Genomic DNA, 64,603 nt, shown 5'->3' on the forward strand with positions numbered 1-64,603 from the left:
GAAGCTAAACACCACAATAGCTCTGATTTTTGCTGACCTTCTAATTTGTGTCTCAGGTAATTGACCAAACAGTATTACAGTGGGGTTAAATGATGGTGCATTAATGATGTTGTTGTGAAATGATGTTGGTCACAGTGGGTGGTATAATAACACTAATAGCTAGGATTTAGATAGCATTTTAAGGCTTATAAAGTGCTTTAAAAATATTATCTCATTTGATATTCACAACAACCTGGGGAGGTAGGTGCTATTCTCATTACCATTTTACAGATGATGCTCCTGAAGCAGAGATTAACAGACTTGTCCGGGATCACAGAGCTGGTAAATCTTTGAGACAGAATTTAAACTCAGGTCTTCCTAAGCCCAAGCCCAGTGCTCTGTCCAGGATACCTAGATACCCTGTTGCAGGTTGGAGTTTATGAAATAACTTACATTGTTGTTTTAAATGTCTTGGGCTAGATTTGTAGGGGAAGATACATTGTGTCAAAATTTTTATATGCCTCAGAATGCAGGGCTATATTATAGTATGGTAAGTATTAGACAAAGAAGCATTAGCTACTTGAGCAGCAAGGTGGTACAGCAGACAGAGCACTAGGCTCAGAGTCAGGAAGACCTGAATTCAAATTCTGTCTTAGTCATTCACTAGTTGTGTGACTGTGGTCAAGGCACTCACCCTCTGCCTTAGTTTCCTCCTTGGTAAAATTGATAAATAGCTCTGTGTCTTTTGGAATATTAAATGATATAATACTTGTAAAGACTTGGCATTGTGTCTGGAACATATTAAGCATTGTATTATTACTATTATTATTATTATTATTACTATTATTATTATTATTATTATGAGATAAGCAAACACTTGCTGATTGAATGGCTGGCTTTTGCTGATAGGGAGAGGAAAGAACCTAGAGATTAGATAAGACTGCTAAGTTTGAGAGATAACTGATAGTCTTAGTTCACAGAGAATACACCCCAAATGTTTGGAGGCACCATTTGTGTTAGCCCTGTGGCAGAGCGTTCCAGGTTCATATTGGTCTGATCAGCCACAGTTAGACACACTGTAACTCGACTCTTAACAGTGATGGCTTTTGGCCCTCTTCAGTAACAAATGACAACGACCAACCAGCTTAGTTCCATCAAAAATTGTTGGGATCCCATCTCAGCCTTACCTGACTCATTTAAAAAGGAGGTAGTCGTTCAAACATGTTACGACAAAGATGTCTTCCCGACTCACCAGTGTCCAGAGAGGACAGGGACCAGTTTAGAAGGAAAGAGGATTAATAAGAACAACACTAAGGGAGCAGATGACACTAAAGTGAGTTCTGACTCCTTAGTAGCTCCTCTCTCTTTGTCTGTCTGTCTGTCTGTCTGTCTGTCTCTCTCTCTCTCTCTTTCTCTCTTTCTCTTTCCTCTTTCTTTTCTCTCTTCTCTCTCTCCTCTTTCTGTCTGTCTCTTTTTCTGTTTCTGTCTGTCTCTGTCTCTCTGTGTATTTCTGTTTTTCTGTCTATCTCTCTGCTTTTCTGTCTCTGTCTCTCGTTCTTCTTTTATATCCCCTAATCCATAGGGGTAAATAAAAGATGTCTTAGGTAGAGATAGATCCATTAACTTTCTTCTGATTAAGACAGGGGACTCAGGGCTAGATTTCTGAGAGATCTTTTGTCTGTGTATAAAAAAGTTATTTGTACTTTTTGCAGTGTGACTTGGGAGTTCCCATTGTGGAATTTTGAAATAAATTTATATCTATTTGTATATTTATATGTATTTGTATCTTATTTTATATGTATATTTGTATGTGTACATCTCCTCCATAGAATATAAGCTTTTGAAAGACAAGGACATTTTTTGACTTTGTATCTTCAGCACTCAGTACAATGTCTAACATATGATAGATATGATGAATTCTTGCTAATTGATTGATTAGCTTCTATAATGTATATGGCATCTTTAAAAAACAAAAACAAAAACATGGGGAACAAGAATTCTGTGCCAAAGAGAAATATGTATTAACTTTACTCTGCCAGTTAAAAACCTCCTTTTTGTTAGGGAAATTGCTTTAGCTTCAGAGAAATGGGACTCTTGGTGACCATTGGCATAGTTTTGTAAGTCAAATGTGAATAACTGACATTTATGCAGTTTTCCTTATATTATTTTTTTTGATCATAACAATAAAGTGAAGTAGGTTTTAATCATTATCTCCATTTTATAAAGAAGGAAACAAGTTCAGAGAGGTTAAATTATTTGCCCAGGGTCACACAGATAATATGTGTTAGGGGTAGGACTTGAAGTCAGATCCCCTGAGGTCAATACTCTATTCCCTAGATCATGGAAAGGTGAAATGGAGTACCTTTTTAGATGGGCATACCAGCCAAAGGCACAGCAGCCAATAAGCAAGTCCTACCTTGGGTTCTGTTACTTCAGATGTACCTAAGAGTCTTAGTCTGTTTGATTGAATGTGAGAAGCAACAGATAGGGGTATGAAACTGGAAGACCATTTTCCATTAACTTCTTCCCAGTTATGTCCCTGGGGATATAGTGTGACTTGAAATAATAGCTGTGTGACAAGTCATTGCCTGGACTGAAATAATCATTTTTAGGATGCTTAAAGTACAATCTCAACCTTGAAGTCTATGATAGATAGGCATGATCTTACTTGTCTCCACCTCAATTCTGATACATTTCAATATATTCACAAAGGTCCTTGAGTGAACATTTGCCTTTTCATGACATTACCCAATATTCTTCCAAATCTCGTATTATATCCATTCTATCTCAACAAAATTAAGAGCAGGTTTTATTTAAGAGGGGAAATTTAGTAGGTTTTTTGGAGATGGGGTCAAAATGTGAAAGGTAATAAATGGATCTCCAAGGGAAGTAAACCAAATTCAGATGGGAAAATGCCAGTTGTGCACTGCCAAGTCTACTAATTAAAACATTAGGAAGTACAAATAATTCCAGCAACCTATCTAGTGATGTCATTTTTCAGTCCCAACTGGGACTTTTGAATGCAAATCCTGGCCTTCAGAAGAATTATAAAGAAATGATCCTGATCATAACAACTTTAATATTCCCCAAATCACATTTAACCCTCCCTTACTCTGTGCTTACAGGATGAAGTGGAAGGTAGTCCTGCTCCATTGTCTATCTGCCCTTCAGCTGGGCAAAGAGCCAGCACACTCTTCACCTACTGGCTGCCATTTCTAAGCATCACATGAACAGTGCTATTGTGAACTTTAGTTACCATTTATTTGGCCCTTAAAAAGGAGATTTGTCTGCCCTCTACTGAACAAAAGTCAAGGGATTGTGGCTGAGAGAATAATGGTACCATGGGATATGTGGATGTATGCAGTGTAAAGAGAGTAAGATGGAATTTATTAATGTGTTCAGGAAAAGAGGAATTTATGGATTCTGCCATAAACCCAGCAACAATTGACCTGATTCTCTTCCGAATTCCTTCAGTATCAAGAATGGGGACTGCAACACTGGCAAGTGAATGTAAATTGTTAGCACTACTGTCTATCTACCCAGGTTACTTATACCTTCGGAAGCTAATACTTAATGTGCAACAAGAAAATGGTATTTACACACATATATTGTATCTATGTTATATTGTAACACATGTAAAATGTATGGGATTACCTGTCATGGGGGGAGGGAGTGGAGGAGGGAGGGGATAATTTGGAAAAATGAAAAAACAAAAAACAAAAAACAAACAATAACACCAGACATGACTTAGAAGTGACTTAAAAAAACCAACAAAATAAATCACCTGATGTGTTAAAAAAAAAAAAAAAAAAAAAAAAAAAGAATGGGGACTGCTTAACTCCCAACTGAAGCTTTGTTCCAGGTCTGGTTTTGTCTTTGGAAATATAAGGATCTCCAGATAAGCTCAGTAGCTCAGCAAAGAATCACAGTCCTATTTAAATATTTAGTATTTATGCTTTATTTTTTTCTGACCAAGTTTATGTCTCCATTTGTACTCCAGTTTTAGTAATTAGGTTCCTGTCTTATCCCCTATACATGATCTCTGCCTTGGTTCTTGATCCAATATCCTAGTTTCTTTGGAACTATAGTTCTGCCTTGCATCCTACTCCCTCCTCTCTCTATTAGGTCCTGTGCTACCTATTGCCAGACAAGATAGCAACCTTGGAGATCATTGAAAATCATCCTCTATGCTTGGAATGTTCTTCCTCTATACTTTTGCCTCATAAAATCCTTCTCTTTGTTTAGGGGGCAGGTCAAGCCCAACCTTCTACATGGAGGCTTTTCTATCTCCTCTTGGGGGTGTTGGCTATTCCAAACTACCTTGGATATACCCTTACTTGTATTTATTCCCTTGTTTATTTCTTCTGTATATACATATATATGTGTGTGTTCCACATCTGTATCCATATTCATCTTTGTCTATGTCCATATCTATAACCATATTCATAGCTATGTCTATATTTATATCTATATTCATATCATAACAGATATTATCCATATCTATAACTATGTCTATACCCATATTGATATCTATGTTGATGAAATATGATAGATATATTTATACCTATAACTATACTCATCTTCTAAGAAAGTAAGATCCTTGATTGTTTCCGTATTTATATTTTGTGTATTTACCATAGAGCTTGGATAGTAGACACTTAGTAAGAGTTTTTTGATTGTTTGATTAACTGCCTACTATGTGAAGAGAATCTCTAGGCACTGTTAAGAACTCTTTCTTTCATTGATTGCCTGGGAAATGACTCCTTTTTCCTATCAGCAATTCTTGGGCTCTTTTAATACATGGTTGAAAGAAGAAAAGAGAATGGAATTGGATTCAGAGAGCAATTCTGGCTTAGAACCATAGAAGAAAAAGAGCAATATGACTTCTGACCTGACTAAAGCAAAGAAGATAAACTAAGAGAAGCTGCTCCTGGTTTGGAATGAGAGAAAAAGAAAAGGGGTAGAACTAGGCTGTTTTTCTGCCTGCCAGAAAGCAGAGAAAGTGCCATATGCATCTTTCTTATGTCTTTACTACTTTTCCTAATCCAGGAAAGTCACCTTCTCTTTTGTAACAGTTTTTACCATCAGTTCCTTATCTCCAGTCCTCTAACCTGAGAGTCAGAGGCAAAATTATGCTCTCAGTATTATAATCTATGGACTAAATGAGTTGGTTACGTTGGGCATGTTATTGCTTTTTAAGGGACAGGCCAGTTTTGAATAGATAAGTTCCTGCCTTCTTAGCAATAGAAAAAAAGTGGGAGAATCACAGATGCTTTGATTTTGAACACATTGCAGTTTAGGTGCTTATGAACCATTCAGAAAAATATATCAGTGGTACCAAACTCAATAAAAATTGATTCTTAAGGCATAGTGACTTAGAAAACCACAAATTAACATTATGTTACAGCTCACTTTTATTTGTTTTATTAAACAGTATCTATAAACTAATTCAGACCAAAGAGTTTTGTGGGGCAGTTGTGAGTTTGACACTTTTGTTAAAGGAGGTCCAAAAGGAGATACTGGACCGGAATGTGTAAAATTATGCCCAAAGTCTTTTTTTTCTTTAACTTCTGCCTCTTTTTTCCCATCCCTTCTACCTGATATAAAAGTAAGTTTGATGACTTAACTCTATGTGGCCCCTCAAGAGCAGTGTGGCTTTGATTGTAGTATGAATTGGATGATAACATTTCTCTGCTTACTGATTATTGGACTTAAAAATTTCTATCCTTCCTCAGAGTATTGTCAAGTCTCCTACCTGAATAATATTGGTGGAGTAGAGAGAAGCTTTGTTTGCATTATTAGTAAAAACCTAAATTATAGAATATTTGTCGAGCACATTTAGCACTTTCAAATATAATATGTATTAAAAAAAGAAAGTTAAAATGGGTATTAATAAATAAAATTCATACTAGACTTAAATTATATAATAATAATTAAAAGGCCTTTTTACTTACAAAAGTTTCAGCAGTTAAAGGTATTTTGAAGAAAGTCTTCATTTAGTTACTAATATTACTAATATTAGTTTATTTTTCCTTATTTATAGAATCTTGGAAATTCTTAAAGTTGGAAATTATTTTTGATTTTTAATAAGAATCATGAATATCATGTCTGAATTATGACCAATATTGAACAAGTAGAATTTGAATTAATGTTTTGTTATTGTTTCTCTAACATCCAAACCACATTGATGCATTGCTAACTAGCCGTTATGCTGGTAATCACTCCTGGTGACCTCAGAGCTCACTATTTTGTGAGCTAAAACAACCATCATCAGTTCTTTTTTTTTTTTTTTAATAGTTTTTATTTCTAATTTTTCCCCTCCTTCCCCCCATCCCCAGATGGCAGGTTGACCAATACATGTTAAATATTTTAAAGTATAAATTAAATACAATATATGTACACATGTCCAAACAGTTGTTTTGCTGTACAAAAAGAATCGGACTTTGAAATAGTGTACAATTAGCCTGTGAAGGAAATAAAAAATGAAGGTAGACAAAATTAGAGAGATTGGGAATTCTATGTAGTGGTCCGTGATCAGTTCTATGGACCAATTGAAATCATGTGTTATCCCATATTTAGAAATCAGAATTCCTTGAGAATCCCCTTTACTTCTATAGGGGCAGTAGTAGAGTGGGAAACCAAGAATCACAGTTTTTAGGGTCTGTATATACAGAATAACTGTAACAATGTAAATGGAAAGAACAACCTTGTCTTTGAAGAAGAGAATTAAAAATATACTTTCCTCTTTTCTTTGCAGAAGTGGGGGACTATATGCTATTAGGCTAAGTTGATGCAGCAATTTATGTTGTTTTAAGTTTGCACAAAGTGTTATATAAATATTATCTTTTTATCCTGACACCATCCTTAGGAGGTGGGTCAGGATATTGAGGAGACATATATTGTTCAAGATAATACAATTGTAAGTGTCTGAGGCAGAATTTGAAGAATTCAGAATGAGTCTGAAGAATTCAGAAAAGAATGGGAAGACATATACATTGATGCAGGATGAATTAAACAGAATTATGAAAACAATATATAGAATGACTAACAATATAAATGGGAAGAATAACTTTATCTTACTCTCTTCTTTTGCAGAAGTGGGGGACTATGGAATATACTATCAGGCTAAGCTGATGTAGCGATTTGTTGAACTGTTTCACCCCTTTTTTCTGTTTCTTTTTAATTTTTTGTTATAAGGGATGGCTCACTGGGTAGGGAAGGAAAAGAAGTTATATTTGGAAATAAAGGCATCAACAAAAATTTAAGAAGCTATTTGACAAAATCTCTAACAATCTGATTGTGGAGATGATGGAGAAACATTGAATAAAAGGATAATTTGATGGATTTGTACCTGGCTGTATGATGGTATCCAAAGAATTTGTAAACTCCATATGCCAATTGTATATTATGGCTACCAGTAGTAACGATTATTTATATTGTGCTTCAAGATTTTCAAAGCATTTTATAAAATCATCTCTTTCCATCCTCAAAATAATCCTGGGAGTTCAATGTAATTTTTCATTTCAACTTTATAAAAGGAGAAACTGAGGCAGACAACTGCTAAGTGATTTGCTGAGTCAAACTGTTAGGAAATGTCTAAGGCAAGATTTGTATGCATGTTTTCCTGACCCCAGCCCCAGCACTGTACCACTTACCCACTAGCTAAGGAGGCTAATTCAGTGTCAGTTGTGTTTGTATTTAGAAAGAGGGGATTGTTCCACACCAGAAGTTCTATTTATGTTCAGTGGAATGCTTTTCCTTCTTTGCTCCCCAAACTGGCTTCCTTGTTTTTTTTTTTCCAAGTCTCAGCTAAAATTCTATTTTATCCCAAGAGCCTTTCCTTGTTGTACCCATTGTTCATGCTTTCCCTCTAAAACTATCTTCCATTTTCACTATATATCTTGTAAGTGCATACATTTTTGTGTGTTTTCTCTCTCACGAAAATGTGAGCTCCTTGAGGGCAGGAATTGTTTGTTTTATTTTTTTGTTTGTGTTTAAATGTCTCCCATATTTAGCACAGTGCCTGACAGAAAGTAAGATTTAATAAATACTCATCGATGATTTATTCTGCAAAAGTCCAGAGGGTTGTACATAGATTAGTGCAACACTTCTAAAAGTTTTGTTCAGTGAATCCTTTACACTCTTAAAAATGATTGAAGACATCCTATCCCCAAAGAGGTTTATCTATGGGGGTTATTGATATTTGACATATTAGAAATGAAAATATCTCAATATTTTTATGAAAATAATTTTGACTTTATGGACCTTCTATGGTTTCTAACCTAGAGATCCTAGACTACATGCTGAGAACTATTGAACCAATTAATAGGAATAAATCTGACTTTGTTGAGATTCTGGAATGTCTTACCTCAAAGTAATCTACAAGTAATTTGTGTGCTTCTTACTTAAAGTTAAAATAAATGCTTCTAGTTAAAGTTAAAAATCATCCTCCTTCTCCCTATTACTTTGGGCAGAATTTTGGAGTGGTCTCTGCCTCTTGTGGCAGGATAGGGGCAGTCATGCCTTGGAAAACAACTGAATGGGATCCAACCCCCCAGAAAGTGCTCCTTTTATTGAGTTGGTGAGGATTTCTGCCAAAGTGACAGTTTGTATGTCAACAATTACCAAGAGATGTGATCCTGACTCACATTTTAGGTTAATCAATCATCAAGATTTATTAAGCACCAATGAGGTTCCAGGTCTCACACTGCAAAAACAAAGCACAAAAGATAGTCTCTGTTCTCAAGGAATTTACATTTTATTATTGAGAATCATGTAGGAGGTGATAGATGCATTATTATTATTTATTATATAGATAAATCAGAAATCATTAGACCTGGGTTCAGATCTTGGCTCAGATATTTATTAATTGTGAGGTTCTTGGGCCTTCCTTAGGCCTCAGTTCTCTCATCTGTGGAATGAGGTATAAAAACTTGATAATATTTCCTTCTAGATCTATGTTGCCATGACTTTATATACTCATCTGTAAATACAAAATGGTATTGGCAAGAAGAGGAGCAGGAAACAGGCACTAGCAGCTAGACTCTCTCAAGCTGTATTGGCCATTTACAGAAAAGCATTGACTAAATAACATGGTATCTCCATGTTCCAGGGGGCAATACGAAAGGTCTCTAGAACAATAAACTCCAAAAGAACAGACAATGATTTGTATTTTAGTCCTCTATGATTATTGGGAAATCATTTCACATGGACCTTCGTTCCCCATAACCCAAGGCCTCTGTTCTTATCTCAGCCCTTGTTCCTTCGGATGCTCTGCCCTGACCTGTAAGCCTTGAGTGGTTGTGTTGTGATCTGAGGGGAACATCTGTTTTCTTCCCTCTAATTAAAACTTTGTATTTTTCTTGAAATTCTTTCCTCTCTTTGTCATTCTTCCTGACATTTTATTAATTAAGATTCATTGGGTTAAACTCAATGTAATACATATGATGGTTAGAACACTGGCTTGGGAGTCAGAAATTGTCAGCTGAAATTCTGACAACTATGGTTTAGGACCTGTGTGAATCTGGGTAAATCACATTCTTGGGGCTCCAGTTTTTTTTTTCAACTATGAAAGAACATGGTGGATGTAAATGTCTCTGAGATCTCTTCCATCTTTAAATATATGGTCCTATAAACTCTTAAAATGCAAAAAGTCTCCTACAAGGAGCCCATCATCAGCCCATCATACTAGTATGAATTAATTTAATTGAATTATTTTCCTTTTACCATTTTAGAAAGCAGAAATTTTTGTAAGGGTGAGGAATAGGAAGCAAGAAGGGCACAGTTATAAATTATATATTCATGACCTGGGTGCCAACATATGGAAGGCAGGGGAGAGGAGTTTCTAGATGGTGGAAAAGGGACTCAAGAGAACAAATATTGGCTAATTTGCAATCTAATTTCAAAAGGTGAGGAGCTGGCAGAGATAGTCTTAGTTGCCTTCCCCATCCCCTTTCTTTAGAGCAGGGGACCTGTGTATTTATCTCTGTCCCTCTCTGTCTCTCTCCCTGATTCTCTTTGCTTCTGTCTCTGTCTTCCTCTCTCTTTTTTTTCTCTGTCTCTGTCTCTCTACACACACACACACTCTCTCTCTCTCTCTCTCTCTCTCTCTCTCTCTCTCTCTCTCTCTCTCTCTCTCTCTCTCACACACACACACACACACACACACACACACACACACACACTGCTATCTATAGGTAAATAGAAAAATAAATATATGTATATATACACACATAGTCATAAACTCGTGATCTTATATGTGTGTGTGTGTGTATATATATATATATATATATGTATATATATATATATATATATAAAATCATATTTTACTATAATTGGCTTCCTTTGTAATAATGTGCATTTTATTTTATACATTTGAAAATATTTCTCAGAGAGTGGATTCAGACTTCCCCAGACTACCCAAGAGGGTCCATGACATAAGGAGGGGAAGAAGGCCTGCCTTAGTGATGGTCAGTTCTCCAAATGTAAGCCGCTCTAGAATTAACAGAATCCTGGGGCTCAGAAACCTCGTTGCAAAGAACAGTCTTCCAGTAGAGGTCACTGTTTCAGTATTTAAAATCAGATTGTTATGTATGGGGGGTAGGTAGGAGAAGGAGGGAGGAATGACAAAGCAGGTGGGTGCTGAAAGACCATTTCATCTTCCATTCTGTGGTTTTGTGCCAGGAATTTCTGGACCATCAGCGGTGGATAACCGGGTCTCCAGCTCAGCATGGACTTCTAGAGAGCAATACATAGAGGAGGATGGTGGATCTGGGACAGTTCTGGAGTCCTCAGTCCCATCAGTGTCCCTAAAATCTTGGTTCTCTCCCAAGCAAGAAAGTCCGGTTGATCCCTCCGATACAGAATTCTTGGCTTCTCTGTCTCAATCAGCTGCCTTGTTGGGAAACTGATCACCTTCAGGGAACACGAATTTATATCTAGAACTGCTTGAGAAGTCACCATGTTCAACTCCCTCATTTTATAGATGAGAAAACTGAGGCTCCGAGAGCTAGTGTTTGAGGCAGGGTTCAAACCTAGATTTTCCTCAGCAATAATCCTCTAAGGGCAGGAAACAATTTTATAGATCTAGTTCAGAGATTGTAGGTGAAAGGACTTGCAAATATGGCCCATTTGGGACCATCCTTGCAAGTGGGCATATATTATAATAATAAAAAAAATAGCATTTATAGCACTCTACAGGTACTACTCCATTTTATCCTTACAACAAGCTTGGAAGGTGCTATCATTCTCCTCATTTTTACAGATGAGGAAACTGAGGCAGCCAGAAGTTAGGTGACTTAGCTAGTAAGCATCTGAGATGAGATTTGAACTCTTGTCTTCTTGACTCAGGATCTAATATTCTACTCACTCTTCTGCCCAGCTGCCTCAGATAGGTGCCTATAAGGAAAGAGGATATGAGGAATGAATGAATGAGGGGAAAAGCTTTTTTATCAAAGGTTTACTTACCTGGGGGAAAAGACATCAAATATTGTGTTCTTACAGGATGTTGAAGGAGAAAGAAAAGATCAGGCCCCTGCCCTGGAGGAGCTCCTGGTCTTTTAGAATAATACCTGGGAAATAATAAAAGAGCAGTACAAAAGAATGTCTAATCCAGTAAAACAGTACCAAGAACTAGGCTAAGCCTTGAGGATACAAATTGAAAAAAACGAGATGTTTCTTATTCCCAAGAAACTCTAACTCTAATGAATACAAAATAGCTCAGCTGCAAGGTGAATATAGAGAGATCCAGAAATCCTAAGTGTCCATCACTAGCAAGGTGAGCCCCAAGCATCTTTAGGTCCATTAGCAGGCCTGGTGGTACTTGATGGGGTTTGGGGAGGGGGCTGTATATAGAGCACAGAGGCAGGGCAGATAGAAAGGTTTAAATGATCTTAAGACAATCACAGGGCAAACATTGGTGATTTCACCATTTTGCTGAGGTCCCAGGGGGTCACACATGTGGGTGAGGCACAGTTAGGTTGGGGAAATTTAGGGGAAGTATCTGAAAGACAAGGGTGGCCATGCTTCTACCCTTCACTGGCCAAGAAATGATAACATCACTAGTTTCTTTTCAAGGGAAATTTCATTCAGATGGTCCAGGCATCCCTCTGGAGTCATCATGGTTTTGGTTTGGGGAAAACTAGACCTGAAAATGAGTTACTGGGTCCTGATCAACAGAGTTTGAAAATCAGAGAGTCTTTGAGTTGGAAGAGTCTGTGGAGATCATTCAGACCAACTCCTTTTGTTTTATCCATTATGGTCCAAAAAATTAAATGATTTGCTCAGGATTAGCCAATCTCTGCTGACTTCCAGCTCAGTTTATTTTTCATTGCATCACAAGAGCCTTGAAGAGGCACTTTTCTTCTCCCTAGAGGATGTTTTTCTTTCTTTTCCTTTCCCACCCACATATGAACATATGGTCTTCTTTGTTAACTCTCCTGTTTCTCTCTTTATTTTTGCATTTATCTTTCTTCTCTTTGACCTGCTCCAACATTTACAGTCTGACCCACATAATTTGGCACTGGATTAGATACTTTTTTGGACTGTTCTTTGTTTTCCATATATTATTAGTCTACAAGACCATGAGCTCCTTCAGGGCAGGGGCCTTAGCTTTGCTTCCTCTGTATCTTCTTCATCATCTTATACCAATGATATACAACAGACATTAAAAAAAATCTATCCTCTCAGTTTCTTTCTTGTCATTTTAAAATCATCTTCTTTCTCTGTGTCAGGCCTTGTTCTGATCTCTCATTTATTTTACCCAGGAATATTTGGAATATTTTACCAGGAATACTAGGAATATTCAGTAAGCATAGAATTTTTGCATCTGGTGGAAGGAAAAGTATTTTCCAAGGGTGTGCTGATTAATGTTTAAAACAATCTCTGGGAAGAAAATGGATGCAAATACACATGTAAGTTTAATCTGCATTATTAAAACTTCCTTAAATCTAGACAATCAGTGAAACAATAAATCAAGTCTTGATTAGAAGTATTTGCCAATTTCTGAGGTGGAAATGCTTATATAGAAAATTAAACAAACAGCTCTCTGAGCTGGGTTGAGCTTGATCAAGTATACCCCTGCTTATACTCCTAGACATTAACATAGTGCTTAGCACAACACTACTCTAGGAGGTGTATAATACTCACTGACTGATCCTCTGATAGTTTGCACATAGTTTATATTTAATAAGTAATTTGATGAATTGATATGCAGTAAGGGGGAATTGATGGGACACCCATGAACAACTGATTTCTCCTCAGTTTACTTGTTGAATTAGAGAAGAGGTAACAGACAGTAAAATTTTAAGTCCTTAACAGATGTACAAAAATAGCTATACTGTTTTTAAACCTCTTTACAAGATGTGAAATTCTTGAATCATGCTTGATGGAATGGGAATACCAAGGGGCTAGAAAGGACCTTGAGGTCTTGCAGTGTTGGAAATGGCAGCTCTGGGTATATGTGACCTCTCTGCCAGCATATTCTATATAAGCACCCCTTCTTTCCACTGATATTCTGTGGGAAAGTAACCTCAAATTCATATATTTTGTTGCTAGAGTTCTTAGAATGCCATCTCAATAAATGCCTTTGCCTTAAGCTAATTGTGTCCTCTGTCTGACTATTAAAGAGAAGTACACTTGTGGGGTTTATGAGCTATGATTTTAGGAGTGGTACCCTCAAGGTATCTTGAAGCTAACCAGGAGGGAAGCAGCCCAGAAGGGGTGTTCCAAAAAGTGAATATTCTCATAACTGGAACATCATTTTTATTAATGTTATTATTATAATTAACATTTTAATAAAAGTATATACAATGTGGAGATCAAGAAACCTCCTGTCAAAATATAACAGGGTTGTTTTGAGAAGTGGAGAAAAAAGGAGGGGGTAGTAGAGGGGAAGGGTTGTGGTTGCATTTTTCACTCTATTGTTTGAGCCCAACCTGAAAATCCCAGCCTGAACTATTAGGAATTAAGAATGTCTGTTAGTCCAGTGCTGGAAGGAAATCAGGATATCCCTAAGCTGCACGTGAGGTTGATCTTGACTACTTTTGGTGTCAACTTCAATTGGAATAAACAAGTACCAAGAGTGGGTGGTGGAGCCAGGAAGATGCTCAGAAAGAGAGAGAATGCTCTACTTCCCTAGTGAGAGCTGCTGACTGGGTTCCGGCTTATTTTCAAATGCAGGGGCTTGTGAAACCTAGAGGGTACTCAAGGGGTCTCATTACTGACTCTTCTTTTGCATGAGCTTTTTACTCCTGATGCCCATAAAACACTCATGGTCTTCCTAGGGAGCTTCCATATCAAATATTCAAGGCAGATTTCAGCAGATGCTATACTGGGGCAAAAAATCAGAACTGAAATTGGCCAATTGCTGCAATAAAGGCCATCAAAAGGTTACCAGAGAATAGGAAAGTCTTTGTAGGTCTCTTTCTTTTTCCTCGCCTTCTCTTCCTTGTTCCTTCTTTTTTTTTCTTTTCTTACTTTTTTTCCTCTCTCCCTTTTCCTACTCTTTTTGAATTAGTTTGCTTTCTTCTTCCCTCTGTTTATCTTCTTATGATAACCTGTTCATTAAATATACATTTATTATGTGTTTACTAAGTGTAAAACATTGTATTAGATGGTTGGGGATACATAGACTTAAAGGAATTAATCCTTGCTCCCAAAAAGATTCCATTCTTCTAGGGAGACACAAAGCTTCTATGTATATATGTGCACACACACACACACACACACACACACATATATATACATAAGTAAGTATAAAGACAGAAGGGGAGGGAGAAAGACAGAGACAGAGAAAGAGAGAGACAGAGACAGAAAGAGAGAGACAGAGAGAGAAGAGAGAGAGGAAGAGAGAGAGAGGAGAAAGAGAAAAGAGAGAGAGAAGAAGAAGAGAAAGAGAGAGAGAGAGAGAGAGAGAGAGAGAGAGAGAGAGAGAGAGAGAGAGAGAGAGAGAGAGAGAGAGAGAGAGAGAGAGAGAGAGAGAAAGGCAAGAAAGAGCTAGGAGAGGGAGAAAGAGAGAGAGAGGATTAATAATTGGGGGGATTCTGATGAGCCTTCTGTAAGAAGTTACACGTGAGATGTCTTTTCCTATTTATCTGTGATAGGTTAGAACTTCCTTTGCCAAAGAAACTTTTTTGGACTCGAAACCCTCATCTCTTCACTTGACTACCAAAATATTTTTACTAGAAAGCTGAAAGAATGTGGCTGTGAGACCTGCTGGAGTTTGGGGATGCTGTGTTACAGAAGGTTTACAAAATGTCTGAGTTGAAAAGTGGGCAGCCTCTAGAACAGTGGTCTTCAAAGTAGGTAGGGGCTCTTAAATAACCATAGAGGGACTGTGGCTTAACCCACAAGAAGTATCTGATCACTCACTTGGAGGGTATCCCTTACCCTGCCCTCCTCAGTAGGTTTGTCTCTGACACAAAAGATGCTTAAATTACCTCCCATTCTATTACCTCACCTGGCTGGTTTCTTGGGATTATGCAGAGTGTGATCCCTTCATGGTAAAGATAATCTAACAACAATAATAATCAAATGAGATAATAATTATGAAGTATTTACCACAGCACCTGGCACAATATATAAATGTTAGCTATTATTATTATGAAAATATTGTTGTTATTGTTATTATATTTTATTGTCAATAATGACTAACCATAATAGCATGCATTTATAAAGCTATTTGAGGTTTCAAAGCACTTTACACTATTGTTACAAATATCATCATTTATTCTCAAAAAAACCCCAAGAGAGTGGTTCTATTATTATCTCTATTTTTTCAAATGAAGAGACTGAGGCACAAAAAGGTTAAATTATTTGCACAGAGGATTACATAATTAGCAAGCATTTGAAGCTCCAAAATGGTTCAATCAGTTCATCATGTATCAGCAATGTATTAGTGTTCCAATTTTCCCACATCCCCTCCAACATTTGTCATTATCTTTTTCTGTCATCTTAGCCAATCTGAGAAGTATGTAGTGCACTGTACCTCAGAGTTGTCTTAATTTGCATTTCTTTGATCAATAGTGATTTAGTTAGCTATTATTATGATGAAAATATTGTTGTTATATTTTATTGTCAATAATGACTAATCATAATAGCATGCATTTATAAAGCTCTTTACACTATTATTACAAATATCACTTTACTCTCAAAAGAACTTTCATCCTTGATTGTAAGGTTTTAGAGATGTCTTTAACACTCATTTAAACTTCTTCAGAGTTGTCTAAGATGATGCTGAAATCTTGGAAGAGGCAAGTCCATCTCCCAGGTTTGTGGGGCCCAGGAACAACTCAAGAGGGTATGGCCCTGGGACAAAGATGCTATAACACCCCTCTCCCTACCTGGGAACATTATGAAACAGAAACATTAGGACAAAATGATCATCAACAGCTGTCTTGAAAAGAAAAAGAAATCACCAAAGAGCATCCTGAGGATGCTTGTAGAAATAGGAAAAAGTCAGCCAGAGCTGGGGAAGAAGGCAGTATTTATGGGTCAGGTGATTGCGTGTTCTTGATCTTGGGATCTTCACCGGCACCAGCTGGAAGAGCTGCTTCCATCAAATATCCTGCTGAAGCTGATGTCCAGCAGAGTAGATTCTCTCCCAAAACGCCAGGCCTAAGTCTATACTTCCAAGAGGGCTTTAGATCTATGACCTGTTTGCCTAAAGGGTCTGTTGGAGGCATTTCAGATTTGGAAGTAAGTCTTGAAGACAGCTGCTTGCCTACCAGCCTGAGATGAGGGACAAACCTTAGGGGCCTTCTGTAAAAGGATGCTTATCACATACATTTTAAGACTATGTCAAGTTGAAAGAGTCTGATATTAACCTCTCATGCTGAAGAAATCTAAGAAAGAACTGTAAACTTCCACACATGTATTCTTTTAATGGCCTCTCTTCTGAGGAGTAGGTCAGTATTTTTCCTACCTTCTGGTTAACTTGCTAAGAGCTAAGAGATTTGGAATGAAGGGACATGATTTCAAAACTCTTTGAAGAGACTTTGGGAGACAGTGGCTTCAGTGCTGAGTCCAGAGTCAGGAAGACCTCAATTCAAAACCAGTTATAGACACTTAATAGCTCTGTGACTCTGGACAAATTCCTTACCTCTGCCTCAGATTCTGCATTGATAAAATGGGAATAATAATAATAATAGCACCCACCTGTCAAAGTGAGAGAAAATATTTTAAATTAAATTTTCAAAACATATGCATAATTTCCAATATTCATCCTTGCAAAATCTTGTGTTCTAAATTTTTCCCTCCTTTCCTCTCATGTCCTCCCTCAGAGAGCAAGTAATTTAATATATGTTAAACATGTGCAATTCTTCTATACATATTTTCACAATGTTCATACTGCACAAGGAAAATCAGATCAAAAAAGGAAAAAAATGAGAAAGAAAACAAAATGTAAGCAAGGAAAAAAAAAAGAGTGAAAATACTATGTTGTGATTCACACTCAGTCCCTACAGTCCTCTCTGTGGGTGTAGATGGTTCTCTTCATCAAAGGATCACTGGAACTGGTCTGAGTTATCTCATTGTTGAAAAGAGCCACGTCCATCAGAACTGATCATCGCATAATCTTGTTATTGCTGTTTACAACATTCTCTTGGTTCTGCTCATTTCATTTAGCATCAGTTCATGTAAGTCTCTCCAGGCTTCTCTGAAATCATCCTGCTGATCATTTCTTATAAAACAATAATATTCCATAATATTCATATACTGTAACTTATTCAGCCATTCCCCAACTGATGGGCAGTTTCCAATTTTTTTGTCACTACAAAAAAGATCTTCCACAAACATTTTTGTACATGTGGGTCCCTTTCCTTCCTTTATGATTTTTTTGGGATATTAGATGAGTAGAAACATTGCTGGATCAAAGGGAATGTACAATTTGAAAGTCCTTTGGGCATAGTTAACAATTGTTCTCCAGAATGGTTGTCAGTTCACAACTCCACCAACAATGTATTAGTGTCCTAGTTTTCCCATATCTTCTCTAACACTCATCATTATCTTTTTCTGTCATTTTAGCCAACCTGAGAGGTATGTAGTTCATTATACCTCAGAGTTGTCTTAATTTGCATTTTCTAATCATAGTGATTTAAAGTACCTTTTCATATGATTGCAAATTATTTCAACTTCTTCATCTGAAAATTGTCTTTTCATATCCTTTGAACATTTATCAGTTGGAGAATGGCTTGAATTCTTAGAGGCCTTTATCAGAATCCTTGAATGTAAATTTTTTCCCCCAATTCATTGCTTCCCTTCTAATCTCGTCAGCATTGATTTTGTTTATACAAAAAGTTTTTAACTTAATATAATAAAAATTATCCATTTTGTATTCAATAATGAACTGCAGTTCTTCTTTGATAACAAATTCCTTCCTTTTCCACAGGTCTGAGAAGTAAACTATTTTTTGTTTTTTTTCTAATTTGTTTATAATATCACTCTTTATGTTTAAATCATGAACCCATTTTGACCTTCTCTTGGATCTTGGGTGTTAGGTGTGAGTCTGCTTAGTTTCTATCACACTAATTTCCAATTTCCCAGCAATTTTTGTCAAATAATGAGTTTTTATCCCAAAAATTGGGGTCTTTGGCTTTGTCAAACACTAGATTACTATGGTCATTGACTTGTGTCTTGTGAACCTAATCTTTTTCACTGATCAACTATTCTATTTCTTAGCCAGTACCAAATGGTTTTGATGACTGCTGCTTTATAATACATTTTTAGGTCTGTTACAGTTCACTTTCATTTGCATTTTTTGAATTAATTCCTTTGAAATTCTTGAAAGAGACAATATTTTTAAAGGGTTTAGGACAATACCTCGCATATAGTAAATATTTAATAAATGCTTTCCCCCCACCCCTTATGACCTATGATCTTGGCCAAATCACTTGCTTCAATTTCCTATGTGTAAGCCCCTTCTAAGAGGTCAATAGAATCTTAGATTCACGCTTTTGCACACTGGATTTTCTTAAAAGAGACCACACCAATGTTTTAGAATTTCTTCAAGTTCTTGGGAGCACCAAGTTTGCAAAATGGTTAACAATGCTCCTTGGAATATTTTGGTGGTTTCTCGAATAAATTGCTTTGCCCTTTGCTCTGTGTGTGTTTTCTCAGTGATGCTGCTGCCTGTGACCTCTATGTGCAGCTGTTAGTGCTCATTGGCCTGTGTTAACCTGAGCTTATTGAATCTGTAAATTTAGGAAACATGGTTTGATAGGACCTGGAATCTTGTGATCATCACACAGAGTCATCCCTGGGAGGTCCAGGGCCTAGGAGAAATCACATTATGTAGGCCTTCTTTCTCTCTCTCTTACTTCCTATTTGCTGACCCAAAGACATTTTATTTTATGTTATAAAAAGGGAGCTAAGGATTCCTTTCCCATTTTGTCCCAAGGGTACTGTTTTGGAAGGCTGAGGAGTGAAATCATAAGGAGCACAAAACAACCAGCCTCAATTCTGCCCATGCTGCTTTGGTTAAATGGAAAAAGGTTGGTGGTCCTGTTGTGAGACATGGAATTAATTTATTATAAAAATTACAATATTATAAAAACTACAAATTTGCTATTGAATATCAGCACTACTAATTAAATTTGCTTCGGAACTATTTACATTTAAATGAATTAATTCCAATGCATAAAATGTCATAGCTTTTCACCCTCTAAAATCCCTATCAGTATTCCTTGTTTGTTCATTTGCTCTCATTCATTTTTCCTCTTATATGGTTGTATTTATTGACTGTCTGGTTCTATTTGAATTTGCAATATTTCAAGATTATCTTTCTAGATTTTCCTTCCACTTTTCATACTTGTCTGCTTTAATTGCAGTGTGTTATTTCCATTACATGAATGTGCCACACTTTATTTATGAGACGTGATGTGATAAAGTGGATAGTGTGCTGAATTTGGAGTCAGGAAAATGTGGCTTTAAGTCAAATGTCTAGGTCACTTAATCTCTCTGAGCCTCAATCTCTTTATCTGTAAAATGGGGCAGTCATAGCACCTGCCTTATAGGATTATTCTGAGACTCAAAGGGGATTCACATATGCAAAGAATTTTGCAAAACTTAAAGCTTTCTAAAAGTATGATTAGGTGATAGTTTCCTTAATGGAGGAAAATTTTTAATTTGCTTCCAGGTTTTTTGTTTGTTTCTTTTTTACAGGAGAGGGATTACTTACTGATGGTAACTCAGGCCTTTTTACATATCACCTACTAGTAACTGGGAATTCCTTTTTCTCCTCTTGCCACCTTTTGACACCCTAAGTCCAATTACCACCTTTATATGTCTTTAAAACAAAGGACTTGAGGCCATTATCTCAGTATTAAAGGGGAAGTACTCCAAGGAGCAAGACATTCCATGAGTTTAACTCTGCTTCTCAATCTAGACAATTCACCAAATTCTAGGGAGTGAGGACCAGGAGAGGCCATCTAATCCCTTCCCTGCCTGTAGACATGATAGTACTTTGATCATTCTGGAAAGATTTTTGGCAAATTTACTCCTTCCTTCAAGAGTTGGTGGAAACGATACATTTCTTTTTATCTTCCTTCTTGTTTTTCAACAGGGTTTGACATTTGATCTAAGGGATTCGCTCAGTCTTCACAAAGATGTACAGACCAGATAGTTGCAGAGAACATTCTTTGCATATTCTACTCTTTTGGACTTGGGTTTTAGGGTCACACTTTGATAAAGGAAGGGTACAAGCTTCAATTAAGTATGTGCTAGGGCAAGGAGATAAATGCCATGCTTAGGGTCAGGAAGACTCATCTTCCTGAGTTCAAATATGTCCTCAGATACTTATTAACTGTGTGGTCCAGAGCAAATCACTCAACCCAGTTTGCCTCAATAAAATGAGCTGGAGAAGGAAATGGTCAACTTCTGCAGTAACATTGCCAAGAAAGTCCCAAATGGGGTCATGAAGAGTTAGACATGATTGAAATGACTTGACAGTTTTGTGAAATTTTACATTTATCTTAATTGTATCCTCTCAATAACCATGGTAGGCAGGTTCTATTATTATTCTCATCTTACAATTGAGGCAAACAGTGTGACTTGCCTAGGGTTACAGTAATAAATATCAGGGGTTATCTTTTTTCTCATTCTTTCTTATTCTAGGTCCAATGCTCTATGCACTACATCACTTAGCTGCTTCCTTTGAGAAGTTGGACAGACTACTGATTGCCTTTTTTATTAAAGAGGATTATAATTTTTTCATTCTTTTTTGGAGAGATATTAGAATCTTGCTCCTCAATCAGGTAGGGGGTGAAATGAAGCTTCTCTGGAGAAAAGAAAGGAAGTAAGGAGTGATGGCCAGAAGGAATTATTGTACTGTTAGGAGAACTGTGGGGAGGTCTGTGGAGAATTGTTAGCCTTGTCTGTAGGCTATGAGTCCCATTTTAATTCTGCAGTAGAGTTTCTGGGGATAAAAAGAAGGCATGTGGATGAACTAGAGTGGTAGCATCCTAGAGACTAAAGTAGCATGTGCTGGGAGAAGAAGGCAACCTTCTGGGAAAAGCTTACTTTGTAAGTTCAGGTTTAACAGGGAGTCTTCCAGAGAGTCTGTGATTCTTAAAAGAGAATGGTATTGCCCTTTTTGTGGTTTTCTGAGTGGCCCGTGTTCTCCCCAAGCAGGGAAAAGAGGGAGCTTCAAGAAGAAGCACTTTCTTCATGAAAAAGAACAGGAAGAAATTGGATTGTTAGGTAGATATGAGTTGGAAGTAGAAAGTTAAAAGAGTGGCAAAATAAACATGATGGTAAATAATAATGCTAAAATGAAGCTGATTGCTGAATAATTGCAGTGGCCAATCTTGATCCCAGAGAAGAGAAGAAAAAGAAACAAACTTCTTTTCATTTGGTTAGGAAATGGGGAACACGGGGCAGTTAGTTGATGAATTGGAGCCCTGAAGTCAGGAGGACCCAAGTTCAAATTTGGTCTCAGACACTTAACACTTCCTAGCTGTGTGACCCTGGGCAAGTCACTTAACCCCAATTGCCTCAGCAATAAAACAAACAAGCAAAAAAAAGAAATGGGGAACTATGGGCATAAAATGTAGCATGCATTGTTTGATGTGTTGAGGGATTTAATTTAAGGGACTGTTATCAAGTAGATAGGTGAGAATATATCTGGAAAAGACTGTGATATAACAACAAAAAGACTTCAATAAATTTGCAATTTTAAAATGATACCTGAGGCAGATGGCCTGCATTTTGAAGGTCCTTTCTAGAGAACTAGACATAAGGCATAACTTTGAGAGCAGACTACCCTTTGCTCTTTGGAGACTCCTATTATCCAAGCCCAGGAGGACCTCCTTCCATATGTCTGAAGGCCACAACTCTGCTGGGTGAGATGAGCTGCAATCTCTTTCCTTCTCTGCACCCACAACAGCTTCTTTGGGAGACGCTCACCCTTATGGCTGAGTTGAAGTTTCTTCTTGCTGGTATCCTTAGTGACTCTGAATCAGTGGTCATGAGTAATATGGTGCTAATCAGCCATTAAAACATGCGCCATAACTCTCAAGCTTACTCATGGCTGCGGAAAGGTTTTGCAGAGTGCTGATGCTAATGGGGCCACGAGGATCCTAGGAAATGGTCTGGGGGTAGGGGATGATGGAGCAGCAGCTGCCTTGCGACCTTTCCTTAAGAGATATTTAATGAATTTGTGCAGGTATCGGAGTGTGAATCATCAGTATCAGTGGGTACTTAATCAAGTGTCAGCACTAAGGTTTTGGGACCTTTTTAGGATATTATGTTCTGTGCCTTCCAGCCCTTAGATAGAGCATGGTACTTCTTCTGGAAGAGCTCACAGTCTGATAGAGAGAAGAGGCAGGGATAGAATGCATATCACGGCATTAATTTTCTCTACTTTGTTTGTTAAATGTCATGTCATCAACTGCCCCAGACAAGGGGAAAAAATTAGAAAATTAATCAGAAACTGGTTTGCTTGTGAATCAAAAAAACATGAAGTTTCTTCTAAGTGCCAGGCACTGAGCTAAACCATGGGTGATACTAAAAGAAATGAAACTGTTCCTGCCCTCACGAAGCTTATATTTTGATGGGTAAAAGACAAGATGTACATAAATGTATATAGAATATATGCAAGATGAATACAAAGTTGTTAGGGGCTTTGGGGAGGACTGGCATTAGATAGACAGTAATCCCTACTCTGTATCAGGAACTATGTTAAGCACTGGAGATACAAAGAAAGACAAATATATAGCTTCAGTTTTAAAGGATGTTACATTTTAATGAGGGATACAGCATGCAAATGCCTTCCCCACCTCACCAAAAACCACAAAAAATTATGTTCATATAAGATATATATATATACATATATATAATTGATGAAAGATAATCACAGAAGGGAAGACACTTGTGTGTTGGGAGCAGGGCAGAAAGGAGGAAATTTTCCCCTGCAGAAGGAGAGATTTGAGCTGACTCTCTAAGGAAGCCAAGAAAGTCAGGAGATGGAGGTGAGGAAGGAGGGCATCCCCGGTCCAGCCAGCGTAAAGTCACGGAGTTTGGTGATGAAGCTGTGTCCGAGGAGCACAAGAATGCCAGTATGGAGGGCAGCCCAATGTAAAAGGCTAGAAGGGGTCGGGTTGTGGCAGGTGTTCAATGCCACATGGATGGTTTTATATTGGATTCTGGAAATGATAGAGAGTCCCTGGAGTGTGTGTACATGTGTGTACATATGTATGTGTACATGTATGTATATGTATGTACACACACATGCTCTAGGAAGGTCACTTTGGGAGCCAAGTGGAGGATGTATAGCAGCAGAGAGAGTCAAATTGATCAAGAGCCCAGGCATGAGGGGCTGAGAAGGAGATCCCAAGGTTTTAGGTGGGAGAGCAGAGAGAGGTTGTAAAAGTATAAAAAATAAGACTGGATAATACTTTGAATGGGGGCAGTAAGTGAGAGCAGTCCAGGATGTTGTGGGCCTGAATGCCTGAAAGAATGGAAATCCCTCAGCAATCACAGGGAGTTTTGGAAGAGGGAGAAGAATTTGGGTTAGGGAAGTTGAAATCATGAGTTTTGTTTTGGATGTGTAAAGTTTGAGATGCTTACTCCAATGAGTGGAAGATGTCCAAAATGCATTTCCTATAATGGGAGATGAACCCAGGAGAGAGCTTGAGAAAAGAAAGTGTGAATATAACTACATTCAAAGAAGATATATACAGGATAAATTAGAGATAACTCAGAGGGAAGGCACTAAGATTAATGAGGACTGGAAAATTTTCTTGCAGAAAATGGGACTTTAGTTGACAATTGAAGGAAGCTTAAGTGACATTAATGCTGATGAGTAAATGAAAAAGTATTTTGAATTACCCCCAAGGGGTTGGACTTCTGCCTCCTACCATTTTCTAACCTGGACCTACATAGTAGCATAGATTTTGAGCTGGAGATGACCTTAAAAGTCACCAGATCCAACTCCCTCATTTTATAGATGGCAAAACTGAAGCTTAGAGTTTGTTACTTTCCTGGTGTCACACAGGTAGTAAATGGGAAAGGTTAAGTCACTGTATTTTCTGGTCAGTGGACAGTGTCCCACCAGACCCTACCTCACTCTAAGACTTGAGATCTTGGGCTAAAAAAGTCACTCTTTAGAATTGAAGGATAAACAACACCCTGATTTAAGAATTTGCTGATTGTATTTACTTTTTTTTTTTTTTGTTTGTTTGTTTCCAGGAGAAAGTAAGTTAAATGTAGGCTCTCCAAATCAGGCTTTAACAAGCCTGAGGATTTAAGTTCTAGGACATTAGGATCCCTTTTGTTCTTTTCTTTTTTAAACCTGAGGAATTGGCAAATAAACAGGGTAGTCAGGGCAGGCCATTAGAAACTATAAAGTGGGGGAAAAAACCCCGACATTATTCTCTTCTTTTCTCTAACTCATGTGCCAAGCTTTCAGTTGATTTCCATGGGGTCTTGCTCATATCTGATTGTCCTTGATGGAAAACATTCCCTCAAGGAGGTAGCAGATAAGGAATTAAAGAATAACTTTCTTTAAACTCTTCTACCCCTTTCTCTGCCTCTCTCATAGTATTTTTAGAAGGCCATTGAAGGTAGAAAAGTCTCAAGACTCAAACAAATAAGTGTCTAATAGTGTAATTTCAGATTATCTGGCCACTAGAAAAGACAAAGGGAGTACAATTAGCAAAATCCTGAGCCAGGGCTATGAGACTTTTAGCATTCTTCAAATCATACGTGGGTGGCTGCTTATTCTGATTATATATGAGGATGTCCCGAGGAAGATCTTTGTCAGTGTACACGTCCTGCCTAATCTTGGCTTTTTTACAGAAATAATACCTGTAGCATTTGGTCTCCTTAATGGAATAGAGAGATAGAATAGTATACTAGGAGGGAGAGATTCTGGATAATGGAGAGAGCACTGACCCGGGTGTAAGTCTAAAATTTCCTCATCTATAAAAATCAATAAATTATGTCCACCTGAATTTTTTTATTTCTTTCACAAGCTAATTGTACACGGATTCTTTTTTGTACAGCAAAATAACTGTATGGACATGTATACATATATTGTATTTAATTTGTACTTTAACATATTTAACATGTATTGGTCTACCAGCCATCTGGGGGAGGAGGTGGGGAGAGGGAGGGGAAAAGTTGGAACAAAAGGTTTTGTAATTGTCAGTGCTGAAAAATTACCCATGTGTATATCTTGTAAATAAAAAACTATTTTTTTAAAAAGAACCAAAAAAAATCAATGTTATATATTAGTAGTAATTAATTTATAATAATTTATTCAGTTAACAAATAGAGTTGCTGTGAAGAAAAGATTTGCAAAGCATTATAGAAATGTGAAGATGACCCGGTCTGCTTTACTTCCAACCCAAACCCCAGGGAGCAGATTGCCTGTGGGCAGTGTTTGGGCTCTTGCAGTCCCATCTTTGCTGTCTTGTGGTAGCTCAGACCATTTCACGCCACACCCAAGGGAATACTCATTAACAGAATAACTTGTCTAGCCAATCCTGATGCCAGTCTGCTGATTCATCTCGGGCAAAGAAAATGGCAGGCAGGTGGTGACGCCCACAAGACCATTTGGGATGACTCAGCGGCCACAGGTCCCACTATGTCATTTCTACGAGCTTAGGTTTAACCTCAGATGTTGTAGGATTTCAGATGCAGGGACCACAGTCTCCTCTTATCCCAGGAGAAAAGTATTGCTGCCTAACTTCTAAGTTCCCCACATCTACCTTTGTTGTACACAAAATGCTTGAATCAATAAACTGCAGTGGCTCTCTATAAGGGCTGAATAAAGACTTCAGCTTAACATTTAATGCCTTCCACAACTTGGTTCCTAACTACCTTTTTTTTTTTAATTATAGCATTTTATTTTCAAAACATATGCATGGATAATTTTTCAAACATTGACTTTGCAAAATTTTATGTTCCAAATTTTCCTCCCCTTCCCTCCATCTCCTCCCCTAGATGTCTTGGTAATATATATATTAAACATATGTTTATATGTTTAGATATATGTTAAATGTTAAAATATATGTTAAATCCAATATATGTATCATATTTATATAGTTATAGATCAAAAAGGAAAAAAAATGAGAAAGAAAACAACATGCAAGCAAACAGCGACAAAAGTGAAAATGCTGTGTTGTGATCCACCCTCAGTCCCCACAGTTCTCTCTCTGGGTGTAGATGGCTCTCTTCATCACAAGATCATTGGAACTGGCTTCAATCCTTTGCCTAGTTACCTTTCCAAACTTGTTATACACCACTTCTCTTCATGCATGATGAGATCCAGTCAAACTGTCCTTCTAGCTGTTTCTCTTGCACAATATTCCATCTCCGTGTCTTTGTATAAGCCATGCTCCCCAGTGCTTTGAATGTATTCCCACTTTTTAGGATTTCAATTTTCCTTCCAAACTCAGTTCATATGTATTCTGCATATCCTCTCAGCTGGAATGCTTCCTCCTCAAAAATACTTTGTTTAATCTTTCTATAGACTTTATCTGATATGTGTTTTCCCCAACTCAATGTAAATTCCTAGAGGGCAGGGATGCTTTCATTTTTCTTTGTAACCACAGGTCCTGGTATATAAGAAATGCTTTATAAAAACTCATTGATTGATTTATTGAAGTAGTCTAGGCCACGCATTGAGCATCCACTGCAAATACAATATGGACACATATGAAAGAGGAAGAAAAAATTGGCTCCGGTGGAGCACCTAGGCTCTTGCAGTCTGATAGAGAAGATAAAGATCTCTGCTCTCCAAGAATTCCTGGTTTGAGGAGAGAGCACTGCTTAAAGAAGACCATCCTTTAGCTTTAGGAAATTCCCAGTCTATCTCTGAAACACTTTCTTTTAAAACACACAATCTCTTTCTCTGTATCTCTCTCTCTGTGTGTGTCTCTGTCTCTGTCTCTTTCTCCATCTCTCTCTCTTTTCTTTTTCTCTCTCTTCCTCTCTCTCTGTCTCTCTATCTCACTGTCTTTTTCTGTCTCTGTTTCTCTCTGTCTCTCTCTCTCTCTTTCTCTGTCTCTCTCTCTTTCTTTCTCCTCTACTTACTTGCTCTCTCTTTCCCCCACTCACTCATTCTCTTCCCCCCCCTCTTCCCTCCATCTTTCTCCCTCTCCCTCCCTTTTTTCCACTTTTCTCCTCTTAAAGCCCTATGGCAAAGATTCAAATCTAATTCATAAAAAATAATATAGCTCAATATAAATAAATGGAGTGTCCGTTCTATCCTGAAGTTCCTCACAAATATTAGACAGTAAGGAAATCTATGTGGATTTGAAATACAGGGGGCCTGTAGGGAGAGAGGAAGATGAATCTGGGGAAGGAGACAGAAGAATCTTTCCAGACTATAGAAGAGGGAATAGAGTAGACAGACGGGTCCTGCCTGGACCCAGCAGCTGAAAGCCCAGCCAGCACTGAATTCCTGCCCTTGGCTGGAGGCCTGAGCATGAAGACACCCTCCTTATTCCCCACCCACGCCATGCTGTGGTCTGGAGAGACTCAAGTTGGGAAGCAAAACTAGCCTTTTTTTTTTTTTTTAAAGGCCTAAATCTCTGTGGTCAGTCTCCTCACAGTTAGAATAGGAAGCAGCTGGAGCAGTCTGTTATTAGAGGTTTGGCTGAGCCCTGAGCCTTCACTTGCTCATCTCATTGTTGCCAGGAGCTTTCCCTGAAGGGAATGTGGCACAAAATAGGCCCTGGGAGAATAAGAGATATTGTGTGTGTGTGTGTGTGTGTGTGGAGGAGAGAGCCTCCCATTTTGGCTTGCTGCAGTGGAGTGAGAAATATCTCTGACTTACCTCTTGGTGGTAGGCTGTGGACTAGAGACCTGTTTATTTTTCTGACCCAATGACCACTTTCTCTGCTTACAGCCTTTACTTTAGTTTAGGCAGGGGCCTTGTGGTGGCCTAGTGGGAGGGGAGGGTCAACATAAAAACTAGGCTGCTGGGCAAGGCCCCTGGGTTGACCCCTTCTGATGTGGGCTGTCTGATTTGGGGGCAGAGGATAGCCCAGAAAAGTACCATGTACGGAAGGACACCCTCTACTTTAAGAAAAATACCTATGTGAAAGTTTGTACTCACAAAATACATTGGGGGAGGTAGGGATTTGTCACTTTAGGAATAGAGTCTTTTAAACCATAATTCCAGATGACCAAAGACTGAAGCTTCCTACCCACCTCTTAATGGAGAGGTCATAGACTCAAGCTGTAGGAGAAGACGCAGCTTTTTGGACCCAGCTAACATAGGAAATTGTTTTGTTTGACTGTAAGGTATTTTTTTCCCCATGATGGGGTGGGAGAAGAAGTGAGAGGTAGAGAAAATAAATGCTGTTTGTTGAAAAATAAAATTAATTTTAAAAAATAAAGTAAAAGTAAACAATCACTTCAACTTCATTTAAATTGAGGAAAAACTGATTTATACAGAATTTTTCAGGACTATAGCTACTGCATAAGTCATAGTATATTAGAATTGCTTCAGTAATGCTAGAAGGGTTCTTCTCTTGAGCTGATAGTATAGAAGAGCATGATCCTAGAAAATGGCCTGGTCCCAAAGAGAACAGACCTCAATGTTCCCCTGTATTAATCACCGAAATGGGTATTGCTGCTTCTGAAATAGCTGGTAACCTCTGAATCTCCCTGGGACTTACAGCAGCCTAGTGAAATGGGAAATGAATCTTAGTTTAATCCTATCTTTAGCATACAGGATCCTGCTAACCCCAGAGAAAATGAAATTAATCTCCTGCTAATTCTTGATTTGCTAACCTTTCACTTCAGCCTTTTAAACTTTAGTCCTACTTTCTTTGCTTCATCATTAGTCTGTGGAAACAAAGGCCTAATCTCTGTTCTGTTCTTGTTTATATCATGTTTTTTGGGGGGAGTGGGGGTGGGAGATGAATCACTCAGTCTTTTAGCTTGACTGGAAAAAGGACAAATGTAGCTTCCTCCTCTCTCCTACAGGGCACAAATTCCAGAGTCATTAACCAAATCATCTTTTCTGGTGTATTCTCTCAGCAGCTTTCTGGGTGTGAGAGGATTATGGGCCGCTCATTATATTTGCTTCCTCTGAATCAAAATGTAACCTTCATAAAATGACTAACACACCTTCTCCTTGGGAATTGAGGTAGGAGGGGAAAGAAGGTGGGGATGCCCTGAGTTTTAACACCAAGTTCCTTGGATAACCTCAGGGTCAACCCTTCCTCTCTCGGAGAGAACTGGTTTTTTCCCTTTGTGTGTAGCTGAGTAATAGGGTATTTAATATTCTAAATCTGGTCTATAATAAGTATTTGATGTTTCCATCTTGGAAGCAAGCACAGGCTGAGTCCAGGATGCTTTGTGGGTCTCCGTGGATCTCATTGAGGCTGTATGGCCTCAATAATAACAATAATAGCTCACATTATATAGTGTTTTTAGATCTACAAAGCATTTTTTATGCATTAGTTCACTTGAATAGAATCATAAACCTATGAGATAAATTCTCTTTTTTAATTTTTACATATGAAGAATCTGAGGCACAAAGAATTGATTTGTCCAGTCATACACTTGTCAGAGATGGGTTATGAACCCACTCCAAGCCCAACACTTTATCACTCTACCTGTCAAGGGTGAAGCTTCTGAACCAAACTGCTCCCATTTACCTCTACCTCTGTCACCTACCTGTGTGACCTTGGGTGAGATACCTACCTCTGGGTCTCAGTTTATTCCTTTGTAAAATGAGGTGGAATTGTAGAAGGAAAGCTGGCTCTGGATTCAGAGAATCTGCATTCCAGTCTCTGACACTTAGCCATGATCCTGGGCCAGGCACTTAACTGCAGTCCGCCTGGGTTTCCTCACCTAAAAAATAAAGATAATAACACCTCCCTCGTAGGGTTGTTGGGAGAATCAAATGAAATATTTGTACAGTGCTTAACTCAGGGCTTGGTATATAGCAGGTGCTTAATAAATGCTTATTTCCTTCATTCCTTGTGTTATATGACTTTTCTAGTTCTAAATCTAGAGTTTATAAAGCAGGGACCTCTTGAGAGGTATTATGGTGTAGTGGAAAAAGTCTTTGAAATGGGCCTATGAAGACTTACACTAAAATCTTGGCATTTCTGCTGGGTAGCTGTGCAACCACAAACAAGTTGATTAACCTCTCTGAGCCTCAGTTTCTCACCTCTTCAATATAGAGAATAATTTTTGTACTAACTTTTTTTGTGAGTTTTAATGAAGATAATAAAGTCATGGTGCTCGGGACGCCTCAAAGTGCTAGGTAAATATGAGGTCACCATCCCATTAAAGTTTTTAAAACTTTGTCATTGTCATGACGGATATCACCATCATCATCTTACATCATTTTTAATTGAAGCTTTTTATTTTCAAAACATATACCAGAGTAATTTTTCAGCATTGACCCTTGCAAAACCTTGTGCTCCAATTTTCCCCCACTCCCTCCCCTAGATGGGAAGTAATCAATATATGTTACACGTGTTAAAACTGTACCCACATCATTTCTTAGTCACTGGCTTGGGGGAATGGGTGCTACACAGAAACACTCACAAATTCCCACCCAAGCCCCAGAGTTCGCCGCGTAAGACAGAAACACTGATGTGGGCAGACAATTGATTTTACAGACGTTGAGAGAGGACATGAATAGACAAGACTAGATTTTCTTGTTTGGGATTTCTAGCCAGGGAGTGGAGGTGACCTGAGCCCTACCCATCACCCATGGGGTGGCTCAGCGTTTCATAGCAGCCGGGAGAGAGTAACAGCCACCCCTCCAAAGGGCAGCTTTAGGGGTGCGGGGGGATCTGGGGCTCAGCTCTGATGGAGCAGTGGAGAGCTCCACCCCCGGGCTTTGCGATTGGCTCCGACCCAGCGTGACCGTTGCCAGGAATCTGGAAGGAAGTGGTTTGTGGGGAGCGGTGATGATGTTGGGTCTCTTCTGAGATGTGGCTCCGGCTGAGGTTTCTTCTCTGGAAACTGACTCATTTCTATTGAGAGCAGGGCTACCCTTCCCCCTCCTCTCGTCTTCTCTGAAGGGAAAAATAGAATAAAAACAAGGGAGATGTTCTCTTGTTAGATGAGCTTCCAAGGGCTGCCCACTGGAAAGGCCTAGGGGAATTAGGCAAAGCGGCCCCCCAGAGAGTCAGGCCGGTTTCATTTCTCTGTACATGAGCCCAGGTGTGGGTGGAAAGGGGGAAGAAGATTTCCTTACCCAAACACAAGCATATTTATTTATTCATTCATCCATCTACTCATTTATTTGTTTATATATCCATCAACTATCCCCTTATGCCATACACAAAGATACGGGGATTGCTCATACACAGGTGAAGTCAGTAGCTGCCCTCATTTGTGATCTGTAAGGTAACCCAAACGGCAGGCCCCGAACTCCCCAACTGGTCATCCATCCTCCCCTTTCCTTCCGCCTCTCCGAAACTGCCCCTGCTGGAATAACTTCTTCTGGGTTGGACCATTACTGTTCCCTTCCTTCTCCAAAGCCCCAAGCTTCAGGGGCCGTGCTCCATGGAACCATCCATTCTCTTCTCCCCAGGGAGCATGGGGAGCTTGTCCCTAACACCGAAGTCCAGAGCAGCCCACGGATTACATTGTCAGTGATGCAGAAGAACGATAGCTAGATAGGAGCCGCTGAAAAGAGCTCTCTAAATAGGAGACACATGGCCTGAACCTGTGACCAGGGAAGCCTTTCTGGCTCGAAACCCCAGGGCTAACTGTTGGAAAGCAGGAAGGAAGGTCAGAGCTCTCTAAATGCAAGATGGAAAGTGGTTTGTAGCTTCTAGCCACCAGATGGCACTGCTCGATGCTCACCTGGTCCTCCCAGCAGCAAGGATGGGGAGTCAGGTACCTGCACTCCACCTGCTGGCTATGGTGCCTCAGAGCTGCTGAAGGGGGCCCCCACTTCTCCGTGGCTCTCAAAGAACGGTTGTCTTCAACCTCCAAGTTCGGTCTCTTCCTTTTCTGTTGGACCCATTTCCTCCTTCTAGGGAGCATGGCAAAGAAGGAAGCATGGCGTAATGGAGGGAGAGCTGGAATTCTAGTCAGAGAGCCTAAGTGCACAGCCTGGACCTAGCATTTGATGCTTATATATCCTGACCCTGGGGTTAGCTGTTCTGTGCCTCGGTTTCTCTTCAGTGAAGGGGTTGGGTCTGAAAACTTCTAAGATTCATTCTAACTCTAGATCTACGTTTCTTTAATCTTTTACATCATAGGTTTTCCTGGTCACTGTCAGTCCCACCCATTAGTTGAGAGAACCACACGTCTTCCTTTAAACTTTTTACATTTCTCTGAGGGGAATAGGGGGAGTTCAGGGAAGACTACACCTCTGATATGAGTCCTTTACAGGGTTGCTTTCCATTGCTGGTCTCCACCTGATCTGCCCAACTCTCACCTGTGGCTCCAAGATTCTGCAGCAGCCACATCTCCTAAACTGTTTTGGTGGATGGGCTAAATCAGCGTTGGGGGCTTTAGGGGTCTCAAACCCATCAGTGAGTTAGAGGAATGTCTATTCCAAGCAAGTAAAGATTCTTCTTGGTGGAAGGGATGGATGAGAACAATGACCATTAGAAACTGGAAGATGAATGGATGTCCATCATTTGGAGAAAGGTTGGGTAAATTATGGTATATGGAGGTTATGGAATATTATTGCTCGGTAAGAAATGACCCGCAGGAGGAATACAGAGAGGCCTGGAGAGACTTACATCAACTGATGCTGAGTGAAACGAGCAGAACCAGAAGATCACTGTACACTTCAACGGTGTATGAAGAGGTATTCTGATGGAAGTAGAAATCTTCAACATAAAGAAGATCCAACTCACTTCCAGTTGATCAATGATGGACAGAAATATCTACACCCAGAGAAGGAACACTGGGAAGTGAATGTAAATTGTTAGCACTACTGTCTGTCTACCCAGGTTACTTATACCTTCGGAATCTAATACTTAACGTGCAACAAGAAAATTGGATTTACACACATATATTGTATCTAGGTTATACTGTAACACATGTAAAATGTATGGGAATTGCCTGTCATCTAGAGGAGGGAGTAGAGGGAGGGAGGGGAAAATTTGGAAAAATGAATACAAGGGATAATATTATAAAAAAATTACTCATGCATATATACTGTCAAAAAAATTTTATAATTATAAAAAAAAAAAAAAAAGAACAATGGCCATAAGGCAGGTGAAGCAGTGCTGTGGGGTGCTTAGAGCTTGGTGAGACATCAAAGACACTGAGGTCACCCACTGCATTTTGAGCCATCATCAGCTGTCTCATGCCACCGGACACTGATGAATCTGGAAGAAAGGATGAGGCTGATGATGTTGTGCAACTCTGCCTCACTTAAATCCAATTTGTGCATGAATCAAAAGACACAACGAGTACCATTTTGCAGTTTTTACCTATCTCAAAGCCTTGTGGTGATAGGCACGTGATGAGCAGATGCAAATAGACTGGGAGCTGGAGTCACAACCCTACACACAGGTGGCCCAGACCACAAGGTTGCCTTCTCACTGGGAACAGCAGCTCTCCCCCCATCTCCCCCGCCCCCCCCCCCAGGTGTCTGAGCAGCCTTTTGAGAATCACACTGCTTATCTCTGGATGTGAAAAAAGTGCTATAAAAGGTATCCTAAAAATTGTGTTTCCCCAAACCTGCCCTGAATAGACAGGAATCCCACATTATAGCTGAAACACACACACACACACACACACACACACACACCTTACAATGTTTAAAAAAAACTTCTGCAGAGATGATTCCATTCACCAGTACATAGAATGTTCGTACACTTACAGACAATACAAAATCCAGTAGACCTGAAAGATGAACAACTCTTGTGAGAGAACTCAACAGGGATTACATCCAAATAGCATCTCTAAGTGAAACAAAGCTGGCAAATGAAGGCGAGCTTACTGAAGTCAGAGCCGGCTACACATTTTTCTGGAGTTGCTGCAATGAAAGGGAGTGTTGTGTAGATTTTGCAATCAAAATTAATCTAGTCAACAAGCCTGTATGCCTTCCAAAAGGAGTGAATAACAGGCTCATGACAATTCAATTGCCACTTGCAGGAAAACACTATTCTACATCATGACTGCCTGTGTTCAGATCATGATGAACCCTGATGAGGTCAAAAAAATTTTATGAAGACCTGGAGAAGACCCTTATCATCAAGGTGTAAAAAAAGAAGATAAAATTATAATTCTGTGTGACTTTAATGCTAGAGTAAGCTGAGACTATTAGGCATGGCAGGGAGTCCTTGGGAAGAATGAAGTTGGAAACTTCACTTACTACTGAAGACATTTATCTCTTGGTCTTCTTATCACCAACAGTGTCTTCCATTTGCTTAAATGCAATAAAACTTCATAGGTACACCTTTGAACCAGACATTGACTTTTAATAGACTGGAAGGAGAAGAGGCAGACAGGATGTAAGAGTGACAAAAATAATGTGTCAATGAGTGCTTGACTAGTCATAGACTTAACCTCTCACTACTGAATGTTCTCATTCAACAAAAATGGTGGCCCCAAGGAAAAAAGACTACCAGAAGAATTAATGTCAATAGACTAGAGCACTTCTGTGAGTGCTTGGAGAGAATTTGGAGGGAAAGTTGAGCCAACACACAGTTGAGAAAAAGTGGAGCATTAAAGGAGGGGGCACTTCTCAGAGATTTGGTGTCTAAGACTGCATTTGCTTATCTGGGTCAGAATTCATGAACCTCAAGACTGGTCTGACAAAAATGATAGGGAAATTCAGAAAATAATCAATGAAAAATGAGAACTCCACAGGGTGTACCAGCAGGATTGTTTATCCATCTCTAAGAAGGCAGCATTTAATTCCATCATAAGTAAAATATAGGTAAAGCTTAAAGAGATGCAGGATTCTTCGCTCAGTAGAAAGGCAGATGAAATTAAATTTTACATTGACAGCAACAATCCAAATCACTTTCATTATGTCTTGAAGACAATTTATGAGCCAAAGACCAATGGTGTATCTGAAAGGAGGTCTAGGAAAGGTATGGCTTTTCTTTAGTTCTTTACAAGAAGGCAAAAGAATGTAGGAAACAGAACATAGACTGCAGCTGATATGTGACTGATGTTACCTAGTAGGGCTGATCACTAGGCAAAGACTTGGGAACTTTGGACCCAGCCTCAGCTCTTCTGCTTGTGGCATGGGATCTAGTGGGAACTAAATGTCTGATGCCTGATATGTTTCTACCACTTATTCTGTTATTGTCAAGGGAGTCCGATAGCTTCTGAATGTGACTAGCTCATTGATCCTGAAGCAAGAGAAAAGAACAGAATTGACATGGAGAACAACTCTCACTATTGCTGTTGCTCTCCTTGCTGTTCTGAATCTTCTGACTTTGATACTAAGACTTTTAGGTGAAGCTTCTAGGGGCTGAGAGGTATTTCCTGTCTTCTTTCAGTTTCCAAGTCTTTGACCTGTCCATGGTACCTCCTCCCCCACCATTCTCTCCTCTCTTCATTTTGCTTGTATGTATTCTCTTAAATCCCACCAGACAGCTGATGACTGATTGCTCTACTCCCTAAGGGGAGGGGCAGACAGAGTGAGAGAGCAAACATACAGCTAGACCTATATAAACTAGGACGATGCTGGGTATGTAGCAGATATATAATAGCTCAATCATTACTTGTTCCCTTTTTGACTCCATTCTTGACTCTTTCAGCTTCTTTTTCTAGAAGTTTATTCTATCCCTGTGGCCCCTTCCTCTGGTTATTTAGTTCTTCCCAGAATCTCTGTTTTAAGGAAAAAGACCAAACTAGCTATTTCTTCATCTGCTTCTGGCATCCATTCCTGACTCTGTGAACTTCTATCATGTCCCCACATGGGAACTCCTCCCTTCTGCTCTTCAGCTTCCCTTTACATAGTTCCCTCCATTAGAATGTAAGCTTTTTAGGGGAAGGGATTGTCTTTTTTATGTATATTTCCAGCATGTAGATGGTGTTTGGCACATAAGTACTTAATAAATATTTGTTGATCAAACTTGATTTGATCCTAGATTGGGGCAAAGAAATACAACAAAAGGAAAATATTATAATGAAGCCTAGATTTTAATCATAGGTCCATAGAATCAGAGACCCTCCAGGGCAGCCTGTACCTGAACAAAAATCCCATCTAAAACATACCCTTCTGGCCTTTCCTAGAAGATCTTTGGTCACAAGGACTTGGTGATCTCTCAGTGACAATCATTGTACATTTGAATAGATTTAATTCTTAGGAAATTGTTCCTGACTTTAAGTCTTAATTTGCCTCTTTTCACTATCCACTAATTGCTCCAATTTTTATCCTCTGAGGCTAAGAAGAGCAAGGCTATGCCTTCTTTCATGCCCTCCCAATTTTGTATCAATTTTAAATTTGTGTTTTTATCCAAGTAATTAAAAAAATCCCTGACACTGGGAAACTCCACTAGAGACTTTTTTCTAAGTTGATGTCAACTCACTAATGACTGCTATTTCTTGAATCTGGGTATTCCACAAGGTTTGAATTTACCTAACTATAGTTATCTCTCCATCTTGCTTGAAAGCAACTATCTTCTCTTTCCCTCAAGTTTTTCCTTCTCTGGGCCCAATATCATCAATTTTCTTCAATTTTCCTGTGTATACATAATATTGAGGTCTTTCGTAATTCTAGTTGCCCTCCTCTAGGTGCTACTTATAACCCATCAAAGTCCTTCTCAAAATGTGATGTCCCAGATAGGATATAATTCTTCAGATTTGATTTGACTGGGGCAGACTACAAGTAAAATGCTGACTTTCTTAAGTCTGGTTAACCTTTATTAATATACCCAAGATAAGGGGGCAGCTAGGTGGTGCAGTGGATAGAGCACCAGCCCTGAATTCAGGAGGACCCGAGTTCAAATCTGGTCTCAGACACTTAACACTTCCTAGCTGTGTGACCCTGGGCAAGTCACTTAACCCCAGCCTCAAGAAAAAAAATATACCCAAGATAATTTAGAATTTTTGGTTGGCCATCAATCATGCTGACCAAAGAGTGCATGAAAACACTTCCCTCCTCTCTCTCACACAAACTGCTTTCTAACCATATCTGATTGTCTCATCCTCTTTGTTGAGAGCTTGACATTTGGTATCCAAAGGGGAAGGTTTTATATCTATCTCTCTTAAATTTTTATTAGACTAAACCAAATATTCTAATCAGTCAAGATCTTTTTGAATCTTGAATGTCATCAATATATTGGTTATTTCTTCCAAATTTATATCATCTTTAAATTTGTGTTTTTATCTAAGTAATAAAAAATATATATATAACAGTATTGGATGAAGCACAGCACTGGGAAACTCCACTAGAGATTTTCTTCCAAGTTGACATCAAATCACTAATGACTACCAACTACTTTTTGAGTCTGGCCACTCCACTAGGTCTGAATTTACCTAACTGTAGTATTTCTCCATCTTGTTCATAAGAATAGGATGAAAATCTTTATCAAATGCTTCCCTAAAATCTAAGTACACTAAAACTATGATGTTACCTCATCTATTACTTTAGTAAACACATCCCCAAAAAAGTCAATTTTCCAATTGAAATTTAATTTTTAAAAGTTCTGAAATGAACACTTTGGATATTCTTTTCATATCATGTTCTAAATTTTGTGGTGATTAGAATCAAATTCACAGACCTTTGCTTTGAGACTTTATTTTTTTTTAAGAAAACTGGGTTATTTGTCTTCCAATCCTTTGTTATCTCTCCCTTTAGCCCCAATCTTCAGGGATACATGTTACCTATATCCAGAGATTACCTAGATCCACATTTTCTAGTTCTTTCAATAAAGATCTGGCTTTGCTCTTTATTTTAGGTTGGATAAATGATGTCACTTCCCTGGGACTCAAATGTCTTCATTTCTAAAGAGAAGGGATTGGATAGCACATCTCTAAGGTTCCCTCCATCCAGGACTTGTAATTCTTTGATTCTGTGAAGTCATTTGCTGCATGTATGTATGTCTTTGCTTTTTCTCTTAGGATTCCAGCTAAGTGACTGGACTAGGTGGGCTTTGGATGTGTGCATGTGCCTGTGTTTTCATTTAGCATCGCCTGTTTTGAGAATGTTTCCCAGCATGAGTTAGTAGACATGTATTGCTTTTCTGTCTCCTAACAGGTGATAGGCAGCAGGGGCTTTAGATAAGACACCTGGGAGGTCTTTGTCAGAGAGCTTGTCTTCTGTGCTGACATTGGGATGAATGACAACAATATCTATCACACTTTCCTTTCCCACACCCTCTGGGGTCTGTTGATTAAAACTGACCCCCTCAGGGAAGTTTCCTTATTCTCCAAAGCAGAACTGCAAGGCAGGAAGCTAAATCACTGGAAAAAGTAAGGCCTGAAAGAATGGAGATCCCATATCAAATAAAGCTTCTGTGGGAATAGCCAGGCATGGTGATGTAGTTCTCTTGGGGGAGGATGAAGCTGGTGGATTGCTTGAGCTTGAGAATTCTGACCTACAATGGCTGAAAACCAATTGGGTTTGGATGCCAAGTCCAGCACCAATATGGCGAGCCTCAGTTTATCAATGGCTTTCCTAAGCTGATCTCTAGAAGTGAATGCAATACAACAGTTGTGGTCTGCTGTGGGATCAAAACCATCATTTCCTTCAACATATCTATTAATATAACTGAACATTTTTGTTGTCCCATTGTTCATTCACATGGAACTCATAGAACATTAAAACTTTCCTGCTGAGAACTGCTGAGTACCTGTTTCTCAAACTGAGGTTCTATAAGCAGATTTTTTGAACCTCAGTCTGAGGCTTTATATTTCTTCTCATTATATTAAATCTTAGTGGATTTGCTCCATTTTTATGGTGAGGTAGTTTTGGATCTTGACTCCATCATCCAACATTTTAGCTTATCCCTCCCAGCTTTGTGCTATTACCATGAAGAATATAGAGTTTGCTCTTGCCTTTTACTCACTTTTCTGTGTTTTCTACATAATGATAATAATGTGGGGCAGAACAAAACTAAAGATATATTCCTGGTGCACTTCACTAGAGACCTCCCCTGCAGGTTGACATTGACCCCATTTAAAGCTCTCTCAGCTCTGAATCTAGTACTCTAAGACAAATGACTTAATTCAGTTTCCTCATTTGAGATAGGAATTCAGAAGTCTCCAGACAAACATTTTTTACCATTTTTACCAGGAGTGTTAGATGCACTCTATCTTTGGTTGAGAGGTAAAGTAAATAGGAAAAAAAAAACATTAAAATATAAATTCTTCGACATGGATCTCTTCAACAATGAGATGATTCAGACCAGTTCCAACTTAGCAAGGTACCAGGGAGAGATCCCTTACTGAAGAAATTACTACCTACACTTGTAAGTCCTTTACTTTTCTAAGGTGCTTCTGAAAGTGTCACTTGTCCCTTTCAATTCACCAGAAGTGGTAGTAGCTAGCTATCAAGTTTGATTAGTGTTAGGTAGTTCACATATCAGGTAGACACTCCAAGAAGACAGCATATTTCCCATTGACTGCTGGATATTTCCACAATATATCAGATAGACACCTCAAATTCAGAGTAAAATTGAACCTAAACTGTCCCAATCCCTAACTTCTGTTTTTCTGTCGAAGATGCCATGATTGCCCCAGTTTTCCAGGTTCATATCTTGGAGCCATCTTTGACTTTTCCCTTTTTCTTACTTCACACCTCCAACAAACTGCTGAGTTCTGCCAATTTTGCTGCTGTTTATATCCAGACTGTCTTCCCCACTTCAATCTTTTGTCTCTTTACAACTAGGGTCTTGTTATTATCTTCTAACTGGTTTTCCTACTTACAGCTTTAATTCTTCTCAATTCATCTTCCATATCACTATTAAAATAATCTCCCTAATAATTAGTGGTTATGATCATGTAACTTTCTTATTTGAAAAATTCTGGCAGCTTCCCATTGCCTGCTAAATAAAGTGTAAACTAACAGTTCTAGCATTCAAGGCTCTTCCTAATCTGTTTCCTACTTGTCTGTCTTTGCTCTCACCTCTACTCTCTCTCCTTCACCTCCTTTCCCCATTCCTTGTCTTGCCTCCCTGGGAACCTTTGCTTTGGGGTCCTTCTCTTCTCATTCATGACTCTCTCCCCAAGACTATGCTTTCCTGAAAGACATGGTTCACCCCTGGCCTTGACTCTCTGGCTCCTACTTCCTTTTTGCCAGCCTGTCCCCTTCAGGGTATTCTCTCTTTCCTCTCATTTCTCCCACTCCTATGTATGCTGTGTTCTCTGATTAGAAAGGAATATTCTGAAGGGTAGACCATCTTGCTGCAGGCTTGGACCATAGAAATTAGTCACTTAATGCTTGCTCTGGTTGTGTGTCTTTCTTGTTCAGCCTTATTACCTAGAACTTCCCCCTTCCATATTCTAAATTACTCAAAGTGTACTACTTTCCCTTCTTATCCTGCTCTGTATTATTCCCTGTGCTTGAAACGATCTTTTTCTTTCCACCTCATCTTCCGCTGTCAAGGTATTTGCAATAGGAAAGAAAAAAAAAAGAAATTAAAATGATTTCTCTTAAAGGAGTTAGAAGTGTTTAACATGGAAAAGACTTAAAGGCTTTCCGATGGAAAAAGAATCTGTGTGACTTGGACTCAGAAAGTCTAAGTGACTTTAGAAGACTTGACTTCAGATAGAATTTGTACAGAAGTCAGTTTCTGATTAAGGGAAGCTCCAGGGTGGCCCATCAGATGAAGCACTGGGTTTGAAGTCAGGGAGGTCCAAGTTCAAATCCTACCCCAGACATTTACTAGCTATATGACCCTGGATGAATCATTCCATCTATCTCAACTTCAAATTCCTCATGGATAAAATCGGGATGGGGCTCGGGCTCGGGCTCAGCAGCCCCTAAGGTCTCTTCCAGTTCGAAGCTCTTCTCTGATAAAGGAAAACCTTCTAAAAATAAAGGTATTCTGAAGTAGAAGAGGCTTTTGGGGGAAGTAATGGGTTCCTTGTCCCTGGAGGTCTTCAAGAGGGGTCTGTATGACCCCTTGATTCTAATATAGAAGAAATACTTGCTCAGGTATGGGTTATACTGGATGAGCTCAGAGATCCCTTAAATGCAGACATTCTGTTGCTTCCCAGTGTTTCCCCTCACAGAAGGAGGAGGAGGGAAACAAAGTACAAGGGAGAGGGGGAGCCCTATAAAGGATCAGAAGGTGAGTGGGTGGGAGAACAAAGCAGAGACAGAGAGAAGGTGGAGGAGGGCTTGTCGGGAGGGAGTGCTGAAAATGTGGTTCCGCCCTCAGAAGCTCTGGGAAGTGTGATCTCTACCCGAGGAGGGGCTGCCCACACTGGCAAAATCATGGATTCCCGATTCTTCAGTCTGAGCAGAAGAAATGAAGGGTCTGCTCTGAAGACCTGGGCCACTTCCCCCCCTCATCCAATCCGCCACAAGGCTGGAAGGTGACAGCTAAGTTTGACAACATCAACAACAAAAAGCCCTCTCCTCCCATGCTGACCTGTTCATCAAGAAATCACCATTTCTCTCCTCCCTCTCTTCTCTGCTTCCAAAACCTTAGGAGGCTGGGGGAGTTCCCACTGACATTTTTGTCATGTTCTGTTTTGAAGGGGGAATCGGGGACAATTCAGAAGCACTGAAAAATGCCTGAGATGCTGGGAGGGGAAAACCCTGTCCTGGACAGGAGATGTGGCAATCTGGGAGAGAGGCAGAGTCCCAGGGATAATTACCCTGCCAGTCAAGAGTAATAAATACTTTACTTCCCATCTCACACACCCCCTGCCTTGAAGAGTACGCACATGCACGAACACACACACAAGCTTTTGTCAACATTCCCAGGCAGTGTCATTCTGCTAAATGCTACTTATAATGTGCAGCATGGCACAGAGAGGCTGGTGGAGGCGGTGACAGAGTGTGAGGGAGCCTGAGACAGAACAAGGAGAGGTTGAGGTACCATCTTGGTGCTAAGTTGTGTAGGAGCCGAGGAGGAGACCCAGAATGACTTGGGAGAGGACACATAATGGATGACAGCTGACTGGGGGAAGGGTCTCTCTCAGTACAGGGCACATAAGATAACAATTGTTTACATTTGCAGAACACTGAGATTTAGAGAACACTTTTCTTGCAGTCACCCCATGAGGAAAGATAACTATGGCCATTGCTGCTTTGTGGATAAAGAAACTGAGATTTATATATATATATATATAGAGAGAGAGAGAATGGCAAACTAAGGTGCAGATATATAAATTTCCTTGTCACATAGAAAATAACAAGGTCTGGATGTGAACCTAAGGATAGCTAGCTGGTTCGGTGGGTACAAATATATGAAGTTCCTTGTTCTTAGTCACATAGAAAATATCAAAGTCTAGATTTGAACCTAAGTGTAGCTAGCTGGGTTCAGTGAGTAGAATTCCAAACCTAGCATCAGAAACCTGAGTTCAACTATATCCTCAGGCACTTGCTAGTTATGCCATCACGGGCAAGTCACTTAATCCTGTTTGCCTCAGTTTCCCCATCTGTAAAATGAGCTAGAGAAGGAAATGGCAAACTATTCCAATATCTTTGCCAAAAAAAACCCCAAATGAAGTCACAAAGAGTCAGACATGACTGAAAAACAATGGAACAAGAAAACAACTGTTGACTCTAAGGGCAGTGCTCTTTCCACTGAATATTATTGGTTCTAGCCCCAGGACCATCATCAAGCCTCTGCCAGAACCTACATTGATTTAGTACTTATAATTACTATTCTTCTTCTAGTCTCACCCCTAAGATCCCCATAAAATCTTTCTAATTTCCATTTTATTCCTTCTGGGTCCATCTTTTCGAATAACTGATATTTTTCTGCTAAGGGAAATTATTAGAAGGCCCCTTCTCACTCTGAGGGCCTTCTGGACTCAATGGTTCTGTTTCTGGGGCACAGCTCATTAATGTCTCTGAAGGGAGAAGGGAGAATCCCCTTCAGAGGAGAGAAATCTTGGAGCAGGGAGCACCACACGATCACCTCTATTGCTTTCTTTGGGCTGAGGCGTGATGTTAGAGTTAGATTCCATTCCGTATCAATGAAGATGTAAATCCAGACACTGCAGACATATCCCCAGTTCCCAAGCAGGGCTGCCTTTCCCTTCACCACATTCTTGGAACCCTTTCCCTCCTTGGGCCTGTCAGTGGTCCATGCAGTCTGAAATTGCAGCCACCAGGGGTCAGGCTTTGATATCTATTAATCCATGGGTTTCACTGCAGCCCAGGGAACCAGAATGATGCTGAGGATATTTAGGTTTCAGGGCTGGGAGGTAGAGACAGATGGTCAGAGATCTGGGGTTCAGCATTAAGAGAACTTGCCCAGAAGAAGCTATGAGATCTCTTCACATGTTCTGGAGCTAATGGCCTATGTTTGTCAGAATTATCATCTCAGACACGAGAGAATTATTATAGAAATAAATGTCTGTTATTATTGCTGTTATTTGTATAATTCTTCAGGATTTTCAGACAACTCACCCACCATTATCTCATTGGATTTTCTCACTTCATTCCCTCTTTTATAGAGCCACCAATCAATCAATCAATCAATCAATCCACCAACCAGTGTGTCCTTGTAGGGACCTGCCTTCAGGTGAGAGCACTGTGCTAGAGTTGGAACACAATGACAAAACAATCCCTGCCTGCGAGGAGCTTACAGTCTGGGTATTTGGGAGGAGCACACAGTGAGTAGAACATGTAAATGGGTAAGCTTAGACCATAGCTAGGTCTCAATGAACCCTGTGGTCATATATTTGTACTATTAGAAGTAATAATTATGTAAATTATGGCAATTAGTTCCATCCCATGCAAATATGCAGTGTGAATTCAAATAAAGTGGACACTATTGACACTAATTTGGATCTGGTTGAGATAGTAAGGTGACACAGGGAATCAAATGCTGGATCTGGAGTTCAGATACTTACTTGGACACATCACTTAACCTCTGCCTTAGTTTCCTCATCTGCAAAAATAGGAATAATTATAGTATTTGTCTACCTCCCAGAACTACTCTAAGGATAAAATAAATTATACCAAATGCCTTGTAAACTTTAAAGTGCCATAAATTATTATTATATACTGATAATCTGAGGAGGGAGAGGGAACTAGGAGAGCCAGGGGAGATTGTCCATGGAAGTTAACACTACTATTTCCATAGGAGCCAAGTGGTGAATGACATAAGGGATTTTTAAAAAGTAAACATCCAGAGAAGGAAATTCCAACTATTTCATGAACCTGACATTTGATCTTCCACTTGTACAAAGATGGATGATTGAATGTTGAATTTAGGAAACCGTATAACAGCACATGATTGTAGGTTGAACTAGACCACTGGGGTGAAAATCCAGTAGAAAGGAGGCCATCAAATCATACGTCAGAATCCCTATGGTCTGCATATTAATTTAGAAAGCCACATACATTTATATGTTTCTATTTAAATTAATACAACCACACATTCAAATAAGATAGGAATTTTATTTTAACCTGGTTCAGGCTGCACTCAGAAGTCTTGTAAGCCATGTGGTGCTTTGGGCCAATTGTATGATGTGCCTGAACTAAATGATCACTTAAGACTCCTCCTACATTGACATTTGACTCTAAGTGCTAAATAAATGGTCCAGATAAGTATTCTGATAATGGAAAAGTGAGAGAAAATAAGATTCAGAGATATTAATAGACTAATCTAAAATCATGCAGCAGAGCCTTGAATAGAACTCAGATATACTGTTATCCAGGTCAGCCTTCTTTCCATGACACGACAATCTTTATAAGTGATTCCCAATATTTTTTTCATCCCTTTTCCTTCACTTCTTCCTTCAACTCCATTCCTCCTTGCACTTCAGTGCCTGGTCAATATTATTCTTGAAAAGGATCAAAATGACAAAATGTTGAAGTCAATATATAGTGTGTTCAACTGTGACTGATCAGACCAATAGAAGACTATTGAACTTCAGGCACAAATAGTCCACGTGAGCATTTGAAATGGAGATGTCTCTAATTTGTACATCTCATGTTTCTTTTGAGAAACTGCAATTCTGCTTCTCTTACAGAGCACAGCACTTTTTTTGATTCAAGAACATCATGCTGGGAAGTCCTTTGTTAGTGTCTCCCAGATCATGCAGTCAGTTCTATAATTCACAGGAGAGACCTGGAGATTGTCCTTGTATCACTCCTTCTGACCTCCATGTGAGCATTTACCTTCTGTGAGTTCTCTGTAAAATAGTCTATTAGGCAAACATATGTTTGGCATTTGAACAACATAGCTGGACCATCAGAGTTGTACTTGATTGGTCGTCAGTTCAGCTCGAGAAAGGATCCCGGTGTTCAACATTTTATTTTGCCAGGTGATTTTCAGCATCTTCCTAAGACAATTCAAATGGAAGCGATTATTAGTTTCCTGGCATGGCACTATTATACTATCTGCTTTCACAGATATAACAACAACAAGGTTAGCACAAGGCTCTGTAGATCTTCAGATTGATAAACAATCTAATACATCTTCTTTCTCATATTTTCCTGGGGAGCCTCCCAAACCTAGCTCTGACTGTACGTACATCAACCTTGTCACCTATGTGTACATCCCTGAAAAGTATATAGCCAAAGTAAGTGAATTTATCCACAGCATTCATAATTTTTCCACTTACTGTAACTGATAGTTCTATGTATGAATGGTATGGCGCTGGCTGATGGAAAACCTGTGTTGGGGTTAATTTCTAGGTTAAAATAGCACAAGCAGCAGATAATTAATCCATACTTTGTTGTATCTCAGTCTCAGAGGATACATAATCATCTGTAAACAACAACAACAAAATCATACATCAACTTTCCCTTCACTTTGGTATTTGGCAGGCAGAACTGGAGAAAACTATTCTTCCAGCAGGATGGAAAGATCGGATAGATAAGATTATCTTCCTCAGAACTGATTGATTATGTCATAAGGACATTGGACAAAGAGCTCAGGATTTTAAGGCACTCTCATTCCTTTGCTCTGACCAATGGGGAAGGTTCCCAACTGTTGCATAAGTGGATGAAATTATATCCTGGTCATATTAACCAACCAATCTGAGTCCAGAGCTGCCAAACTGTAGGATTTATATAGTCCCAAGGGCTTGACACATTGGGTGGGCCACTTCCCAACTGTAATCTTCCTTTGTGCCTTGTCCCCTCTAGTTGATTGGCTGAGTAAGGACAGTCAACATTCTAGGATCCTAAATATCCATCTCCATAAAATTCAAGGGAAAAGAATAGGGCATCATTGGGGACTTTGAGATCTATGACAAAAGGCATTCTCCCTGTTGCCCTGAGTTGGTAAAACTCTCTCCCTGGCCATCCACAGATCATCCTTACCATCACACCCCCTAACCTCTCACTCCAAAATGGACCAACTTCCCCATATCCTGAAAGAAGAGTTATGGGCAAGTAACAAAGATGAACCCAAGTGAATCCACAGGTCAGGGAACATGTTCCCGTTTCTCCAAGATCCATTTTTCTCCTTGGGGAGGCAAGGCCTTTCCAGCAGATTACTCCCCCTCCCTTTACCTTCTCCATCTTCCCTTTACCCCCCTTTCTTGTGGCTTCTCTGTCAGCAGAAATGACTCGTTAGCCATGGTTGCATCAGTCATTCTGCAGCTGAAGTGAGTCATGTCGCAAGATGTGGTTGCTGGCTGTGCTGGGTTTTGGTTAGGGGGCAGGGTGGAGGCCAGATCACTGTATTTTTACATGGGAGAAAAGGGAGGGTGGCTCAAATTGCCCAGAGGGTTCTGGAGAGGAGGGCCTGGCTGCTGAGATATAGCCAGGACTGCTTTCTTGGAGTGAGTGGGAAGGTAATGAGTTAAGCTTCCTATGACCTCGATCCTGGGTCTTCTCTCCTATTGATGGGGGGTGGAGAAAAAGGGGAACATAAAGAAGTTATGGATATGGATTCCACTCCCACCCCATCACAGAGCAAGAGATCAAGCAGACTGACACAGTGGTTGATACATATGGTGTGATGGGGGAAAGGGCTGAGAGAGGAACTGAATGATGAGTTGGCTTGATTTCTTCCACTTCCTCTATTTTTTTTATCTTCTTGGCTTGTTTGGTCTCAACCACTGTGAGGCTTTCAGAACTCAGGATTGATAGCCTTTGATCTCTTTGTTAACATACATTGTGGGTTATTTCTTAACTCTGGGGATGGTTCTAGTCCTGGGAGATAGGAGAAGTTGGTTCTGTCTTCCTTACTGGTAGATGGCAACAATTCTGAGAAGAGTTGAGATATAGGGGATGACAGTTTGCTTTACCCAGGTGAGCAAAATACTACTGTAATCTTTGTATTATGCAGCTGTAGCTTAGTAAGTTATTTTTTATTTATGTTTTGTTCACAGATAAAACAATATGAATATTTTTATACAAATAGGTCCTTTTTTTCTCCCTTTCACCAATATTCTTGGAAATAAAATTCTACAAGTGAGATTGTTGGATCAAAAGAGTTTTGTGACTCTTGTTATATATTGCTAGATTATTCTCCAAAATGTTTGTAGAAGCCTTCAGTCCCATCAAAAGGCAAAAGGCTGCCAATTTTCACACAGCCCTATTAACATAAAATTTTAGTGATGTCCTGGAGGTAAATCAAACTCACTCTGATCAAAACTGAACTCATTATCATCTCTTCTCTGAGGGCTTCAACTTACCCTTCTTTTAGACTTGCTTAATTTTCTTGAAGATTGCCACCATCCAGTAATAGAGGTCTGTAACTCCAGAATCATCTTCCCAAACTCCCAGTCTGGTGGTCAGGTCCTTCACTATCTAACTTGAATACTCATCTTGAATACTTGCTCAATAAACCTACTCTGCATAAGGCATATGCATTCCTGCCTTTGAATCTTAGATCTATGCAGGTAATTTGTTTTTTATTTCTCCCATTAGAACATAAGTTCTTTGAGGGCAAGGCTCATGCTTTTTTCCTTTCTTTTTATTCCCAGTGCCTAGTATAGTGCTTGACACATATTGAGTTCTTGGGGAATACTTGCTGACTATTTGCCTAATTGATGGTAATAATGACAGGGCCATAGGATTTAGAGCTGGAGGGGTTCTTTAGATATTCTCTAATCCAATACACTCATTTTACTGATTTAAAAACTAAGGGACCAAAAGAAGTTCAAAGATTTTTTAAAAATCCATAGTTAATACACAGGTGACTTGGAATTTGAATCTATATCCTCTGATTCAAACTACTGTCCTTTCTACTCTGGCACACAACTAATTTGCTTCCTGATGTTAACAAAGCCAACTGCTTCCTTCAACAAAGGCCAGTTTTAGAAAAATTCTCCCCAATTTGTCTGGGTCCTAGGATGGTGGTTGATGGCAGAATTTGCCTGGGAACTGACACGATGTGGAAAAAGTTATTGAGATATTCTTGCTACTTCTGCTTGGAGACTAGAGACTAAGATGGTGAAGATGGCTATGGAAGGATGGAGGCTAAGATGGGCAAGAGGAAGCTTCACTTTTGAGATGGCTCTCAGAGCCCTTGTTAAGTTCCTGCCCTGCAAGTTGATGTAATAGAACATGATGGGAAGCCCCTGGGCTTCTAATGTGGGATGACAAGTAGGACAGCTCCTAGTGCTATCTTTGCTCAGCCAGGCCCCTCGCCTGTCATTGGCAGAATAAGCTGACAGTGGCTATTTAGAGGCTGGAAAGAAGTGGCAGAAGGAAGGAGAATGGTAAAGATCTTAAGCTTGATACCCCTTAAACATGGACTACTGTCTTAAAAAAACAAAAAATAAAAAAAACAAACAATCCAACCCCTCAATATGCTGCCTTATTGCTATACTCACACATTCATAATCACCAGTTGGCTTTACTCTGGTATCTTATGAACTGAAGTCCATTAACCAGAATGTAGGAGGGAAGGAGAAAAGAGGAGGGAAGAAAATTTTAATGATTATGGGACATTTTTCTTGGTCTTTAGTTTAACTATTTTAATAGTCAGCCAAATCCTCCTTCTTTGAGAGCTTAATATTGGTTCTGGCTTCAGGATGTCTCTTATCCCAACCTTTCCTTTTTGATTTCTCCTATCATATCTCATTCCTCATGCAGATCTTCATTACTTCATATTGGACAATTGTAGCAGCACTCTAATTGTAATCCCAATTTATATTTTTTTCCTATCTAATTATCTGTCTTCCATGGGGCTATTTTTATCTGTTTGTTTGGTGTAGACCTGTGATTTCACCAGTGTGAGGAAATCCTGGTATGAAAATTCCATCCACCAATATGTTATCAATAGCTTATTTGTAACTTAAAGGTCTTAGATTATAGTCTAAGTTAGAGTTGTCTTGGCAAGAGAGGTCAAGTGACTTGTATGATCATGTAGCCAATCAGATGTAAAATCAGACCTCTGTTTACTCTGTGGCTGTCAGGTGTCAGAGTGGATATAATTCTGAATTTGAAGTCTGAAAGAACTTTGTTCAAAACCTACCTTAGTGGTGTGACTCTGGGCAAGTCACTTACCTTTGTTTAGCCAGTTGCTTTATCTGTAAAATGGAGATAAGAACAATAGCTGTTCCACAAAGTTGTGAGAATCAAATGAGGTAATATATGTAACTGGACTTTTACTAAGGCTGTAGCACCGGACATTCTCTCTGCCTATCAGTAGTAAAATCTCTTATTACTTAGCCACAAGCAAAATGTTCCAAGCATGGATAAAAACATGTGTGTGTGTGTGTGTGTGTGTGTGTGTGTGTGTAAAGTACTCTGCAAATTTTGAAGTGCTACCTATTATTATCATCTTGTCCATATATATATATATGTAAAGTGCTCTGCAAACCTCAAAGAGTCACATGAATGCTAGCTATTATCATGCCCATATATATGTAAAGTGTTCTGCAAATTTCAGAGTCATATGAATGGTAATTATTATCATTCTGCCCATATATATATGTGTGTATACATACATATATATGTATGTAAAAAGCTCAGTAAATCTCAAAGAGTCATGTGAACACTAGCTATTATTATCCTGCCATTCTCCTTCCCATTTTATATCATATTGGCTGAACCACACAAGCCATCTATCATCTGGTCCTGCCCTTCTCACCTAGCCTTATTCCCACTCCTTCCTTCAGCTTAAGCCAGGTCTGTCTCTTTTCCCTCCCCCAATTGTCCACTCTCATTCTGCCTTGATGCCTTTGCTCAATGCCCTTCCCATATACTCTTCCTCTTTGTGTCACTATCCAAACCTTCCCCATCCTTCAGTGTCTGACTTGAACTATTCTTTTCCATGCAATTGCACCCACCTTCTCTTTCCCTGAATTTCTATAGAATTTTGATTGATAGTATTCATCCATTTTGTCACAAACACAGAAACAAATGTTTGGGTGTATATACACATGGATAGATAGGTAGAAGCATTAAATACACAGAATAAATATAAGGCAATGGCAGGATCAGAAAAAAATTCATGGTGATACCCAAACTGAATTTCAACAGAAACTGGAGATTTTAGATGGTGGAGATGCAAAGGGAATACATTCTAGATCCCAGGGATTATCTAGTGGGGGGGAAATATCCTTTCAAAGCCACTGGGAGTACAAGGGGGTTAGGAAATGTAGAATTGTATAATAAGGACCTGTAAGAGGCTCATTTGACTGCACAACTGAGTTTCTGAAGGGTAATAGTGTTTAAAGGGGTTGGGAACATAAATTGTATCTAGGCTGTTCTAAACACCAGAAAGAGAAATTTGCTCCTTGCTCCAATCACTGAAGTTTATGGAGTGGCAGAATGGTACTGTCAGACTTAGAACTGAGGAAAATCACTTTGGCAACTATGTGGAAGATGGTTTGTAGAGAGGAGAGCCTTAGGCAAGAGAGACTAATTGCGAGCTATTATTACAGTAGTCCAGGTAAATAGTGATGGGGCTGGACTAAGGTCAGGTTGTGTAAATAGAGAAGGGATGAATCTAAAAATGTTAGAGAAAAGAGGGGACACAATTTGGCAAATGACTTGATATGTGGAATGAGGAAGAAGAGGGAGTTGAGGATGATTTTGAGTTTGCACACCTGGATGATGAGAAAGGCAGTGGTGCTCTAGACAGCAGTGGTGAGGTTTAGAAGAAGGATATGTTTGAGGAGGAAGATTGTGAGTTTTCATTTTGGATATGTTGAGTTGACAGATAGATGACATATGTTAATGTATGGATATATTTGGAACATCCAGTTTGAACTATTCAATAGGGAACTAATGTGAGCCAGGAGCTCAGGAGAGAACCTAGAACTGGATATATAGTTCTGAGAATTGTCTGCATTGATATCTAAATCCTTGAGTGCTAATGGAGTTCCCATGGAAAAGAGTTGGTAAAGGGAAGAAAGTCCAGGACAGAAACTTGGAGGGGAACATCCACAGTAGGAAACATGATCTTCATGATGGTTCAGCAAAGCTACTGAAGAGCACAGAGACACTTAACTAAGAGTCAGAAAAATCCAGAGATGTTCAGGAGGAAAGGGTATCCAACAATATCAAATATTTCCGAGAACTCCATAAGGATGAAGACTGAGAAAAGATCATTAGATTTAGCAATTAAGAGCTCACTGGTAACTTTGGAGAGATCAATTTCTTTTGAGTAATGAGGTCATAAGCCAGATTGCAAAGGATTGAAAAAATGAATACTTAAATTTAGAAAGGAATTATGAAATTCCAAGAGGTCAAGATAAAGAAAGCATTTCAGGTATATAGGGCCACCCATGCAAAGGCACAATTAAATGGAGCATGCTAGGAATAAGCAAGTAGACCAGCTTGGCTAGAACATAGAGTGTATGAAGAATAGTCATATGAAAGCTGTTTATAAAGAAAGGTTGGAACCATGTCATGAAAGGCTTTAAATGCTATAGGAATTTATGCAGGGTGAATGCTAAAGGAAATTACGCAGGATAAAATATAGAATATCCCCAAAGTCTTGGTGCAGTTTTAAGCCTCAAGAGCTTAAGGCTTAAAACTGTACCAAGACTTTGGGGAAACTATATTTTATCTTAGAAATTATAAAACCTTGAACATAGCTCCTTGAACAAGAAAGTGATGTCATACTGTGCAATAAATTTGGCAACTGTGTGGAGATTGACTTAGAGAAGGAAGTGCCTAAAGTTAGGTAATACAATAAGAAGACTATTGGAATAGTCCAGGTCAAAAGTGATGAGGGTCTGAATTAGGTAGTAGTTGTAGGAGTAGAGAATGAATGAATGAATGAATGAATAAAGGGGTGTAGAATTTCATCTCTGCTGCATTATTCCCTGGAGCACCCTAGAAATTTTATACAGAGGTATTCAGAGACAGTGAGGGTCAGATCAATGAGAAGTAAGTATTAATTTGGAAATTTGGGGTCAAAAGTTTGCTGTTTGGATCTTTTATACGTATTTCCTTGGCTCCAGGAATTCTTCTGAAATTAATACTATTTGCCTGGACTCCCAATATGAAAGGAAAGCAATTTATTGCATGAATCCATAGTCATAGAATGTTTAAGCTAGAAGGTTGTTGAAATGCTTTTTAGGAACCCTCTGTAGGGTTTTCTTGGCAAAGATACTGGAGAGATTTGCCATTTCTTTCTCCAGTTCATTTGGTAGATGGGGAAACCAAGGCAAACAGGGTTAAGTGATTTGTCCAAGATCACACAGCTAGTTAGTGTCTGAGGCTGGATTTGAACTTAGATTCTAGGAACTCTAGGATTAGCACTCTATCCACTAGGCCACCTAGTGACGCAGAAGGGACTTTAGGGATCATCTAGTTCAACTTCCTTCTCCAAGTAGAAACCCCTTCTACAGCATTTCTTGAAGATGGTCAGTTGCCTTAGTTTGAACATTTTCAGTGACGGAGAGATCAATATCTCACATGATACCTGGACAGCTCTGACTGCCAGTCAGTTCATTATTTGAAGATGAAATTTGACTCTGCCTAGCATCTGTATAAGCTGCAAAGATGAAATCTAATCCCTCCCTCTTCAACCCTTCCAACTATCACATCTGTGTTTCTACCCCCCTCTCAAACCCCAACCACGTCTTTTCTCCTCCTAGTTAAACATTCTCAGTTCTTTTGGATGCTGCTCCTATGCCATAGTTTTTTTATCCATGGCTTGGAATTTGGGTGTGGAGTGTGTCATTTTCTTAATCCCATCAATCAATGTTGCTGAATATAAAGCTGAGCAGATTGTGTGTGTGTGTGTGTGTGTGTGTGTGTGTGTGTGTGTGTGTGTGTGCTTCTCTCCCTCCCTGCCTGCTCATCTGCCCTTTAATTGAGAATTTCTCACCTCCCAGGTCTTTCTCTTCACCTTTTCTCCATTTTGGGATAGTTCATTGTTAATGAACAATACTAGCAAAATTCCGACCTATAACTTTTCCCCCTTGGGACAGTACTCTGGCAAAGACTGTCTTGGCTATAATTGTGTCCCCTCTACCATGAGAAGAGCCAGAAGAGCACAGAGTGTTCATGAGTGGATGTGTATATGTGCATGTATGTGGGATGGGGGTGTTAGCAATTTTCAGTGGCAAGGCTTAGGGACGGAGGGAGTGGCAATTAGAAATTTTGGTCTCTGTTACCCTATCATGTTGCACCTAATAAATAAATCAGTAAAGAAATCGGATGGAAACAACAAACCATTTATTTGGGAGAAATTACCTTGTATGGCCTAATCAGGATTCTAACAGGAGAGGTTTGTATAAGAGCTTTATAAGAAGCCACAGTTCTCTTCATTTTATGGGGTCTTCCAAAGTCCCTCCCTCAATTTGACCTAGGCTTAGAGTGAAAGAGAAGCTATGAAGAGGAGGACATCAGGCAAGCATCTTGTGAAGAGGTGGGGGTCAAACTTCCACACAGTCTGGCCAAAAAGTAAATCTTTGTTTCTGAGAGAGTAGTCTCACTCTAATACTTTTCTCTGAGATCCTTGGCTTTTAATTATGGCCTTGAGCTGCCTATCAGATATTTACAGCTCACTAAGATTTCAATTCTTCACCTTCCCCCCAGGGGTCTTTTACAAAAGGCAGTGTAAGCTATCAGGCTAATGGGGAGATGATCCATCCAAGAGTCAGACTCAGGACTCAGTAAGTATGAGGAAGTTTGGGGGGCTTTTATGACTCCATCAGTATTTACTTTACCCCTTTAGTTTTTTCCAATGTCTCTCCACTCTATTCCCTACTTCCTTTCTCATCACATACATTCTTATGAATCTTACTCAGGGCACATATACTCCTTCCACTGAGAGAAAGGGAAGAGAAGGAGGGGAAAAGGTAATAACAACAGAATATAGGAGAGAGGGGGATGAAAGAAAAATGGTAAGATAGTGGGACAAAGCCAGAGAGATAAAGATAGAGTGAGATAGAGAAAAAGAATAGAACCCCCTGAATAGACCCTATCTTAATGTCCCCAAATCAGATACGACATAATCCATTAGTCTATAATTTCCCCCAGGAGTTTGACAGTGCCCTGGTTTCTCACTTCTTTTCTATATTCACTTCTTTACCTTCCTCATTAAAACTGGTCACTGAAGAATAGGGTCATGTCTGTGCCAAAGCCTGGAGGATCTTTCCTTTCTGTCTCTTCCCAGTGCCCTATCCAAGATTCCATCAATGGGGACAGTGTGTGAGCAGTGCTATCAATAGACAGATTAACAGGGAGCCTGTCTGAAGGCTCTTCCTGCCCTTTTACTAAGTTTTCTTGTTCTTCTTTGCTGTCTTCTTCTCTTTTCCCCCCCTCCCCAAATAATGATGGGCCAGTTGGGTAGCCCCATATTCTGGCCCCGGGATTTCTGGAGGGTTACTTTCTCAGGTCAGAGAGAGGTGGATGACTGGCATTTCAAGTCCAGAAAACGATTGATGGCGCGGGGGAAGTGAAACCCCCAGCTCAGCACTTGGATGAGTGCCCAGCTGAGAAGGGGAAAGGAGGAATCGGAGAAGTGCTGGAATGGAGCTGGGAGGGCATGTGAGAGCCGCTGAGAGGGACAGGAAGAGAGAACGAGTGGAGGAAGGGGACAGCAAAGGAGGTGGCTCACTGAAGGAAAAATGTGCCTCCCTACTGGAAGCTATTAACAAAACTATCAGGAAATGGACCAATGGGGGGTGAAGGGGAGAGGGAAGGAGGTGTTAAATATTTATGAATTAGTGGAATTCACCATGTTTTCCGAGCAATAAGTTTTCATGATGTGTGTTTGGTGAGCGAGCCAGTGGCCCCGCTGGTACGTGCCGGCCCATTAATTTGGCTTGTCATCGCCCCAGCCACATTGTTATAAATAATTTTACCATGATAATAACGAGATGGAGAAGAACAGCGTGGGCATCCGGCGAGGTTAACAGCTCCGACATGGCTGTCACAGGGTGGGCTGCTCCGGAGCCGGCCTCCACCCAGATCGAAGCTTGACCCCCGGATGGGGGGGGGGACCCTCTTAATTGAAGCTAGCCCTAGTTGAGATTGATATGGACAAGAGAAGGTTGAGGATGGGGGAACGGGGGTTGGGGTAGTGAGGAGAGAACATGACTCTGAAGTTGACGGTGAATATTCTGAAAAATCTGTTGAGGAGCACTGGAGTAATTAAATCATAATTGCTAATTATTCACTCAGAGTGACATTATAAGTAGCTGAAGGATTAGAAATGATAGGGAAAGTGAGAGGCAGTTTTGTGCAGTGGGTGGAGTGCAGGAGTTGGAATCCAGAGGACCAGAATTTAAACCTTGCCTCTGCCATTTTCCAGCTGTGTGATCCTGGGCAAGTCCCTTAATATTGCTAAGCCTTACTTGTTCCATTCTGTAAAATGGGACTAAGATCAATCTTTTAGGATTGTGTGAGATTTACACGAGAAAGTGCTTTGCAAACTTTAAAGCAATATATAAAGATCTGTTATTGTTATTATTGTTAGGCTTCAGATGGCTTGACATGTAGCTCATCATGGAGTCTTGGTGACTAGTTTTTAGCTGTTTGAAAACCATGTTGCCTATCATGGCCCCAACAGAATAGGATAATTCTACCGCACCCCACCTCCATCCATTTGGCTAGTCATCACCCCAGACATATTGCTATAAATACTTTTATCATGATAATAATGAGATGGAGAGCAACAGTGTGGGCATCAGGCTCTTGGTAGATTTCTGTTTGTGGTGGTGAAGGACATATGGCATCTAGGAAATGATCATTGCTCTAGAAGGTATTTAAATAGATTGAGTAAATGTGGGCAAGACCCACCTGGAATGTCTGTAGCCCTCCTCTCTGCCGATCCAAATCCTTCAAGAACCAGATCAGATTTCACTTTTTCCAAGTTTTCTATGACCATACTAAGTCTCATTGATCTGAAAAAATTTACAGAATCTTAGAGTTGGAAGGAAATCCAGATACTATTTACTTCCATTTGTTCCTAGATTATAAATCTCCTCTATTACTTCTCTATCCAATGTTTAAACATCTATACATGGAATGAAGACCAGTAATTAGAGAGAAACTATCCTCTCTTTACTTCCATTTTCCATTTTGGATATTCTAATTTTTTAAAGTTTTTCCTTATATCAGGAAAAATTTCATCACTTACTACTTCTACCTGTTGCTTTCAGATCTGCCCTCTGGGGCCAAATAAACCAAACATAATCTTTGTTCTTGACACCCTTTCAACTTGTTATTAAAAGGATGATTAATGAATGTTTAGAAAAGGAAGTAATGATTACAAAGAGCTAGCATGGCTTCTTTAAGAACAGGTCATTCTAGATTTACCTGGTAAGCCATTTCTTATGACACAAAAAATATTCTACTACATTCATGTAGCTCAACTTGTTCATTCCTTTCCTAATAAAAAGGAATTCATATTTTTCTCAGTTTCTGGCAATCACAAAAAAGCATAGTTATAAATATTTTGCTAAACACGGGACTGTTTTGGTCTCATTGGCCTCTCTGGGACCTGTAACTAGTATTGGTCTCAGTGGGTGAAAAAGTATGGAGTCAATGACTTTTCCAGTATAATTCCAAATTGTTTTTCATAATGGATGAGTTAAGTAACCCTAATTGCTGGTCATAGGATATTTTATCATTAAATTAACTCATAGTCCTTTGAAGAATACACTAATGTTGTAAGGGCCCTTTAAATGGGCGGACACAGTGCATCGGGAGATTGAGGCCCAGAAGTATTAGGACTGCCCTTGGGCGGGATCCTGGCCATATTGAGATAGTTTCGTAATGGGTGACTCTCTCGCTGATTGGCTGTGTGTGTGACCTCACAGGCCCTATGTAAGCCCACTGCAGGCAGCAACCGCCCTCTTTAATCTCCTGCTGTTCACCCTGGCTCACCAGCCTGGGTGGCCAAGCCAAGATGGGTAGCCGAAAGAGGTAAGGGTTTTGGTAGTGAACACATGGGTCTTCTGACCACGTGTTCACTAGGGAACCAACAAGTCAGGGCATCAGTTAAGGCATTATGTGAGTAGGTATAATAAAGGCTTTTAAGATTACACGTGGTTGTTCTTGAGTGCGCTACCGGTTACTAAGCTATAGATTCAAGAGATTGTGGCCAGAGACCTTACTTAGAAGGCCTCAGAGGAGGCGAGCCGGGTAGAGCTCACACTGCAAAGGACAGTGGTCAAAGGTACTCTGGTGGGTCTAGGACAGACTAGTAATTGTAACTGCCAGGAGAGCACGTTACATAATGTGTCCCTCAGTTTTCCCACAATTCCATCATTTCTTTGTTTTTTCAGAATAAATCTGTTGTCATTTTTGTCTATCTGATGAGTGTAAGATGAAATTTGATATTTTAAAATTTGTATTTTTCTATTAGTGATTGGGAATATTCTTTCATATAGTGGTGGATAATAGATAGATAATTTCATATATATCAACCAATTAGCTATTGGGAAATGACTCTTATTTTTATATATTTGTAGATATTACTTGCATGTCTTAGATCTCAAGCTTTCATCAGTTTCCTCTTCTGAAATATATATTGTGAATGTTTTCTTCCTACTTGGCAGCCTTTGTTCTTCTTTTACCTGCATTTATTGTGTTGGTAGCTTTGTTTTCATGTTCAGTGTGTATGTGTGTATATATATACATATAAAGAAATATATGTGTATATATTCCTTTATATATGTGTGTATTTAAAAATAAGTTGATTAATGAATTTCCAGTGTATGGGCATAGATCTTTTAAAAAGATAGCTCCTTTTCTTCCTCAGTGGAAATATTTCTCATTATGTTTCAGAATTTCATTTTTGAAAACTTTTTGTTCTTCCTGGGCCTATCTTCTCTATGGAATTTTAGTTCATGGCATCCTATCTTTTTTTTCTGAACTCTTTGAAAATTGTTCTCCTAAAGACTTTGCATGAACTGATGCTGAGTGAAGTGAGCAGAATCAAGAAAACATTGTACACAGCAATAGCAAGATTATATGATGATCAATTATAATAGACATTTCTATTCAGCATTCCAATAAACTTTGGATGGAAAATGTCAGAGGACTATGAAAATTTAATGCAAATTGAAGCTTACTATTTTCATTTTTTCTTTTTTTTTCTTTTTTTCTTTCTTTTGGTTTTCCCTTTTGTCCTGATTTTTTTTTTTTTGCCAACATGATTCATATAGAAATATGATTAAAATAAATGTACACATATATCCTTAAAAAAGAGAGACAGAAAATAAAAAAGAAAGAAAATGCTCTTCTAAAATTTAAGATGTATGTCAGACTATGTTAGGTTCCCTCTCTTATATTTTCACAGATTCTAAAATGGAATAGTCAGTTCCTCCTTTCGCACTCCAGATTCCTGTCATTTCTACTTCACCAGACATTTTTCACTTGTTGATAAGAATAAGGTTTGCCTGGTAGCTTTTTTCATCTTAATAAAACTCATTGCAAAACCAAGATATCAGTACATTAGCTATCATGTTTATTGCAAAGAAAAAGCTTCTGAAGATGTCTGGATAATTGCAGCCTTCACTATGAAGAAGAAATGTAGGCGTACTATCTACAGATCTGACCTTGGAGTCAGGAAGGGTTGGATTCTAGACTTTCTTTTACATTTTCGTTATAGGACCTGGAAAGTCACCCAGCTTCTTAGAGCTCCAAGAAAATTTCTGAAATGCAGAATAGGTGACAAACTGCTTTTGTGGAGAGGGATGTGTTTCCTTACCAGATGTTTCTTACACTAATGAATAAATAAAAAAAATCACTATTCTATCATATTTCAGTGACATGTGATCTATTTCCCAAGTTTCTCATCTATTTTTTTTTTGTCCATGTGTTCTAAAGTTTACTACAAAGACAATAATGTACTATTTTTCCATCTGTTGATCTTCACCCAAATGTATTTTTACCAGGTCTCAACCCTCTGCTACTTGGATTCTTACATTAGTTTTTATTCTAAATAGACAGAGCCATATTCTAGTTATGGATCTCAATGATGTCTATCAAGCCAAATTTACCTTCCTGCATTAGGAGTTAATTCACCTAATATGTTACACATAATGAGTGGATTTATTTTCAGACATCTGATTGTATGAGTTTTATTGCTGTCTATTTTGTTTCCTTGTAATTTTTTAGCATTTCTACCATTATAATTCTGTGGCATCTAACTTGGTATATATACTTAGGAAATATGGTACCTTAGAAAAGGCATGACTCTGAGATCGAGGATGTGGGTTCAAATCTTGCCCTTGACCTGTATGACTTTGAACAATTAATTTCATTTCCTGTGGCCTCCATTTTTCTATCTATTAAAAAAAAAAAAAAAAGGAAAAGAAAAAAAAAAGAGGATCAGCCTAGATGGCTTTGGAGGTATCTTTTAGATCTATATCTCCAATTTTCCTTTTTTTTTTTCAAGTAAAGCCTTTTTGATTAGATTTACAAAACTTTAGGTCTGTAGTCTATGCAAATATATTTTGACATGAAAGTTTTCTTTGACTCTTAACCTTGCTTTGCTCTTCATAACCAATTAGTTGCCAAATATTGTTGATTCAAATCTACCCTCTTTCTTTTTCTACTCACATGTCTTTCTCAACCCAGTTCAAACGCTCATCACCTCTCAGCTGGACCATTGGAACCATCTTCTAATTAGACTCCCTGCATCTGGTTTTCCTTCTCTCCAATCTGTCCTCCACACAGCTGCCAAATTGATATTCCTAAAACATATCTCAGACCACATTGTTTGTTCTCATAAGAAGCTTTGTTAGTTCTCTGTAGACTATAGGATAAAGAATAAAAACTCTTTAGTTTAGCATTGTGAACCCTTCACAATCAAGCTCCCACTTATTTTTATAGACTGATTTCACATTACTTCTTTCCATCTATTCTCCATTTCAGTTGAACTGGCCCATGCTAGTGTTCCCAGTAAATACCAAGCCAACCAGGGCTTCTGGCTCTTGGGGTAGATTTCCCCCTCATACAGAGAATGCTGTCCTTGTTCATTTTGACCTCTTGGAATCTCTAATTGCTTTTAGTGTACAGTCCAAGTGACCTTGCCTAAAACAGCCTGATTTCTTGATTCTTCCAATGGCTGGCACTTTTCTTCTAAGTGACTTTTTATTTATTTTAAATGTCAGTCAAAAAACATTTATTAAACACCAAAAGTGTTATGTGCTAAGGCTACAGAGTCAGGTAATAACTATTTATTAAGAGTCTACTATATTCCAAGCATTATGCTAAATTCTTTACACATAACTTATTTGATCCTCACAACAACCCTGCAAAGTAGGTGCTGTTATTATCCCCATTTTACAGTTGAGGAAAGAATTGCAGGCAGCAGTTGAATGATTTGCCTAAGATCACATGGCTAATGGATCTATGGTTAGATTTGAACTCAGCTCCTTCTGATTCTAGATCCAGTGCCCTAGCGATCACATAGATACTTCATGCAACAAAATACCAAAAAGCAAAATAAAATAAGACAAAAAAGGCAAAAGACAATCTGTGCTTTTTAATGGGGGATCCATTGTGCAAAACAACTATTTACAAACAAGCTATATATAGCAAAGCTTAAACTGTGGGTCACATAACTGAATGTGGGAGTTGCAAAATTATGATTATCAATAAATGTTTGATTTATATTCCATTTTTTTATACCTATATGCCCAAAGTTGTGTAAAAATCCAGGCCAAAAGGAATCACAAGTGGAAAAAGTTTAAGAATTCCTGATATACAAGATAAATTATAAATAAACCTCAAAGAGAAGCATCAACATTAAGGAAGATTAAGAAAGACTTCCTATAGAAGGGATTTGAACTAGAACTTGAAGGAAGCTTAGGAAGCCAAAAGAAAGAACATCTTGGGCATGAGGGACATTCAGAGAAAATGTCTCATGTTAAGAGATAGAATGTCTTATTTGGGGAATAGAAATGGAAGCTGGAAAAGAAAATAAACTACTATAGTATCTCTGCCAAGAGGACCTCAAATGGAGTTGGACATGACTGAAAACAATTGAAAAGGAGGCCATACTGGAGTGTATTACAAAGAATAATGTGTAAAAAGACTGAAAAAGTATGTGTGTGTGTGTGAGTCAGGTTATGAAAAGTTTGGGATGCTAATCAGAAGATTTTATATTTTATTTTGGAGGTGATAGGAGGTCACTGGAATTTATTGAATAAAACTGTACTTTAGGAAAATCATTTTGATAGTTGAAAGAATGATGGGCTGGAATGGGGAGCGATTTGTGACAGAGGGATCAACTGGAAAGATAATTACAGTGGTCTGAAGTGAGATTATGACGGTTAAGTCAATGACAGAGAAGAGAAGATGCTTTAAATGCAAAATCAATAGACCTAGAAAACATTTTGGATATGGAGGATGGATGAGAGAGAACAAATAGTTGAGCATGGAGGGGACTATGGGAAAAGAAGATGAAACTAGTTTTGAATACGTTGAGTTTAAGATTTATATGGAACATCCAGTTCAAAATGTACACTAGAAAGTTGGAGAGGTAAGATTGGAGGTCAACAAAGAAGAATGGATCCGATAAGTAGGTTTTTCATTCATAAACATAGAAATGATAATTGAACCCATGAGGGCTAATGCATCACCAAGTGAAATAGTGCTGAAAAGAAAGAGAAAAGGGCCTTGTGCAACACCTATAGTTAGCCTATATAACCTGGACAAAGATCCGGCAAAGGCAACTGAGAGAAAATGATCTGATAGGAGAAGAACCAGGAGCGAGTAGCTTTGGAAAAACCAACACTAACAAGGAGAAGAAGGTGTCAGAGGCTGCAAAGAAGTAGAGAAGGACAAGGATTAAGGGGGGAAAGTAGCGATAGAGAGATCATAATTTTGGGGAAAGCAATTTCGGCTGAATAATCAGGTCAGAGGCTGGATTGGAAAGAGTGAGATAAAAGGAAGTGAAGGGATCTATTGTAGACAGTCTTCTCAAGGAGATTTGTCACAAAAGGCAAGAGGAATATGGGACAATAGCTAGTGGGAACAGATAGATAAACTTTATTTACTTATTTTTTGATTGTGGATGCAACATGAGCTTTTTTGTAGGCAATAGAAAGGGAGACAATTAGTGTTTAGTAGAGATAGACAAAGAGACAGAGTGAAGATTAGTGAAAGAGTGGAGATAATGAAGGAAGCAATCTGCTCAAGAAGATGGGATAGAACAGGATCACTTGCACATGCAGAGGGATTAGTCTTGGCAAGAATGCTAATATTTGAGATATTTATTTGAAAGCTATTATTTGAGACAGGGGTAAGGGAGGAGATAGTGATGCGATATGAGGAGGAGGGCACAAGAGGGAGCTCTCAGTGACTTAGCCTCAGTATTTTTTTAAAATAAATTTATTGCTACAGGGTTCTCAGCTGAGAAGGTGGGAGGGAGGGGGAGTCCTGGTAGGTCTAAGGAGGGGATGAAAAGAGTGGGATGTGGGGATAGTGAGTTAATTAAGGAAGCATAAAAGGCTATCCTTGCTGCATCAAGGGCCCAGTTGAGATTATGGGACATAAACTTATAATTACTCATTCAATTCTGGATTTCGATTTTCTTCCAGCTTCTTTCAGCAACATATGTATAGTACAGAAATCACTGCATGGTGAGAGTGATCTGAGGCTGAAGCTTAGTGAGACAAGATCATCAATATAGTGAGGGGGCAAGGGGCTCAAAAAGAACTGGACAGGGTAGACTTGCCCTGGTTCACTAAAATAGTCAAAATGAGGGAAGGGAGGAGAGCAAGGCATGGATGATGGCTTTAGAAAGAACTGAGGAGACTGAGGCATTGGAGGTTAAGATGGTCAAAGAACAAGGCTTGGGGTTTTTGCATTTATTTCTATTTTGTATTTACTTATCCATTTACATGTTCTTTCCTTCCAAAACATTGTAAGTTATTTGAAGGCATAGCTTGTTTTGTTGTCTCTATATTCTTAGTACCCACTATATATAGTAGACATCTAGGTACTTGATTAGAGAGTCATCTTGGAGTCAAGAAAATCTGAAATGAAATCCATGTTTCAGACACTTTCTAACTGTGCAAGTCATTTAACCTCAGTTTGCATCAGTTTCCTTATCTGTAAAATGGGAATTATAATAGCACTCATCTCCCAAGGTGACTGTGAGGATCAAATGAGATAATTGTAAATCACATAGCACAAAGCCTGGCACATAATAAGCCCTACATATATGCTGACTATTATTATTGTTGTTATCATTATTACCTCCTAGGGTTGTTGAAAAGATAAACTCATTTAAAAAGTGCTTTGAAAATTTTAAATAGTGCTATATAAATGCTAACAATCATTATTAGTAGTAATAATAAATGCAATCGAATTAAATTACCAACTCTCATTTCCTTCACTTCATGCTTATATATAAAACCATGGTTCAGAAATGCAAATCTCATTCTCAGGAACCACTTTTTTAACCAGCTGTTGTTTACTTGGCTTTAAAAAGAGAAAGTAGAATCAGATGAAGAATTCTAGTTGAAAGAGTGGGAGGAGAGGAAACCTGCCCATGTGAGAGCTCCCTCCTGGGAGCTCCTCAGCCCCAAAGATGGCCGTGGTTAGGAACACTTGTACATGATGGTGCAGAGGAGAGCTCTGGGGCTAAACTGAATGCTACAGGAACCTAAGAGGGTCACAAGGGACAGGCAGTGGTACAGAAAGTCTCTACTGGCATTAGTTTATTTATTGACCCTAAATGCTCTTCCCTAAATGTTCCCTCATCCACTAGCAGCCCTGGGTGAAACCCAGGGAAGAAGGCTTGTCTTGACTCAA

The 64,603-nt window shown here is 39.1% G+C and overlaps 1 long non-coding RNA gene across 1 annotated transcript; it reads right to left on the reverse strand.

Moving 5' to 3' along the window:
- Positions 1-44,894: 44,894 nt before the first annotated feature.
- Positions 44,895-60,509, reverse strand: LOC141553697 (uncharacterized). Its single transcript, XR_012485589.1, has 2 exons — positions 60,398-60,509; positions 44,895-45,798 (listed from the first exon to the last, which is right to left on the reverse strand). It is a non-coding gene; the product is annotated as an uncharacterized LOC141553697 (long non-coding RNA).
- Positions 60,510-64,603: the final 4,094 nt, after the last annotated feature.

Source organism: Sminthopsis crassicaudata, chromosome 2, assembly GCF_048593235.1.
Source record: "Sminthopsis crassicaudata isolate SCR6 chromosome 2, ASM4859323v1, whole genome shotgun sequence".
NCBI classification, from domain to species: Eukaryota; Metazoa; Chordata; class Mammalia; order Dasyuromorphia; family Dasyuridae; genus Sminthopsis; species Sminthopsis crassicaudata.